The 72089-nt window shown below is 39.4% G+C and overlaps 4 protein-coding genes across 7 annotated transcripts in view; 3 read left to right on the top strand and 1 right to left on the bottom strand.

Moving 5' to 3' along the window:
• Positions 1-6001, bottom strand: part of adisspb (adipose secreted signaling protein b) — a 22852-nt gene extending 16851 nt beyond the window's left edge. Inside the window, exon 1 of the mRNA XM_079580418.1 lies at positions 5920-6001. Coding sequence (XP_079436544.1) covers positions 5920-5938 — 19 coding nt within the window. The 5' untranslated portion in view covers positions 5939-6001. The remainder of the gene's footprint in view (positions 1-5919) is intronic.
• Positions 6002-16200: 10199 nt separating this feature from the next.
• On the top strand, positions 16201-22196 carry LOC306980619 (NXPE family member 3-like; the record flags this gene model as incomplete). Its single annotated transcript, XM_079580045.1, has 5 exons — positions 16201-16635; positions 17273-17568; positions 18289-18356; positions 19297-19491; positions 21652-22196. The coding sequence occupies 5 exons, from the start codon at positions 16201-16203 to the stop codon at positions 22194-22196; spliced, it is 1539 nt and encodes a 512-aa protein (XP_079436171.1).
• Positions 22197-32161: 9965 nt separating this feature from the next.
• On the top strand, positions 32162-36682 carry LOC306980864 (amino acid transporter heavy chain SLC3A2-like; the record flags this gene model as incomplete). The annotated part of the gene is made up of 10 exons (XM_079580397.1): positions 32162-32355; positions 32433-32617; positions 33521-33694; positions 33771-33865; positions 33981-34123; positions 34592-34698; positions 35067-35269; positions 35486-35560; positions 35642-35861; positions 36233-36682. 10 exons carry the CDS (start codon positions 32162-32164, stop codon positions 36370-36372), a joined length of 1536 nt encoding a protein of 511 aa, XP_079436523.1. The 3' UTR covers positions 36373-36682.
• A 9579-nt stretch (positions 36683-46261) lies between these two features.
• LOC306980848 (uncharacterized protein) lies at positions 46262-69001 on the top strand. Of its 4 annotated transcripts, none has more exons than XM_079580355.1 (11): positions 46262-46291; positions 57498-58579; positions 60138-60319; positions 61298-61491; positions 61692-61852; positions 61936-62039; positions 62173-62233; positions 66492-66580; positions 66678-66800; positions 68032-68132; positions 68235-69001. In XM_079580355.1, exons 2-11 carry the CDS (start codon positions 57523-57525, stop codon positions 68653-68655), a joined length of 2493 nt encoding a protein of 830 aa, XP_079436481.1. In that variant the 5' UTR covers positions 46262-46291; positions 57498-57522; the 3' UTR covers positions 68656-69001. The 4 variants fall into 4 exon arrangements, with proteins under 4 accessions (XP_079436481.1, XP_079436478.1, XP_079436480.1 ...); XM_079580352.1 differs by lacking the exon at positions 46262-46291 and adding an exon at positions 49809-49854; XM_079580354.1 differs by lacking the exon at positions 46262-46291 and adding an exon at positions 53695-53794.
• The last annotated feature ends 3088 nt before the right edge of the window (positions 69002-72089 follow it).

Here is a 72089-nt window from a genome sequence, read left to right as displayed (position 1 = left end):
AAGTTTTTCTGTTACTGCTTCCTGCTGTCCCTTAGATTGTGTTTTCATTTTGTTTATTGCGTTAGTTCGCTCCGTGAGTTTTTTTGTTTGTTTGTTTGGGTCACTTCCCTACGACCTTGCCACATTGCTGGTTACCCTGGTTCATGCCAGGGTTTCGTCCGCCTTTTGCTGTGTTTAAACTAATTCGGGATTTGACGCCTATTTACTTAATAGGCATCCCTATTAAGTAAATAATAGGACGGCCATCTTTAAATATATTATAACTTGGAAAGCATTATTTATTTTGTGGTTGTCTGTTAATAACATCCCAAAAGACCTGTAACACATGTACTAAAAATGCACATAATTGTTGAACTATCTTACTTAAAGCCTCCTTCAGCAGGCATTAGGCAAACTAACAATACATTTTTGTAGCTCTTGATTGGACAGATAGTGAAAGCATAGACGCTACTTTGATCGAAGGAGAAGAACAACATTCTTTAAGCATTTGCCAGTGTTATACTTGCTTTTACTTGCACTCATTATAAAGGGAGTGTAATCTAAACAGTGCTATAATATCAACTGTATTTGCAGCTGGTTAGTTGAATTGGATAAGAGACATTTACAAGTCCAGCACAATAATATGGCTACCTGATAACTAGAGGCCGACCGATGTGGGTTTCTAAGGCCGAGGCCGATATTTTGGGATATTTTTGACCTATATTTTTGGCCGATTTTTCCAAATGTCTGGTCTATAATCCTGTAAAAACAAATACTTGGCTGCTCCAGCACTGGCGGATTTTATTTTATTACTTAAGGTGATCCAATCATAGTTTCTGTCCCAGCTTTGATTAGTTGTCGTGAGCATTAGCATATTGATGCTAGCCGCGGCATTTTGTGCGGCGATCAAAATTACAATAGTGGAGGTTTAAACTAACTCAGTGGTTGAATTCTCTAGATTCTGCGCTTCAAAATGACATGCCGCATGTCCATATGTACGAAGGTTTAGTGAAACTTGTGTTTAACAAACTTGAAGCTCTTTCCAATGCAAAAAAACGATAAGTCTATAATTTTCAGTCCCGGGAATATTGGCTTTAGTCAGGGCTAGATTGGCTGATAGCCGATATTGTAAAATCCTTGCATTTGTACCGGCCGATATATATATGTATATATACCTCTAATTGTAACCAATACATAACAAAAGAAGAAGGTTGCGATTGTCGCAATTTTTTCTCATAAGAAATTGTTTAAAATATGTTACAATCAGAAACCAAAAGTGTTTTTTTCTTCATCATGACTGTGATAATATTCTGCAGAATATATAATATAAACTAAGAGTCCTCATTTATGCAACAACACGTCCCATGTGAAGCGGCGATATTGAACTACTCAAGTAAAATCCTCTATCGACAAGAAAGTTTATCTTGATCATTAATTTTGGGGAAAGACGAGCAATTCTCTACTGAAGCTCACTGGCTTTTAACTTTTATTCAGGGATTAAAAATAAATAATTAAAAAAAATCAGAGATCTGGGTCACAGAGTCCAGAGTTACGTCATCGCTCCATATGCGCCGGATCATGTGCAGGAAACAGTACTGGCCATGTAAGATAGAAATTACGCACAAAGATGAGCTAAACATAGATCTCTAAAGCGCATTTGAAGTATTGAGATGAGCAACTGTTTTGGGGATAAGTTACATAAAATAATCCTTTCTACCGCAAAACCCATACACGTTACTAGGCAAAAATCAGTTTTCTATGTAGCTTCTGCAGTTTCTTTGCTGCATGTTAGAAGCATAATAATGGACTGGCTTTTTAAAAGATTTATGCACAAAATAGCCAGTGTTTTGAATGGTGCTTCAGCTCTCAATAAAGAGCCATAAATCCCATCATTAACCTCCACAAAGGCACTACTGTAGTTCTATGTCATTATTGCACAGTAGTGAATACATATCGGCCGATCTATGGGTATTTCACAATATCGGCTAGATAAAAGGCCGATATCTCCAGAAAATAAAGGGATAGAGACTTCCCGTGCATTAGAAAGAGCTCAGCAAGAGCTTTAAGTGAGTCCTCCCACAACTTCTTAGGCCCCAGAACTGAGGCGAGGCAAGTTAATTTGTAGAGCACAATTGATACACAAGGCAATTCAGGGGCATAGAGCTGATTTATTAAAGAAACATCATATAATTTTGGAACCATAAGAGATAGAGTGTAAGGTGAGGGCCTGGATCTACTATAATAAACTTGTGCGTGTGTGGCGCACACATGGTGGCGCATCCAGGAGCTTATTGGTAATGCATCAGTGCCGGACCGGCAAAACTGGATCGCTTAGATCAGCTTTAACTTCCCTTTGAAGTACCTACTAAACAGGAATGAATAAATCAGGTCTATTCTCCTAATTAAGCGCTCCCTGCTGTCACAGTTGATCATGGACACATTTTACAGTTTAGAAGTAAAAGACATTTGGGAAAATACCGGCCGTGCATATCGTCATCAGACCCATATCGGTCGACCTCTACCTTGTACCCATCATTTACTGCAGCAAAATATCTGGAAATATGCTGGAAATGTCTAATCTAAGCAGTGAAGTAAAATTATGACCGTCGCCATAGTATTCATGGTCAAAAAATGTGATTACACAAAGCCTCTACTGAGACTGATCATCGTAGGAGCTATGAACCAGATCACATATCTCAAAATGATATAGCGTTTATTACCTCTGATCCATAAGACAGACAGTCCTATTGAGTCAAATTATACATGTGCTAATACTCTATTGCAGCCTATTGTTATTCCCTCTTGTGAAGCCGATGGAGAATCGCGCTAGTGAAGGTACATAAAGAAACCAGTTATTTAGTGTGGAAAGCTTAGAAGTCCATACAATCAGGCTCCGTGAACGTAATTACTGTCATTGAAGCGACGCTGAACTTTATAATGACAAGCTTTCACTGCAGGACTATCTATCGCTACAGGGATCAGCGCAGCGATCGCACACTGATGCACAGGTTGAGTCTGAAATGGAAAGTTCTCAATCAAAAAGAGCTCTTCAACTGTTGTGCCTCAAAGGAACGCAGCATCTTTTTCTCTCATTTGAGGAAAAGGTCTGGAAATTACACAAACTGCAATTGCGTTTAGATGTTTTTTGTTAAAGTCTAATGGAACGTGTTGAAAGGGTTTTGCATAATATCTCATTAATATCACATTATAAAAATATTGAAGACTGTTACCACATATATTTTCCCCCTCATATCGTGCAGCCTTATTATCTGTTATACATTATCAACATAATAGTCGTGGATAAGTTTCTAAGTCAAATGATCTAAACATAGCCACAACAAAACGTGTAACAGTTGGTTGGCTTTATTTCAGATTAATCTCCTCCACCGACTTACAAATCTAATCTCTCTGTGGCTTGTTGCTAGAATCAGCATTTTCTTAGCCAATAAGCTTTCAAGATTGTTGTGATGGCCACATTTCGTTACAGAAGTTGGTAAAATCAGAGTGGAAACCCTAAAACTAACACAAGTGACTGCTTAATTAGCTACATTATAAGCATTTGAGAATGAGGATACTTCACCATCTCGTAGTTACGCAAAAATAATAACATTACTAATGTAATATTTTAGAAATATCCCATATATGCAAGAGATGAAGTGAACAGATTGATCAGAGAGAAAAACATCTTAAACCTCTTGTTTTGTTGAGTTTTTGCCATTCTTTAGATGATTTTGTTGCTGCGTTTTCATCCTCGGTTACGTCTCGTTTTTGTCGCTATTTTGACTGGGGTTTTTTTCAAGAAGCTTTTAGATTTGGTTAGAGTCGAACTGGAGAAAATGTGCTCCAGGGGTTAAGAGGTTAATAGGATGATAAAGCAATACTTGTCAGGAAACACAAAAATCAACCATGACTAACCTCAAGCAAAATAATTTCCGAAAATCAACTTCAGTTAAGGCGACAACCCAGAAGCACCCTGCGTACCCAATTTAACATCATTGTTCTGCTTTAGACTCATGTTTGACTTTAATGGCTAATAAAAACAATTCAAACCCATTAGAGCCTGTAGGGGTTAGGCAAAATTGCTTGTAACCCAATCTCTATTTCGCAGAACAATCACCTGCATAATTTCTAAGTAGCCGTTTGGATTTCCATTGGTGAAGACATCAATAGTCAACCGCACCTAAGGGCACCGCTGCAACACAGTCGGTCTAAGAATAAACCGATTGGATTTAACTTTATGGTTCCACAATGGCATGGCCTCCAGCTACTGCAACAATACACATACTCAGCATTCAGATTTTACAATGAACATCTATTAAAGCAGAGGGCAGTCAATGGAAAACAAGTTTGTTGGTGCACAATTTTCATAAATCCGGGCACAACGGTTCTTTTAGAGCAAGCTTTCACCGGTGAGATGCTTTCAGGCTGACTCACCTACAGCAGTCATAGGGAACAGGGAAGCAACTTTGGGCTTGTCAACTACCTGTACAAAAAATAAATAGTCTATTCTGTTCATCGTCACTTATAATTGTGATATACCAATCAGCCATGACAGTAACTTCCAAGCTATTGGACGGGATTAAGCAATAAGTGAGCATATGTTGTCGTCAAAGTATGTGAGATGTGAGAATCATATACGCTTCCCACTTAGCTAACCCTAGTTCAAGCCCAATAACTTTTTATTTATTAATTTGGAACGACAGAAGAATCTTGCATCTTGATTTTTCTTCAAAGTCTTCAAGTGAGTAGTAAATTGTATTGAGTGTTCTTAGAGGAAGCAATCAGGGCTATTATATCAGTGAAAGGGCCATTTTGAGACTCTTATCACAAAAGGCTGCACTCACATCTGTCATCTTCACTACAAAATCCAATTTACTGGTTACAATCAACAATGAATGCATGGAGCTTTGAGGGAAGCCTAAATTCACGTACAAAATAGAGGCATATTGTCTACTGCTCTTTATTGCGTCACAAAGTTTTCAACATTTGTGTACCACACTGTCAAACCCGGCTTCCCAGTTGCTTTTGCCGTGCAGACTTTTAGCACATTTTGTCAATGGTGTGACAACAAGTCCCTGCAAAAACACTTGGGTCCACAGTGAATTGTTTTTTACCCTCTAGTTTTGTGCTGAATATGTTTGACACGGACATGGCTGAAAATGGAACTCTTTTTGCATACTATACGATATGCAAAATTGACTTCTTTTTGAGCCAACCAAAGCGTTTGTCTAAGTACCTGCATTTGAATCCTGCTTTGGTTCATTCTTGCAGGTTTCAGCCCTGCATATTTAGTCCTTCTTCCATGCTCAAATCTCAGACATCCAGATACTTAAACCAAACTTGACCTCCCCCTGTCGCTACATATAGCCGACTCTGTTGAATCCTTCAAAGAGCTTTTGAGATCCTTTGTGAAGCACTTTGTGATTTTATCTGTGAGAGGTGCTATATAAATAATTCTTCTTCTTCTTCTTCTTCTTCTTCTTCTTCTTCTTCTTCTTCTTCTTCTTCTTCTTCTTCTTCTTCTTCTTCTTCTTCTTCTTCTTCTTCTTCTTCTTCTTCCAAACTTGCTTGACCATAGAGTTTTTGTACAGTTTGGTAACAGTATGTTCAGGTTTGTGTCCTCTGCTGTCTCATAACTACATTAACTAACAAGTCCTACTCATCTTCATTTTATATAAATTGTGCTACAAAGAAAGCTTTCTATCCAATGTTGTTTAAAAAGCCAAAAGCAAGAATATCACATGAGTGCAAATGTCCATCTTTCTGATTAACTATGAATTACTGTGAAAGCCAACACTCGTAATATGGCTTGATAAAATCTGAGTGTCGAGAATCATTAATCATTCAATAGCTGGTTTTCACCGACAGATGCGACCACTACGTTGTAAAACAATCCGCACAGGGAATTAGCGGTTACATGTATGCGTTGGAGAAACTCACTCTTCTTTGCAGTCGCCATCTCCCACAAACTTGTCCAAACGCACTTGTAGATGCACTGTCACAGCCTTGTCATCTCAGCAGCGTGTCCTCAGGTCAACTCTAGGAAAGAAAGAAAAGAGAGGGAGAAGAGCACTTACAGTATGTAGAGGAAAGCATTGAATAACAGTAGGAGGCACGAGACCCTAAGATTGCACAAGACGAGAAGATAAACCTTGACTTAATGGATCAATATTGGTGCTTTTTCTGACAGTTATGATGTTTAGTTTTCTCTCTATGTTAATACATCTGGACATGTTTAAACATTTTCTGAAGAAAATTTGATATTATACCAAAGCAAAATACCACAACATGACACAGTGCAATGTTCTGGTCGTTCTAAAGACATAAGAATAGCTCCGGACAGAGAGTTCAACTAAATGAAACACAACAAAATCAACCTAAGAGGATTAGACCAGGCACAGGCTACACACAGATGGATTATGGTTAGATATATCCAGGGGCTTAGTTTGTAAATATGGAGATGGGATAGATAGGAGCGGATATTTCTCAATATGTTGAATACAGTAGTGTCATTGACCTATCACAAGTCTCATGACCATTTTATAACAGCTTGGTGTTATGCACTGTTCTAGGAAACCGCTAAAGCTAAATAAACCTGTATGTAAACAAAACAGCTAATGCTATAACAATTTATTTAATGCTATGGATTATTATAGGATTTCTTCACAGCAGATATAATTTCAAACATATTAAATAGTAGGTTATAAAGATTGTGTTTATGCTCTAGGGGACAAAATAACTCTATGGGAGATTCACTTTTTCTGATTTATCATTCAAGCCCACTTCTCTATAGGAGCCGTTGTTGTACCAATCGGATCATCTATGAGTTTATGAATTGTAATTACTAGCTCGAGTGGCATTTGTGTGGAAAAGTGGAAATTCACCAATGGCTTGGAACCTTGCATTAGCTAAAGAGAACATTTCATTTTAAGTGGAGTCAGGAACAGGGATAACATTGGTGGTGTATTATTCCTTTTACACATTACAATACTTTTACTTTAATACAGAATATAAGCGCCCTTCCTCCATCTATTTGCCTCTGTTTGATTTTCATCCATCCCTTACAACGCTAAAGCAAACTAACTGACTTTTGGCATCATTACATTGTTTGTGCACTCAGTCTGAACACGTTTTTTTTCCAACAACACATCGTTCATGGTTAAATTTACATTGCAAGGAGTGACGGTCACGCTTCCTTTGAATTGTTCTTTTTACGACAGGGAACCAAGCACCTAAAGGATCTAGTTAAGCTTGAATTTCCTTTAGTGGACAGAATGTAGGAAGGAAAACACATTAAGCAGGCAGCTGTTACTTCTTCTAGCAACTTTTGGTAGTGTGAGGGGTGTCACTAGAAGATGCACACAATAAAAAATGAATACTATCAGCAACTGTGAATAAATAATTGATTAAAATGATCAAATGTGGAAAATCAATCACATGAATTAATGCAATGCACACTTTCTCTGTAATAACAACATATCATTTTGAAAAGCTATAATTTATTAAATGAACAAAGTTAAGCCCTAGTTGTTTGAAATGCAACAGATACACGTTTATTATATTGCACCGTGCCAGTCATTCTTCCATTACAGGGGCGTGATGAAGCCAAGCCGTGTCCTAGAGAAAGCCATATAACATTTAAACGGAACAATGTCGGACTTATATTTAGAAAGCCGCATTTTCAAGCTGTCAAATCATCTCCAAGTTAAAGACCGTCCGTGACAACAAGTGCAAGAGACATGGGGGACAGCTTCAGCTCCGCATCTGGCACGACAAAAAGTTACCCGGTGTTTCTCTCAAGCTTACCTTTTACGCACGGAGGATAGAGACCTTTGATGTGTAGAAATAACCGACCTCTGGCCTGTGTTTGTCTTCTGAAGTGGAGCTCGAGCGGAGGTCTGACTAGGAACAGCTCCAAGGATCAAAATACAAGCGGACACCGAGATCTCCACTCCCCCTTCAAAGCACGCTCTGCGCGTACTGTACCTACCCACTTCCGCGTTTGGTCACGTGGTGCGGTTGTTGCTTTTTCCTCAAATATAAGTCTGTGCGCGTCGGTGGATAGGCCTCTTCGCCGTCAAGTGACAATATACGTAATGCTACCTGTTTGTAGAGGAAAGTTATCATGTGATTGCTATAAACAGATATGTGGACAGTTCGCCAAGCTTCTTATTCGTCAAATCAGGCTCTCTAGGTAGATTCTGCTTCCCCAGAGTCGCACTCGCTCATTAGTCGATGGCGCCATCGTGCGTCATGCTGAAAATAAACTGGATCTTGCTCGCGCTGCACCTGTAAAAGTACTTTGCATTTGCTACATTTTTGTGTTTTACTACTAATATGGCTGTGCACTTTGTCAAGACTCTAAAGAACAGGGCGTCCTAACATGGCGTATTGAAGAGAGGTTTAAACCCTCAGACCCTCAGTTAGAATCAGAACCTTATGCCAGCTTTATCACACAATAAAATGTTAGTAGCCAATGAGGTTATATTCGCGTAAAATGATTAAACTCTCTGGAGAACTGTCAAAAACTCTGTCAAGAGTAAAATTACAATAGTATCCTTATTAAGACAAGTATTATTTGAAACTAAAATGTCTCTTAGCCTACAGTTAAAATAGGCAAAGCTAACATACCCTGGAAAACCCCTGTTTGGTGTCAAATACTAGTCATCGCCTACCATGTGTGCGGGGATCCATTTCTTGGCGGGCAGGCATATTCAGTATTTGGTGTGACGCCATCTCAATCCTTTACGGTAAGATGCACAACATCAACACAATGATTAAGTAATATAGTTAATATAGTTATATAGTATATTATAGTATAATATAGTTATGCATTATGTAGTTTTCAGTTAAATTTGTTCGGTGTCATTGCCACGAGCGCGATATTTAGGTGCGTCATGTGTGCTACAGACAAGCTAAGCTAGCGCAAATCTACAGCTGTTTCGTAACACATTTGTAGCAAGGTATAAAGCACATTTTATTCGTGTGATGCAGCAGTTGTTTGAGCTTCATTTAACGTGAATGTTTTTTCTTTGCTTCAATGTGTGAGCTTCGTCAATTAGCTGGTTAGCTAGCTCCTTGGCTGCCCACGCACATGGTTTCAGTTTCGGTTATCGGTTGCTGTTAAATCGTAGGTCCAAAAAACGCTTTTCCGACAACAAGAGTAAATTAAGTAGTTTTCATCGATTATCTGATTTGTTTTTTTGCTTTGTTTTTTGTTCACATTTACGTAGTCGGCTCGCGTTTAAACAGCCAAATGTCAGCAATGAGTTCGGGAAATTCCACAGTTACCATGGAGATCCGCCATCTTTGCAGCTGTTGGCATACATTTCCATTGACTAACATTAGCTAAAAACAGTATACAAAGTGGAGGAAAAAAAGCCGTGGAACAACTCCGTTAGCTGCTAAGTTACTGCTGGTAAATATATCTAACACATTGTGGTGTTCAAGTGTGAATAATAACTCCGGTATTTTAACTTTTAAAATCCATTAGTTTACAGTTGCTGCTAATCCCATTATGCTTAGCGATATGACGTTACATTCCCGATCTCTAGTCACAACTTTAGGTCCATGCATGGACCAAAATATTTGGTGCATTATGGATTTGTTGGACTTAAATGGAAACCTGCTCTCATATAATGACTTCAGCTTGAAGTGGAACTTTTTTTGTCACCCAAAACAGTTTTTCTGTCTTGTTAATGCAATTCCAAAACCATTCTTACTGTTAGCTAGAGAGGTGGTAATTCATTCCAACTCAATATCTAGACTACCCAATTTTTCTAAAGGTGGAATTCAATTTTTTGACAAAAAATGTAATAATAGATTTATTAGACAAATACCAACTAGTGAGCTTTATTCGAAACAATATCGCCAAATTCAAGATCTCAAATAATATGAGCCAGGTTAACAGAATATCTGTAATATCCTATTCTTCCAAAATTCTTCCAAGGAAATTCATTTTAAACTTCTGAACAACATATTTCCATATATATTAAGACTACGATTTAACTTTGACAGTAATGAATGTTCCTTTTGTAAAACTGAAGTGGAAACCACTTGTCATATTTTTTATGATTGTAAATTTGTTAAAGTTTTTTGGTCTCAGACCCAAGAGTGGTTAGAGGGAAAGTATGTATCGGTTAAAGGTCCATGGGAGTTTCTAACAAATAAATCATGATGTGGAAAACGTTCTGTTGATTGAAAAAGATAACTTAAAAAAAGCATGAAATATGTTAACAAATCGTCATAGACCCACGGTACCAGCAGAGGGCGCAATATACCAGTGAATCCGCTGCACCGTCGTGAATCTGCTGCGCCTCCAGCCGGCAGTTCTCTATTATTGGCAATTTCCCTTCAGTCTAAAGCTTGTTTGAAGGTTTTGTTATTTAAAGCGTTACAATCGTTTTAGAGTTCATTTGATGTCCTGCCAAGTCTTTCTTTATAGCCCATGTCAACAGACTGCACCTTTACTTGTCTCTGTGGCGCAATCGGTTAGCGCGTTCGGCTGTTAACCGAAAGGTTGGTGGTTCGAGCCCACCCAGGGACGGCTAGTTTTTTCCTCAAATCCCACTTTTATTCATTTTCTGTTGCTATGTTGTTTAACAAAGGTAAGGAGTGTTTTCATTCTATAATGCTGGCTCATTTTACCACTACATATGATACTAGGGGTAGCTCTTCAATAGCTAGCATTACTCTTACTGCAATACTGTTTTTGATATTAGCCGGTCACAAGAGGAGGGAAAGGACTGAGTAACAGATGTGGAGCATAAGAACTGGGCAAATATTGTAATATGGTGCAAGCATGACTTTCTCCTTTTTCGTCTGTTCTGTTACAGGAACATTTGAGGTAAACTCATGAGATTTCTCTGTCTGCACAATATTAACCGGTTTTGATGAACCCATTCATTTTTTTAAATGGAACTTTTACCACTGTGCAGAAAGAGGAAGAATGTTGATAGATCCATGGTGGACTGCCTGCCAATGCTGCTTCTGTAGAGCAGTGACGTCACTCGTGGCTTGGGGGCGGGGATTTGAGACACGGTGGGGGAGGAGTGTGATTGTTGCCCGTCTGCAATTTTTTTTCCCTAGGATGGGAAAGGCCACGTTTGAGAATTTAAAACAAGAAAGCACTTAAATCTTTTTGCAGAATAGAACACATCTTACAACACTGAGTTTCAAGTTCAACAGCATGAAATGTATGTGCTTTTTATGCAAAAAGGGATTGAGTAGCTATCCCCCCTTCTGTTTTTTTGACAAATCGCACCCTGGTTGCAAAGATATCAATGCCATATTCTAGGATCATGCATATGAAATGTTCCTTTATATTACAAACCTTCCTTGACATAATGAAGTGCTTTTTTTTGTTGGGCACTGGGCAGTATGATCTGATATTCTATGTTCATGTGGCAGGCATGAGGTCTCTGTGGCGCAATCGGTTAGCGCGTTCGGCTGTTAACCGAAAGGTTGGTGGTTCAAGCCCACCCAGGGACGAAGTCTTTTAATCTGGATGTAATAGCCCACTCCTCCCGTAATTAATTACTCTTATTTACACTCGCGTACATACAAAAGTTATGCCTACTCATCCCTTACTGAATTACTCTTATTTACACTCGCGTACATACAAAAGTTATGCCTACTCTTCCCTTAATTAATTACTCTTATTTACACACAAAAGCTGTCTCCGTTGTCCATGACACTTCAGTTGTCATCTGTATGTCATGAATGCCTATTTCCAGCTTTGTTTTCTGATCTTTTTTCATGTTGTACAGGTCTCTGTGGCGCAATCGGTTAGCGCGTTCGGCTGTTAACCGAAAGGTTGGTGGTTCAAGCCCACCCAGGGACGACAGCTTTTCTCTGAAGCAAGTCTGATGGGTCAAGGTGAGGTGTTATAAAGAAATGAAAGATCCGCACAACTTTGTTGCTCCCAAGCTTCTTTAATGCTCACTGAGTGACATTTCGGGCCTTAGCCCTTCTTCAGACAATCTTGTCTTAAAAAGCGTATGAAAAGCACATACATGGTTTCTTCTTCAGACAATGTTCTTTAATCGTCACGTCATTAAAGAAGCTTGGGATCTACAAAGTTGTGCAGATCTTTTATTTCTTTATTATTCCTCATTCCTTGATCCTGCACACTGACTTAGACCTGTGGATGTGCGTGTCTTAACCCATAAACTCAAGGTGAGGTGTTGACATTTGTATTTGTTTTTAATGCTGCTTTTCATGCTTAAGTGCTTTTCCACTACAGAAAATAAATGGGACAAAGTCCTTGTGACTCAACCCCAAATATGGAACAACATCAACACGCCACAATTCAGATCTGCTGAATCCATACGCGCTGCCATGGAGGAAAAGACGCGCTTTTAACCATCCTTCAGAGGCACAGATGTGGTTCTGGCCTGTGATAAACAGGGAGACCGCCGTAAACTTTGATGGGAGGGACGAAAGAAGCCACGGAGACAGAGAAGCCATCTTCAAGGGAAGCATGTTAAACTCATATCTGTCTCCAACTCACTATTAATATGTAAATAAGAGCCATGTCTGCTCTCTCTCTGCACATACGTGTCTTATTTAATTTAGGATAAATGTATAACACATACATTAACTATTTAGCTTCTCAATTTTAATATTGTCTTTTTCTCCATACTAATCATACTGTAAAAAAAGATGGCTTAATGATGATTTATTAGTTTATAGTGTATTGGCGTTTTTTCATTTTATATGTTTCACTTGCTACGACACAAAAGCACTTGAACACATTGCCATCGTAACTTCCTCTTCACTGGAAACACAGCTGGAAAGTATCATCTTTACCAGAGCACATTAAGGCTGCGTTAGACTATAGCTTGCATTGGAAAAACTTTAAATGTCTTTGTTATGGCCCCAGGTCTCCCTATTTTTTTGTGTCTTCAGCCATTGGTGGACTGTCTCTAAGTCTGGCTCCTGATTGGTGGATGGTCCGACTGCTTCCATCCCCTATGATTAGTGCTGCACCCCAGAGTCTGGCTAACCGTGGGATTCCACCTGCGTTGCCACACTCTTAAAGGACCTGTCTCCCTGCCATTCGGGGCTGCTGGGATTTGAAGTGAACAGCATGCCACTTTGCTCTGTGTCTCCTTTTGTGGTTACATCCGGAATGATATACATTACTTCAAGTACAACTTCGTTGTTGTACCATCTCAACAGCCGACACCAGGGCATCATTAAAGAGGTAGCTAGGTAAGCGCTATTGGCACAAAACTCACCTTGCACTGCTTTATGACCACGACGGTAGGGGCCGACATTGGCCGACATTGCTGCAGTACCTCCATATAAGGGTGGCAAAACAAGCTAGTTTTCCATTAGAACGCATTGCACTTTAAACACGTTCTAAACAACTGTAAAGCCTGGTGCCTTAGAGCAAATGCCGCAGGCGCGGCTTCGACCGAACTACACGCCGTGCGAGGGCCAAGTTTACAGTGAAGATCCCGCCCTTTTGCCCTTTTTAGGGACATGCTACGTTAGAGCAGTGTAGGAGGACTCTGTAAATCCGCCATGATTTCCCTTTCGAACTTGGTCATTATGGTCAATGGGGAGGAGTGAGCAGAAGCTACAGTCTAGTCTGCAGTAGGAGTGTTTTTTGTGGTCCAATGCTACATGGGGTATTTTGCTTTTATGAAATAGCTGTTTGTGTTCCCCTGTTGTTTCCACTGCTGGGTAAGGACGGTCGGATGGACCCTGTGTGTTTTTTCACTTTGTCCTGTTGTGACGTGTAATTTTGTAGAGACACTCGTAGTCCTCTGGGACTTAGTATTGAGACTGGTGAATTAACTTGTATTTAGTTAACTCTTTTCATTCTGCTGAGTTTTGAACCTTTTTGCAACCTTTGTTTAATTTACCTTTAAATTCCTTTTAAAATAACCTTGGTTTTGTTACTTCACCCGAGCAGAGCTCTTGAACTTACGGATCAGACGTTACAAGCAATCTCTGAGGAAAAAGTAAAGCAGCGAAATATTGGCAAGATGGAGCATTATTAGCAATGCATGGTTAAAATGTGCCACCATGCCAAATTACTGTTTTCTATGTCCACAAAATGATAATAATTTTTGTTATTGTTACACTGTGTAGTCAAACAGAGAGAGGAATTCATTGACTGAGTGGAGGAGCTTAAAGATATTTAATCAAAGAACCAGCTACACGCATGCACCTCTGTGATCTGAAATTCATCGCAAGGATTTTACAAAGGTACATTTTCTTTACTTACTTCACCATAGGCATTGTTTTCAAGTACAAGGTAAATTAAATATCAATACATGGTTAGATACTCTAGTAACATTTACTTATGCCTCTCCGAGCTTTTATCATAAAGTTTTATCATATTTAAAAAGTTTATCATATATTTATAGCCTTAATTTTACTGCTACTTGAATCTCTTTAAGAATACGCACAACCCTCAATTGTCATTGTTCAGTTGTGTGAAGGCTGTAAAGATATTTGGCAACTATTACCTGCTTCAAGTATTGTAAAGTACTTTGGGACACCTTACAATTTACACTTAAAATTTATGAAAATATGCCTGGAAAAGAAAAAGCAAAAAGCTCAGTAAAAGTAATTCAGCCCTAATTTTTGTGCATATAATAAAGCCTAGACTTATATTCTGCTGGCACACAGGTGAGTAGAGATCAAAAGTTGTTCTGTTTAAATTTGGATACAGACCTGAACTTTAGCAACTTGTAATTTGAATAAGGCAAGCTCTTTTCCTCCACGCATTCATCAGCTCACGATTGGATTACTGGGATGCAATGTACACTCAGTCAAACATTTGCTGTTGGTTTTCATCCACGGCCTCGCACCTGCTGTGTGTTTATGTGAGACTCTGACCCCTCACAGACCTGCCACCTGTTAAAAGCAAAACTAAAGACTCACCTGTTTAGAAGGGAATTTGACACATAGTTCTGTGGCACTTTGTTGTGATTGTGATAATGTTTTTTTTTTATTGGATTTTTATTGTGTACAGCACATTGGTCAACTTTGGTTATAGTTAAGCGCTTTAGAAATAAAACTTGATTGATTGATTGATTGATACATAGATACATAACTGGATGACGCGGAGGCTTGAACCGGAGTCCAGTTATTTCTGATAATGGACACCTCGGAGTGCATTATCCCGCTTATACCATGGTCCAGCAAACTGAAACTGTTCATTCAAGTCCTGGGAAGGAGTTATTTAACTTTTTAATCAGTTTTACCTGTAGCTAGTTCCAGCTCAATTGTTTATCATTACTCTGGAAACATCTGCAGTGGAGTGATATAGAATTTAACTGTTGCCAGGTATACATCATCATTTTTTTAACCCTCCAGCCAATCAGAATCGAGTCTTCACCATGACCATGGTATAATAGTCCTGCATAAGCCACTGCCTCCTCGTTGTCTCACTCATGTGTGTCCAATAGGTCGTGCACGTGGTCGCGCATACTTGAGCTCCTCCCAAAACTCTTAAGTTCGGGTATTTGTAAACGAAAAAAAGTGTACGTAGCTCGTCTGTAGAGGAGTTTTGCTTTTTAAAGCTTTTTATTGCTGGAGCAGAATAAGAAAGTTTTAAATGTTTAGCACCACGTGTCTTTCCCGTGCACCTACAGAATGCATTTCACTGAACTTGTTTCGCCTTGCACATTGCTGGAGAGGGAGGCACAGCGCAGGGATGGTCCGACACCTTGCACTCTCGGGCCGGGTAGTAGCAGGGATGAACAGATCCGATGCAGGAAATCCATCCATGAGAGGGTAGAGAGCCCTTTTAGTGTGCTATTTGAGCACGAGTGTTTAGTGTAGCAACTCAGCAACTGTGCCGCCATTATCTCTTTGAGAATGAGGAAAGCCTTTGATAAACTCATGGTAGATATAGAGCAAGGCAATGGTGCAGTATTAATGCTTCAAGTTTTGTATTTTGAAAAGATGTAACAATTATAATTTTTTAATGTCATGACAGGTGTTGAAGCAAAAGGATGAAGCTGATAGGTATTAACCCCACAAAAGGCAAAGCAAAACAAATCATCTTCTTTCTGTTCCTCACCACAGCTCTTATCATCTTTTTGCTCATTTACACAAAGGTAAAGAGAACACAAATATATTCTGTCGACTATTAAATGTACCATCATGTGATATAAACCTTTTGTCATCATCCAGGCCTTTGACTTTGTGTGGAATGAACCAGTTACTGTCTCCTTCACAAGACCTGATTTGACCGCTATGTCGCCACCTGAGCCCTCTATATCTTCCACCACAACGCCGACTAACCCTAATATCCAGAAGTGCAGCTTCAAATACCTTTCCATCGAAAATAGACATGAAGGACGCAAACTTCTGAACACTATAACAGCGTCTTGGCCTGAAACTGCACCTCTATCCAAACCATTTTCACGGAACCTGACAACAAGCAGTGCCAAAAGTTCGTTCACTATTGTGCCCCGCAGCGGAGGTTGGAGAGTGGGGGACGAGCTCACAGTGAAGGTCCAGTTGAGGGATTACAATGGAAATCCAAAAAAGAGCGGAGGGGACTTTCTCATCTCCAAACTTCAGAACCAGCAGCTGGGCGCAGGTGTGGTGGGACAGGTGCAGGATCACAGTAATGGGACATTTACTGCGGTGTTTCCTTTGCTTTGGAACGGGACGGCAGACGTAGTGGTGAGACATTGATCTTTTTTGAATGTAGAGTACAGTTACAGCTGGGGCTGTGCAATTAAAATTCAATTACAATTTGCTGTTGCATTGTGCAAGCTTGCATTATTTCATGCCGCTGGGGTGACTGACTCTGTTCTGTTCGCATTTCACGTGCTACTGGCAAATGATTTGGTCCGACATAAACAAACAGCGCTGTGTGATGATGTCATCAGGCCACGGCGCTCAGTTTGCTTAGGAAGGGTCAGGGCTGGCCAGCAGGGGGCCGGTGTGACATTAATGTCTAATAGAGGATTAGTTTAGAAACGTGAGCATATTTAATATGATTTGTACTTTTTCTATAATTGAGCATCCCTTGTTACAGCGCACCTCGTTATTCAAGCACGACATGGGTGAGAATCAAATCCTAGTAACCATAAATGTGTGCAGGCAGGCAGCCAAGTTTCCTCCTGGTGCTACGGTTTCCTCTACCTCCTAAAAACATGCTGTTATTGGCCCACAGTGGCAGCGCGGCTTAATGGCAGCAGCTCAGGACTAACACCTGAACCCTGTTTTTGCTGTTATTACACTTGTACGATGACAAATAAAGCACTTACTTGCTTAATTGCACCTAGTGAGTGAATGCAAACTGATTACATTGCAGGTGATGCTGGTGCACGCGAGTGAGTCCATCACAGTTTTAAAGCGTCTGATGGATAAGGACCCTGACAGGATCTACTTCAGTAGTTACTTCAAGTCTGGACATGTCGCTGAGAAAACCACCTGTAATTTGTGTTTGGATCCAGACAAGGCTCCTCTGTGCAACTTAACTGACCCCAACACTGGAGAGCAGTGGTTCTGCTACAAACCCAAAACACTGGACTGTAACACCCGGGTCACCCATGGTAAAGACGGATTCATCCAGACAATCAGCAAAGTGGAAGAAACTCTCTTTAAAAAGTATGAAGAACTTTTCATTCTGCTTTAGGTTTTTACTTTTTAAGCGTCTTGGGGCAGCTGTAGTTTAGAAAGGTGTGCCCACAACAAACTGAAGGGAAAGGAGGTCAAATTAATCCATAAAAAATCAACATAAAATGTATTGGTTACAGTAAAAAGAGTGTATACCTAGTCATATGCACGGGCAATAAAAAAAACTTTTTCTTCCTGGATTTTGACATGGTCAGAGTTGTGACCTGTCCCACATTCTCATGTAGACTAAACACAGCCTCATTGTGTTTAGTCCTGACTTTGAGAATGACCAAGACGCCCCTCCCTGAAGTTCCTGAGAAGATTCATATGTCTCTAGCATGTCAAAGATGTACTTTGGTCCCAAACCATGAAAAGACTTGTACACTAGCAAAGATGTTTTAATTCTATTCTCTGTGCGACAGGAAGCCAGTAGACTATCCGTAGAAACTCAACAATCTGTCCAGGGCCGCTGCAAGCGATTTTTGGTGCCCTAAGCAGACATCTTTAATGGTGTCCCCCACCCCCCAAAAAAAGCAGTGCAGGGAGGATCATTAAGATTAAACAGTCTCAAAACGAAGCCAAAAATATTTGCTTATTTTATAATTTATTTTTAAAAATTATTTGAACTTGGGTTTCTCTGCTGCGGGTAGACTGTATACAAATTGTGTCATACTAGAACTGAATTCAAATTGTGTGTCTGTGTTTTAAAAGGGGCATCAACATGAAAGCTTCTATTAAGGCCTTGGAGGAGTCGACTGTCACAATTTTGCCAAAAGCAGGTAAAGATTAAAACTGTACTTAGTGACTTGATTGACTAATTGTATTGACTAATTGATTAATTTTAAAATTAATTATTTAAATCGCAATTAATCACAGTTATTTTTGACGTCACTATTGTATTGTTTATCAATAGTGGGCCAAAGTAAAGTTTCCATTTTAAGCATTTGGTCACATTGTCTGAAAAAACTTAAAATCCTAATAATTCACAATTTGGTCTATATGTGAAAGCCAACTGATTACATTATAATTAAAGTCTAGGCATTGTGTTTCATAAATCCAAGTGGACACATGCGTCAGGTAAATGTCCAATTTACAACAACACTTTGTCATCATGAATTCATTCATTCATCATGCACATTTAAGAAAAAGCTAATAGGAAAAGTCTGTGCTTTAAGAATTCACTAAAGAAGAGCTTACTGGTGATAAGCTGATATGGTTAATGATACCAATGTTCTGGTTCTCAGATCAATAGGGAAGAGCATCACTCTGGCCTTTGTCATTGGCAATGATTAACAAATGTTTGAATGAAATAAAACCCTCTGCACCTGATCTCAGGTGATAAGAGTACAGCAATAAGGATGTTCATGGCATCTATGTTTATGGTTCTTAGAGCAATGGTGAAGTGTTGGAATTAAATTTAACACTTTCTGCCAAAGCCACCTGGTTATTAGAGCACATCACATTTTCAAATGTTATTGTTTAACCGGAAAATAATTTAGTTGTTTTTGCACTATCATTTCTATGTTGTATTTTGCCAAAAGCAAATGACTGTGCACATTGTTTCAAACAAGTATTTCTGGGTGTTTTTACACTTAGTCTCAGTTATTGTGAATAGCGTTGTATAAATTCCCACAGTTTATGTAATAATGTTCTGCACTGGGTTATTGAAGTATACTTTCTCCTTAGTAGGCTAATAACAATGCTTTTCACTTTTTACAGGCGAGACAAAGAAGGTTAGACCTGAGCCTGCTGGATATTATTACAGGAACCAATGGCGACCACTAGGAGGCCACACAGTCCGCCCATTCAACAGTGCTTCAGACATTACGGCCTGTCTCAAGGGGAAGGAGCTGCATATGTTTGGAGACTCTACCATCCGACAGTTTTACATGTACATCACAGGAAGAGTCCCAAGTAAAACTTGATTCTTTTACTTTCAATCACTTAAGTATAAGTAGACAGTAAAATTCTGATTTTTCAAAAAAGTGTATTCAGACAGACCAAGGCCCTTTCTTATGAACCAGCCCCTACTTTTCTCACCTGGGGGAATGCTTCCTGGGCCCTATGAACATGCAAGTGTCCATGACGCATGGGGATCATGCACGCACAACTTGCTCTTTCCGGCTGGCACTTGCTACAGGAGTTTAAATGATACTGTATATACTGGTATCTTGTTTTGGAAGCATTTGGAAAGCATTAAACTAGTGATGCACGATAATGGAAATTTGAACCAATACCTATAAACCGATCATTTCCAGACAACTGATACCGATAACCGAAAATGACACTGATAATTATTAATTATATTTGCACACTTTTTTTTGACAAGAAATCAATATAACAGTTCACAGTTCTGCCCAAAATGTGTAAACTCTACCAAAAATATGTGTTTAAATGTAGTGTATAGATATAGATCAATTTTCTCCACCTTAAAATGTCAGGGTTTTTACTAGTGGTGGGCCGTTATCGGCGTTAACGTGCTGCGTTAACGCGAGACTTATCGGGCGATAAAAAAAATATCGCCGTTAATCTATTCTCAAAGCTGGGTTGGGAGCTGGGTCTATACTCTGCTATGATGACTTTCACCGTGATATATTATGGTCAGCACACATTACACAACTTTTATGCCCAATTTCGGACGCACAGGAGAAACGTGAGTGAATATTGCGTCTCCAAAGCGAACACACAGAAGCAGCGGCCAATGACAGAGTGAAAAAAAAACAGAAAAACACCGCAGCGCCTCCCTCTTTTAAAACAGCAACATAAACAACTCATTTCATGGCCACAGCCGCACACGAAACAGCCCCACACGAAACAGCGCAACTTCATCACCAAAAGTTCATGAGAGCCTTTTCCAGCTACATTTCAACCGCGAGCAGAGTTTAACCGCAGCACTTATGGAGTTTGGAGACAAACTTTACAGCTACTTTTCTCCGAGTCAGGTTAGCTTCTCTTTCTCCGCTCACCGCTGTCTCCTCCGCCCGTTTATTTTTCTGATCAAATCCAAAGAAATACGTCCCGCATCTTCGTGTTGTCGACGTTTATCGTCCCGCATCTTCGTGTTGTCGACGTTTATCGTCCCGCATCTTCGTGTTGTCGACGTTTATCGTCCCGCATCTTCGTGTTGTCGACGTTTATCTCCATTTTGACAGAACTATCGCCAGGTTGAAGTTCGTAGTAGCAGCAGCTGCAGCAGCATGAACTGCGTTGTTGTGACAGTGATCACGTGACACTGTTGACAGTGTTGACCAATCAGGAGATGCGCACATGTTTCCTACGCTCACAAACAGAGGCCTGGGACAAGGCCTCGTGGAAGACCCAGGACACGGTGGTGGGACTATGTCTCCGAGCTGGCCTGGTGTCGCCTCGGGGTCAGAACAGCTGGAGGAGGTGTGTGTGGATCGGGAAGTTTGGGCATCTCTGCTGAGACTGCTGCCCCCGCGACCCGGCCCCGGATAAAGCGGAAGAAAATGGATGGATGGATGGATAGTAAGATGGCCCACATTACCCGTAAATTAATACTTGGGGACTCCTGCCACAACTGTCCCATGCGAGAGACTTTTTTCTTTAGCAGGTCATAGTTGCAGAAGAGGAGATTTAATTTGTCACCATAAAATTGATTGACACAAAGCTACTAACTGTAAACAGTTCATCAGGACCTCTTAGTTCAAAATGAATGTTTAACTGAATAAACAGTTAGTAAACACAAGTGCATCTTCTTGAACATGAATTATTTTCATCACCAATTATCATAGTAGAATGTTCTCAAGCAGTTTGTGATGCATTTTGGAAACAGGAGATGAGCCCCTGGTCTAATGCGCTGTCTGACGTGAGAAACTCGTTCTCAAAGACTTACTTTTAGTCATTATTTGGGTAGCACACATATTCTGAATGGCTTCGGCAGAATTCAAGCGAGCCATCTAATCTAGATTAATCTAGATTAATTTCAAAATTGTGTGTACATTGTACACTAGTTCACTAATCCAAATGGAGATTCAATTTTAGAATCCAAACGTGTGGCTTGGCTTTGCATCAGCCCTACATTTTCTGATTTTCTGCGTCTTTCTCTTCCAGATCTACTGACATTTGACAAGCGCAGTTCATTTCAGTGTGGCCCGTTCATGGCTGTTGACCACACGAATGACATTATACTCACTCATCGCTGCCATGGTCCTCCTATTCGCTCAAATGATGTCCTTGTGTCCCAGCTGAAGTACGTGGCTAATGAACTGGACAGATTGACCGGTGGACCAAACACTGTGGTAGTGATAGGCGTGTGGGCTCATTTTGGCTCTTTCACCTTGGAGGCCTACTATCAACGGCTCATGACCATTGTCAAAGCAGTGCAGCGTTTGCTCAACAGAGCTCCAGGGACCAAAGTCATCGTACGAACTGCAAACATGAGAGACATGACAGATGTGTTTGTCAGTCTGACCAACAGTGACTGGTACTCTCTGCAGCTGGACAAGGTGCTCCGAGCTGTGTTTAAGAACATGGATGTTTTCTTGTTGGACGCTTGGGATATGGTACAGGCTAGTTTCTACCCCCATGATGTCCACCCAAACACAGCAATCATAAAACACATGATTGACATGATTCTATCCTATGCATGCCCCTAAAATTTAATATTATAATGACTTGAAACAACATGCTTCTTTCAAAGCTCTTCCCATGTCTCTCTAAAGCTGTCAGGGAAAGTCACAGAGAATTTATAGTTACAGACCTTTAAAACAAATAGGTCTCATTCTTTCAGATGCATTGATGTCCTTGTCTCTCATTACAGATTGTACATAGTTTAGTGTTTAGGGTCAAATTAATCTTAGACCTTAAACAAAATAACTGAAATATTATTGTATTTGCTGTACTTTGACATACCAAACATCTCGTTTTAAATACTGTATTTAAACATTGAAGAAACAGCACTGTTGGGAAGTTATACAAAATTGTGTATGGATAGCATAAACTACTCTTAATAACAAAGCGATCACAAGGGCTTTGATGTTTCTTGATTTCTTTAATTTTACTACCTGTTTATTTGGAAAGCGACTTCAGGTCTCTGTGGCGCAATCGGTTAGCGCGTTCGGCTGTTAACCGAAAGGTTGGTGGTTCAAGCCCACCCAGGGACGCACCTTTTGATAACAAGTGGCCAGCGATCACGGAAAGACCTGGGCTGAAACCAATGGTCGCTGGTGGCACTGCTTTACGAGCACGACGTTAGCGGCCAACATTACTGAATTGCCTCCATAAAGGGGCAGGAGAACAAGCTCGTCGTCCATAAGCAAGCATTACATTGTAGACATGTTATAAACAGCTTTAAAACCTGGTGTCTAATTTTCCAAAACTTTCTTCAGATATTCTTCCTGTGATAACACTGGGTTAGGCACAATTACAGGGACCAGGCTGGTTTCCGTAAGAAACATTTTAGAAATCTCGAATACTAATGAGGGCCGTACTTTGATTGACAGGCTGTTAGCATTAGAGCTAATGGCGCGGGCTCAGTTGCGACCAATCTGTACGTCACACGAGGGTCTGAAGATCCCGCCCTTATGCCCTTTTTAGGAACATGCTACGTCAGAGCTGAATAGGAGGAGTCTGTAAATCCGCCATGATTTCCCCCTCGAACGTAGTTATTATGGCAAACAGGGACGAATGAGCAGATGGAGTCTATTAATATTGTTTATGGCCCAAAATAAAATGTTCAATTAAATTCAAAATATTATGTCAACAGTGGATTAAACTAATGTCCAGTGACTTGGCACTGGTGAAACTTACATAATGGGCAAAGGAAAACTCGATGAATTTAAAGAAATTTTTTGGCTGCCCTTTTCACGCCTTGTACAAGACTTGATTTGTAGAAACTAACTTTGTTGATTGAGTGAAGTGTGGGTTTCAGGGTGGGGGAGGGATTTTTTGGTGCTTCTGTGTGTTTGACATGTTTTGTCCTTCAATTGAAAATTTCAATAAATATATTTGCGGAAAAGAAAAAAGGAAAACTAAATTGAAAAAACTATTGCTATTATAACTTAATCAACTACTATAAAAGAGGACAAAATGTTTTCTGTTTTATTTCCTAAATGGCACCAGCTTTTGTGGCCCTCAATCCTATACAGTATTACTAAACAAAAAGCTACATGTTTCAAAACCCTGTACCAAAATAGAAACCTTTTTGTGTAGACTTGGTTTAGCATTAGGATTTTAATCTTGAGTAAGTGTTGCAGTCAAACCCTTTATAAATGCACTCATTCAAATGATTCACAGCAAAGAGGAATGGCACGGTTTGTTTCAGTAATGCATTGCCCTCAGATTTACATGATGTGTGGTCTTTGTCAAAACTTACCAACCCATACAAGCAAAAGCTGTTTTGAAACATTTCCTACACCAGCTGCGTGTCAGCTTTACACTGTGTTTACAATCTCAAAAAATCTGGCAGCGGTGGGATTTGAACCCACGCCTCCGAAGAGACTGGAGCCTTAATCCAGCGCCTTAGACCGCTCGGCCACGCTACCATGTGCTGTTTCAGGCTGCAGGCTTCCTGTGTGTTTTTCACCAACCCCCAAAGTCTGTTTGAACTAATTTACATAAGTGTATCAGCAAGAAACATAGAAAGCAGGAACCTTGAAGCAAATATAGTCCTTTCTCTAACATCTAGTGCATATCCTTTTTACTGTGTATACTATAAATGTTATTCCTGGATGAAATCTGGAGTGAGAACAGAAAATGTATGTAAACTATCTGTGTTCAGGTTTACCAGAATCACCCACTTCTTCAGAGCTGCTCTTTACTAAAGCACGTTCTGTTTGACTAATTGTTCATCTACATCTGAACTGGACTTTTAACGATGGCTATAAGCTGATATTTTAGTCATAGTGTCAATCATACCGTACTGTATGTTTGTTATACAGTTATTTACACTGGTTCTTTTTTTTTTTTTTTATCTTTTTTTAGTCCAATACCTCCAATACATAGTTAGTCTGGTATAAGTTTAGAATACTGCCTTTTGTTCAGTGCATTGTGATTAAACCTGTAATATATTCTTTCTTCCTTTAGGTGTCTCCGAGGCTTACGGGACATTCCTCGTGCACATGCAACAAAGGCATCGAATTTCCTCAACTCTAAAGGTAACATATTAAACTTTATGACATCTTTGCTGCAAAACCGTCTGGATAAGCTTTTTGCGGTCCTATTACGTAACATGAATTTATGTTAAAGGCGAAGAAAACCAAATGTTAAAGTCAAGGAAAACCTTTAGCGCTTCAGTTTTTCTACAATTTCATGTTACTAGTTTTTTGTGATACAGTTTATGTAAAAGAACTATAACAATTGTATTCTCCTTAAAGGGTAGCCTTGCCAAACATAAACATGAGAGTATTTCAGCAGTAATATCGTTTTGTTTCATTTCATTTTTCAGACAGTGAGTAAATCATTTGTACCCTTTGTCACCTTTGTAAAGATACTGGTTTTATCGTGACTCTGTGAGGCAGATAGCGTGAGCGCATTATCCAGCCCACAGCTCAAAGGTTGGCCCCGTTGTCTGGTAATTGCTTGGGTAAATTGAGGGGAAAATGTGCAGCTGGTCCAAATGAGGTAAATATTTAATTTGACTGCTCCTGTACAGTTCACCTTCGGATGCACGATGCCTTTAGCTCTATGGTTAATGCGATGAACAATAAAGAAAAGTCTCTCAAAGTGCAGATGAAGATTAAATTGCCAAATGAATGAATAACAAATATATAGAATAACTGTCCTCTGCAAAGGCACTGAGCCCTATCTTGCAAATGTTGAATGTATAAAGTAGTGTGAGCAAATGTTTCTTAATTGTGTATAACGTAGGCTACTAAAACGAATAATTATGGTGCTTATCTGGAAATGTTACAGATCCGATTACTTAAACTGGTAGTTTACACACACAACAAAACTGGTAATTTAAAGTAGGTCTATGACTTTGAAGTGTCAGTATTTGTTAGCAGCAATGTCCACCATTCTAATAATGGTGTTCATTCTAATAATTAATAGTTTGCTTAACCATCTGGTAGAGCACACCTTATTGAATCATGTGTTGTTTCTAATTCTGCCTATCTCTACCATTCTCTACCAAGTGTGTAATACTCAAAATATCCAGTTTACAATACTCATAAATATCCAGTTTAGATAAGGGCTGGACTAGTTTGGACTGTTTTATGCTGGATTGGATTGGTTTAGATCTGGCTTGGATTTGTTTGGACTGGTTTATGCTGGTTTGGACTCGTAAAGACCTGGTTTGGACTGGTTTAGATCAAGTTTGGACAGGTTTACATCAAGTTTGGACTGATTTAGGCTTCTTTTGACAACTTTTAGACTGGCTTAGACCAGTTTTAGACTGATGTAGATTAGGTTTGGACTGGTTTATGCTGATTTGGACTGGTAAAGACCTGGTTTGGACTGGTTTAGATCAAGTTTGGACTGATTTAGGCTTCTTTTGACAACTTTTAGACTGGCTTAGACCAGTTTTAGACTGATTTAGATCAGGTTTGGACCGGTTAAAAAATGTTGTTTGTCTCCCAAATGGTTAGAAAATACTTCTTCTTTTTATGGTTGTGTGGGTAGCATTTACTGGTGGACGTAAACCTATTCAGAGTGTTATTTGCTTGACACATTTCACGCCACATGCTACCTACGTGTTAATGCTGCCTCTTCTGTGCCTGGCTATTTTTAGGAGAAGAATAAAAATAGCAGAGGATGGTTTCGATCCATCGACCTCTGGGTTATGGGCCCAGCACGCTTCCGCTGCGCCACTCTGCTGACTGACCTGTAGGGGGAGGAGGGGGAGTTAAATACTCTGCACATTTGTCAGTCAGCCCACAGAAAGGCGCACTCTTGCATAACACTGACCATTGTGTTCTCATTCACAGGGGGGGTGGAGGCGAAGAAGAGGGGCTTACAGGAGGGGTCACCGCTTGTGGAGTGAAAGAGAAGACCACGATGTACTGCACTCGTCCCAAAGGCTTGAACCGAATGCTAAAAAGTGAGAAACAAAAGTGGTGTCAAATGAACTACATTCCAGCAAGGATAGACTTAGATACTGAATTTGTATATAGTGTGTGAAATGTGACTTTAGAGAAGACCACAACATGTAGATGTGCAAAGAATCCAATCTAAAATGCTAAAGAATGCGTTTGTATATGAATTTACTTTGTTGTTGATTGGAATCTATAAATGTGCTTTGCAAAAATACCACATTTTTGGCTTGTGTGGGAAATAGTCAAGCTCAGAGTCAGCCCTGAACACTTCATAAGGACTTTAAAGCAGTTTTGTTTAGTACTCATCAAAGTGTCATTGTTTCTCTATTTTAACTTCATCCTGAGAAAAACATTGTGGAGGCCTGAAGTTCATCGAGTCAGAAACAATGCCATGAAAGAGCTGATCTGGTTTGAACTGGCTCTCTCCTGTGCTCATTCTGTTCAGGGTTTTTGCAGACTCTCAAAAGGATCAGACAGGATTTCTGCTGCATAGTTTTGTATTCTCCTGCAGGCGTTTGTCAGAACAAACGGTCCCACAGTCAAGCTGAAAAATGTTCATTCAGTTTATAGACATTGTTTGAAAGCAGGATTATTAGTTAGAAGTCGCAATGTTTTCAATGTTTGCAAAAAGTGAAGAAAAAAAGGAAATCAGTGAAAATGTTTTGGAGTCCGAGGGCAGAATTTCTTATTTTTTGGACAATTTTTTAAAGAATAGGAACGATAACACAAAAAGAGATTTTTTCCAGTCATAGTTAGTGGTTGTGTGAGGCCATTTATGGTGAAACAACTGAGTTTACTATTTTTAAATCATAATGAAAAAAGAAAGTACCAAAAATTAAACGATCAAAGGTTTATGATCAAGAGGAATAGGCTGTTAGATTATAGGTCAGGTAAGTACTTTATTTGTCATTGTACAAGCGTACAACGAAATTGTGTTCAGGTGTTAGTCATATACAGAACCTTCTCCACAACTATGGCGATGACACAGCGGAAGAAAATGGATGGATGGATTTAAAAAGAGCAAACTCAGTTTTTTCACCACAAATGGCTTCACACAACCACTAACTGAGTCATATTCCTCAAATCGTCAAAAATTCTGCCAGGGTATATAAACCTTCAAGCAAAACTGTAGTTCTGCAAGAAAAAAAAAATGTTCAGAGATAAGACAAGAAGCAAAGGTATAAAGTAAAGTGAGTTTGAGCTTCTTTGTTAAAGTAACCTCTAAATATATTTTAGATATTTATTTGTATATGATTTAGATATAATTTTTTTCTGATATTTGAATTAGAAGTAAACAGTGTTCATTTTGACAACATATTTTCAACTTCAAACTTTTCAATTGTAGTCTAGTTTTAGTCGACTTAAATTGCATGTCAATTTAGTCGACTAAATTTAAGACTAATTTAGTCGACTTTGCATTTCTAATATTCATTATAAGACTTCATGGGGCTGCTCCCACACAAATAAAGCACAGACCTGTTCATTTGGCAGTGAATTTAAATGATATGAGGCTCTTTCTGACTGTCAATAGAATTTTGGATAAGTTTAGTCTCTCCTTTTCATTTTTATTTAGTCTTATTTTAGTCGACTAAAATATCTGGACATTTTAGTTACAGTTTTAGTCTCATGAGAAACTAGTTTAGTTTTAGTCCAATTTTAGTCACTTTGACCAATTTTAGTCACTTTGACTAAAATTAATACTTATTATTGTAGTCGACGAAATTAACACTGGTAGTAAAGGCAATGAGAAGCACGGTTTTATAGAAGTAGTAAAAATAGTGCATTCACTTCTCTAATTTTGACATTTTTTCAAGATGAAGCGACATTTGCTCTCCCAGAAATGTCCCAATAACAGATTTTAAGTATTAGTCACTGACAGTGCTTTCTGTACCGTACATCTAAAGCTGACACAGCAAGTATACATCCAAATATAAACTTAAAGTAAACATCAACCCCCGGCTACAGTTCTCTTTCCAGTAAAACCAGTGTACATGTCCCAGCCTAAATTTTGCCACACCATAAACATGTTTACCCTTCCCCTTCCCCCCCTACTGTCTGCCCTTTCCTCTATATCCACTGGCCCCTCCCTTTTGAGAACAGACCACGCCCTCTCTCTTCTGCTTCCTGCTGAACTTGTTTTTCCCACCATCTCCCCTGATACGCTCCCTCCCTTTAGCCAGTGTTGTTTTATCAGCTGGAAAGTTGTTGTTGCAATATCATGTACACGGTATGAGTAGGAAATTGTAAACATGGCTGCTCCAGGTATTTTCGAACAGCTCCCCAACTGAAAGGGAGGGGTCTTTTTCTCTGTTAAGTTATATCTGTGAACACCCCAAAAAGTGGGAAAAACACACACAGGTTTTACAATAGGTCACACAATAGTTCAACCTGAGATTAAGACATCCAATATTGTAGACTTTATGCTGTGAGTATGGATATTAGGTCATTCTCTGTCTTTGTAAATCCAACATCTTTGAACAATTCATTTGGTAACGTAAGCTAAATTTCATTAAAAAAACACTCACCATCATGGCTTCAACGTGTGTGTCAAGTCTGAAGCAACTTATTGTGCTAAACTTTGCCAAAACGTTGTGTAAGCTGTGATGTGAAGAGCTTACAAGCTAGATTCCTGCTAACCTAGAATTAAAGTAATATTAAGGTTTGATGCACAGTTCACTCCATGCTAAGATTAACAAAAACAAAACAGTGAACCTAAGGCTGATCAGAATAAACTAAATAAATTGCTTTTTGTATCGCATAAAATCACTGCTTGCTTGTTTAGTTTAAAAGTTGGTTTATAAGATGAAATATAAGTTTGTTTACTTCATTGTAAGTAGATGCAAGATCAGTTTCACACATTATGTAACTCAAAGGGGAACACTACATTTCTAAGAAGTCTGCTGTAAATGTGTCAAGCCACAAGAAGAAAGTGGGACAACACTAAGCTCTAAGTGCACTATGTACCTTTTATTTAAAAAAAAAAAAATGTTTTATTGCCATGTAAACTCATTAGACTGGGCCATGTTGTGCGAAAGGGGGTGAAGTGCAGAGAGACACACTTAGTAAATTGTGTGGAGACTGTCTACAGCCTAAAACGAAGGCATTGACTTGATTAGATTATGTGTTTGTTAATGATGATTGAAATGTGAGTAAATCAGCATGAGTACAATAGAAATCTTTAATCAAACACAGCAAGTGATCTGAATACTGTCGTTCATCAGCAGAGCAAAGAAAAGGGTACTTAAATCACTCTAATTAAGAGGATTAACTATTTGTGTGAAGTAAATGGGGTCTCTCTCTTTGTGCAAGGGTAATTGCATGTCCTTATTGAAGCCTCATTGTTTCTACTATGTTAGGTCCAACCACAGAACACACCATAGCATCTAGAATAAGTAACATTTGTAACATTTGTTTCAAGTTGAAACAAAAATCCTCAAACACCTGTATTTGTGTTGTAACATGGAGTGTTTTTGTTAACCCCAAAATGTGCATATAATTGAATGAACCAGTTGATGTATATAAAGATAATAATAGAAATAGAAAATAATAGAAAATAGCCAAGTAGAAATTGGTGGGGAACACATTGCTGTTTTGAAGAAATGCAACAAAACACAACACAACAAAACACTGGTAGATTTCATTTCTGGAACGTAGCCATTTTACTCTACCTCTAACCACTTTGACCAAATTAATTTAATAATGCTTAGATCTAATTTTATCATAGCTTATATGTTTTGTTGTAGAACATTGGGGCAAAGGAAGTTATATGAAATTTAAAGGTGCATTATGCAACTTTTTAGGTGGAAAAAAAAGTTGATTATTGTGTGTATTTGGCCTTGTAGTGACCCAGTGGCTGTATGAGTGGTCAGCATGGCGCCTTTACTTTCGATCACAGTGGTCTCTACAACGCTCCAGGATCTATTGGTTTGTAGGTTTTCTGGTGAGAGGGACCGTCAGCAATGAAAACCGTGCAAACAATTGATCCTGGAGCATCTTAGAGACCACTGTGATCGAAAGTAAAGGCGCCATGCTGACCACTCATACAGCCACTGGGTCACTACAAGGTCAAATACACACAATAATCAACTTTTTTTCCCACCTAAAAAGTTGAATAATGCACCTTTAAAAATTTTGGACAGATTCAGCCTGTACCTTTGTCTCTGTATTTGTTCTTGTACTCTGTCTATGCTTAAGTTTATATACTAGCTCGGAGTAAAATGCTCTATTCAATACCCAAGTAACATCAGCTTTATTTTTATTAAACATAATCAAAAACAAATACCATAGTGGTGAGTAAAAACAGTAAATTCATAGTTAATTGGAAAAGATTACCCACAGTGGGGCCAGTGAGTAAAATAAAAAGTTATTGGCAAGTCCTGATGAGGATATTGTGTGAATATGTGCTTCACGTGAGCAGCAGACTAAGTGATTTTCCAAACGCCGTGTTCATAAACAAACGTCTGTAAAGGTCTCCAATGGCGTATTGCATTTCTAAAAACAAGATGACATCGGCCCAGCACAGCCACGTTTCTTATCACAAATGCACACACGAGGAGGAGAGTAACGTGAGAGCAGAGGGAGCGTGCGCGCTGATTGGCTGAGCCCTGCGGCCGTGGGCGGGTCTCCTCCTGTTCCTACAAATACTACACACGTCAGACTAATGCGCTTAGAAACAAGAAGGAGCAAACTACACATAACGGAACACACGGAAACGGCCTTTTCTCTAATTTTACAGGTATTTTCTTTTACTCTCTGGCTCTTCGCTCTCTTTTTGTTGTTTTATTTCGATTTTGAGTTTGAAAAGGAGCTAAATTATCACGCGCGGCTTCCTTCCTCGTGTCTATGGGTGACGTAGGATTTCATCATCCTCAAAAAGAGCGCTCAACAGGCTTTCAAGGCATTATACTTTATTGTACGGCGTTTTAAAGTGTTATTCTTTCATTGTAATGTCGACAAATTCATACCCTATGTGTTGCCATTTAAAATAACGTAACGCTATATATGTATTTTGTGTAGTTTTGCTCACATTTATTTTATTTTATTTTATTTTTTTGTCTGGCTAACCTTTTGTATGGTTTCATATATCAGTTAACAAACGCCTTTATAAAATTGTATGTTGCAAGCAAGTCGTGACTGCTTTGTTAGACCAAAAGAGCAGGATTAGAAGCTGGTCATGGCTACATTTTGAACAATGTAATTCATTAGCAGTCATTTGGCCTACTTTTCCTTGGCAAGTCTAATCACCCATTTTGATGTAGAATAATGGGTTGCCATGTGACCTAGTTTAGCTGGTTAAAGGGACTATACTGAGTTTAAAAATGTGAAAACTAAGCATGTTCCTCCGCCTACATGTTCCAACAATGTCCTAATGTGTAGAATGAGCTCAGACCGGTTCAACACAACTGCCTCTAAAATCCTCAAAAAGTGTGTTAATTCGGGTCCGAAGTGCCCAACTTCTACAATAGCTATAATGGGAAAATAAAGAGCAAGGCATGAAAACTGGCGAGGTAAAAAAAAAGAAATTGAAAAAGTTACAAATGATCCTACTTTTTTGTGGTTGTTCCATTACAGAATTGCTAGTTTGAGCAATGACAAAGGACACGGAGATCGACATGAAGGAGGTCGAGCTGAACGAGGTGGACCCGGAGAAGCAGCCCATGACGGGCGACGGGCAGGCGGCCGGGGAGAAGAACGGCAGCGTGAAGCTCAAGGTGCCCGACGATGAAGTGGCTTTCACCGGTCTCTCTAAAGAAGAGCTCATGAAGGTCGCTGGCACTCCCGGGTAAGCTCTGAACACGAGCCTTTATTCAGTGTAAGCGCTTATATTTCAGATTTTGACTTTTTCCTTCATTGTTGCAGATGGGTGCGCGCCCGCTGGGTGCTGCTGATCCTCTTCTGGCTCGGCTGGGTGGGCATGTTGGCTGGGGCCATTGTGATCATTGTGAAAGCTCCTCCGTGTAAACCCATCCCCGAAATGAACTGGTGGAACGAGGGGCCCCTGTACCAAATCTCTGACCTGGAAGCCTTCTCCGACGGACTGGAAGGTAATGTCCCCTGTGTCATAACACTAAATATAACCATAGTGCCCTCTTTAGTCTCTTGGCAACCAATCATCATTCAAGTATCTTTAGCTCTCGTGAGTGGTTAGGGATCTTGTGAATCAGCACTGGTTTAATTATATAGTTCAGTTCAGGGATTACTGTTGAATCGTAGGGCAGCCATAGAAAAACTACTACTACAACTTGCAAATTATTGACGCCTAGTGCCACTTCAGAGTATTTTATGTCTGAAGTACGTTTTTTATCTAAAATCTAATATGTGGCTTCAGCTAAAACCGGTTTAGGTCCCATTGTCTCTAAGTAATGACTTGGAAGTACAATACTGAAAACCACTAGACTTGTTCAAGATACCGAACTGCTGACGAGGCTGACCAAGTTGGCTCAAAGTCTAAAGGACGCATCAAAAAAAACAATGAGTCAATCTTTTCAGAGGTTTCAGAGGTTTGATTCCTGTGGCCGGTGTTTCGCAAAGCAATTTTCCTGACTTGTTCCTTAATGTGCACAACAGCACTGACACAGCTGCTGTCCTTAAGAGCGTTACTAAGGAGCGCTCGGGTTTCCTGCCGGCTTTTGGAGGGCTTCCAGGAACCACATGTGACTTAGTGGTGCTTTTCAATTGAGAGGCCTCCTTGTGCTATAGCTCACGTGGCGAACAGTGTGGGTAGGGGGGGATATTCTCGTGCTGTTCCCTTCTTGGTCATGAGCAGTACTAGCTCTCCTCCCAAAAATATTAAAGAAAACAGGACTATGTAGGTTACAATAAACATAATGGTTCCTGGTATTTTATGGCAATGCTTCCTGTTCCTACTTCTCCTTTCAACACATTTCCATTCTGTAGAGTGAGAAATTCCTCTCCTGAGTGTTTTTGCTTGTTCTTTTGACCTCTAGGCGTGGAGCCCAAGCTGGACAACATGAACCAGCTGAAGGTTAAGGGTCTCATCATTGGCCCTCTTCACAGAGTCCAGAAAGACCAGCCAAGCACCCTCAGTCTCAAAGTACTCGACCCCACTCTGGGCACCGAGACGGCCCTGCTGTCTCTGGTGGAGAGGGCCCACAAGAAGGGTACGGAATATGGTGTTTAATTAGGATATTTTGATGGGAATTGGCTTTTGAACTTGCTCCTCCATTTGTGTTTTAGGCATCTCTGTTATTCTTGACCTGACTCCAAACTACAAGGCATCCTCCCTGTGGTTCTCATCTGGAGATGAAGCTGATGTAATTGAGAAAGTTAAGGTATGAGAGACAACACCATACATCTTCTTCTTGTTCCATGCTTTAGAAAATATTACTAGCGTGCTAATGTTTTTGCTTTCTTTGTGCTGAATTGTATTGGTATTTTAACTTTCAGGAAGGAGCAGAGTACTGGCTGAAATTGGGCGTCGACGGCATCAAAGTGTCCGATGTGACTGTCCCGGCTCGGTCTCCGGACTGGTCTAAGCTTCAGGCTGCTGTCCAAGGAAACCGCACCGAAGACAGTGACACCAAGAACAAGTGCGTGCAGTTTCCACAGATTGAGATATGAATGATACTCTCTGCATCCTGAAGTAAAGGACAGAATAGCTAATAGGTTGAAAGTTTGGTCAAAGAATTTGCTTAGAAAAGGAAGAATCTTGACTTGACGGTCATGATAAACTCAGTTGGGTCAGTTGAGAAAATGCTCCGGGCAAACCCAGATAAAACATAGATAAAGCCCAAGATAGAAAATACTTGCGAGGGTGAAGTCTAAAGGACGGGCATTGCAAAGATTCAAAGCGTTCCAATTGCAGCAGGGGTTTGTGGGAGGAGGGCAAGAAGGGACTAGTTGAAAGGCCATCCACAACAAGCGGTACAGTGTGGTAAATGCGACCCCTTGTGTAGAGAATAAGGCATAACAATAGAATCAGTCAATCGCTCTCAGGTCATTTATTAAAGTTTGGATTTTCTGTTTTTCTGGACTAAATCGTATGCTTTATTTTGTAGGCTGCTGATGGGAGTGGCAACGGGAATATCGGCTCCTGAAGTGTCTCTGCTTGCAAACACGTCTGGCATTGACCTGCTCCTGTCCGACACGCTGACCTCCCAGAAAGGTACAGTTTTGCCTAATCTAATCTGACTTTACCTTTTTAAAGCTCTTTTAAAACGATCGTTGACCAAAGTGCTGTACACGAAGATCAAAGCACAGCCTTTTCGCAAGTCATAGTTTTAGATTGACAGGAAATTAAATAACGGAAGGCTTTTTTTGTTTTTTTTATCTTGGTGGTAGCAAGCCTCCTGTTTGGTGCCTGGAAAATCCGCAGTGTTGGTAGAGAACAAAACAAAAATCTCAGTCTGGCATCATTGTTCAAGGCTCCCAAAATGAGTAGCCTTACAATTTGGTTGAAGACGACGTTTTATTCCCCCCTTTAATAAACTTCTCAGGCGTAATGTAACATGATGATAATTTCCTTCTTTGCAGCTGCGTTGGAGAGATTGAAAACCATGGATCTCCTGAGCGCCCAGAAGCTGCAGTTGGGATGGGGCGTTGGCGCAGCTCAGAGCGAACAGCTGACCAAGGAGGCCACCGCTCCAGGCCTGGTCCGCCTCTACCAGCTCCTGCTCTTCACCATGCCCGGCACCCCTGTGTTCACCTACGGAGACGAGATTGGGCTCACTGCGGAGGTATGACACTGAACACCAAGGATTGTCCATTTTTAGCCTCGTTTTGGTTCTGATTCAGCAATATCATGTCATCTTTTTGGTACAATTTGCTGAATAAAGAAATTACTTACAAATACAGAATACCAGATGAAATGTTCAGTTCAATCCTTCACAATTCACAATTTAATTTGTTGGAATTTAAATAATTTATGGGTGAAAATGTTTTGTTTTTCTCAGGGCAACACATCTCCTAAAATGGTTTGGGATGTAGACCAGGAACCAGCAGAAGGCTCTGTTAACGAAACCGCTGAGGTGAGCCTGCGTTGCCCGTCATGTGCCATCCTTATCTTTCAAAGTATGTAAAATCTAATCTTGTGTCTTTCTTTGCTCCAGGCTGTGCGAAAAGAGCGTGTTGACACTCGAAAGTGGTTCAAAACTCTCAGCGATCTGAGAGGAAAGGAGCGCTCTTTGCTCCACGGAGACTTCTACAAACTGGAGGGGTCCGACGCGTCCCTGTCCTACCTGAGGCTGTGGGACCAGAGCGAACGATACATCACAGTCGCCAACTTCGGCTCAGCGACAGAAACGGTCTCTCTCAAACCTCAAGTAGCAGGTCAGTGCACTTTTCCTGGACCGAAATGAATGAAACTACGTATTTAATCACACTTAAAGCAGAAAATGTAATAGATGTAACAGAACTACAGTACATGAAAGTTAAGCTTGGACGTGCAGCCGAAAGCCTAGTGAGTAAGGTTGCTGCACATGTGCCGGAACAGGCATTGAATTACAGTATTTGGGGATTAAAATTACATTACAAAGCAATAAATTGGACTTGCTTTTGCTTGTATGAACCCGGAATTTGCTCAATGTCTCTCAAAGAAAGAAAAGCAATGTTTTGAATAGTTCAAGGGAAGCTCACATACACTAGTTATTGCTTAATTTTCATTGCTTGTGCTTGAACAATGTGTTTCTTGTTTCCTACAGAGGGAGTGGAGTTACCAGAACAGGCCAAAGTCAAGCTCTCCACTGATGCGGAGCTGGAGCCTGACACCATGGTGGATTTGAACAAGATCCAGCTGAAGCCTGGTCAAGGGGTCCTGCTGCAGTTCCCCTACGTGGCATAAAGAGGGCGCCACCTACCACACGCAGAAAAGATTACACTTTAAAGATGAGGAGGGCATGACACTAGAGAAAAGCTAAGAAATGCAAGATAAATTGGCCATACATTCTAAATTGGTCAATGTTTTATCATAAGAAGCACCCAATGCAGGTTTTGTCTCTTTCTAAATCTTTGTGTGAAACATTCCATACTTTTTGGGCATTTCCGTTCCAGTCTTTTTTTTATATTTACTACGTATTTTTAAGTGTTTGGTTTGGTCAAAGTTTTACATGGATGATTGTGGGTTTGTGAAAAGAGTTGGCGAGACTTTTATCTGTGGGTGACCGTGAAAATATGTTGCAATGCAAGTGTTGTACCTCCCAACATGATGACTAAGTGAGGAGGAATAAACAAGGTCTGCTCCCTCTACTGTTGTCTGATGTGTATTTCAAACCTAATGCAGGGTTTCTGTGGGGCACTAGAAAGTCATTACATGATTTATTGACAAAAGCAAGGTAGCTAGTATAACATATAGTAAAGCAGTTAGTATAATATCTGTAGTCAAAAATAGCAAATACAAAGTAGGCGTGGTGAGAAGTCTTCTCACTGAGGTAGACTGACGATCTGGCAGAGATATGAAGGAGAGCCCGTGCTTACATGCTGCAGGTGATGAGTGGAGTGGATTCAGGGGTGCCAGCCCTTAGCCAGCCAGGGAGCAGGAGCAGCCACACCCACCAGGGAACAGAAGGGCAGAATCCAATGCCACGCCCACAGCAGCAACACACAGACATACACTACAACAAATATTTCATATGGTGCATGCTTACTGTAGAAATATCGTTTATGTAAAATAAAAACGGAGAAAGATGGGGAAAAAAGTTGATTCACTACCAGGTTGAATACAATTTAATGCTTTTGAGCTAGATTCAAGCTGCTCTTGCTTCGTGTTCTATTCGGCTCAATCTTGTAGCCAAGATACTACAATAAAAATATGACACAAGCACCATCTACAGGAACAATGGAAAAATACAAGATAAGTAAATGAATAAAGACAGATAAAGGAGTTGCTGTTCAACAGAGCCACATATTCACACCTTGATGTAGTTTGTGCATTGTCCATTTCGCACAAGTCATTTTACAGACCTTGGATGTTCAAAAAGCGAATGAATGGGGACCACATGTTGCTATATACAGTGGGTACAAAGTAGAATAAAAATAAAAAAAATCTATTTGCTAAATTCCAGAAGAATGAGAGATAGGATTTTCTATCTTCTATAGATGATAGAAAAGATAGAAGATATCTAGAAGTTATATATCTTCTATCTAAGTTCTATCTAACTTTTTACAAAACCAAAAGATGACATACATTTCATTAATATTTGGTAGTATTGCCTTTAAACTGTATATCTTGGGTCAGGGTTTTGCATAATCCTTCCACAAGCTTCTCACAGTAGTTGACAGGAATTTTGTTTCATGCTTTAACTTCCTGGCTGATGTCTTTTTGGAGTACGGGCTTCTTCCTGCAGAGTTCCCTCTCAGCCCATGTCGGTTGTACTTGTTTCACTTTGGATAATGACAAACTCTTACTCTTACTCGCACGTTCGTCTCTGGGACACAGACCCCACCTTCTTTCTGATCTGTATGATGTCATTTCCATCATTGTTTTAACCAATGAACCTGGACCTTCAAGTGTCTTCAAATTGCACCCAAGGATGAACTAGACTTGTGCTTCCAAGGTCACGACATCATCATCTGGGCTTTCCCAAATAGTTTAAAGGTATAGTAATTGTATGTAAACTTCTGACTTTCTAAAAAGTAACAAAAACATGCAAATGTGTCTTTTTCTGAAGTGTATGTAAACATGTGGTTCCCGCTGTATGTTTTATGTTTCCTGTTGTATGATTGAACTGAGAAAAATCCTAGTTCGTGAATCTGTTTTCTCTCCACTGATGCGGAGCTGGAGCCTGACACCAGCAAGATCCAACTGAAGCCCATCAAGGGGTCCTGCTGCAGTTCCCCGACCTGGCAAGAAGAGGGCGCCACCTACCACACGCAGAAAGGATTACACTTTGAAGATGAGGAGGGCATGACACGAGAGAAAAGCAAAGAAATGCAAGATGAACTGGCCATGCATTTCTTCACATGGGTCAGTAAATGTTTTCACCCAATGCAGCTTTTCTCTCTTTCTAAATCTTTGTGTGAAACATTCCATACTTTTTGGGCATTTCCGTTCCAGTCTTTTTTTTTAATTTGCTATGCATTTTTAAGTCTTTGGTTTGGTCAAAGTTTTACATGGATGATTGTGGGTTTGTGAAAAGAGTTGACGAGACTTTTAAACACTGAGTGACAGTTTTGTACCTCCCAACAGGGTGACTAAGTGAGGAGGAAAAAACAAGGTCTGCTCCCTCTACTGATGTGTATTTCAAACCTAATGCAGGGTTTCTGTGGGGCAGCAGAAAGTCATTATATGATTTATGACAAAAGTAAGGCCTTGAAACTCATTAACAAGCATTACATCTTGATTCAAACTGGCATTAATTCTAAATGTATATTTTCTTTTGAGGCAGAACGCTGTTAATGACACTACTCAACTATTTTTACTGCATACATTCATCGAAAACAAAATTCAGCAGCAGTTCTGCTCAAAAGTTGCCCATTTGTCCAATTTATTTTGAATGTTAATACTGCAAATCTTATAAATTGAATATGACGAAATGAATATGATGAAAAGCATTACATTTGCTGCCACTTGTAGAAACCCTGTAATAAGAATATTCACTCAGGGTTCGGTATTCCTTTACCTTGTTGACTAAACATGCTTCACATAGAGTCGCTAGAGTTTTCAGGTCTCTTTCAATCGCCTCTGTGTTATGATCTGGTGGTCTAATTGTATTGTGTGTTTGGAAAAAGCTCTACTGTGATTTTCCGACTATACAAAGACATTCAAAAACACGATGCCTGAGTTAAAATGCATGAAAATGAAGTGCTATTTATTACCATAACAACATCAGCAGACCCATTCCATTGTTTTGGCTGAGGTTACACAAAAAAGTTACCATTTTCAGTCAAACTTCAACATAACGGATTGAACAGAAGCACAAACCCACTGTTTTTACATAGACAAAGATAACATAACCAAGCATTTTGTCTCACATAAAAAGCATATAAGAGTTAAGTTTTCTGAGATCCCACATACGATGTATCTCCTCTGAAGGGGAAAACCTTCACCCCACTGCTCTGCAACATTTCAAAGAAAATCTGTGGCCGACCTGTGTTTCCCATAAACTTTACGACGACACGCAATCATTCAGAAATCTTTGAAGATTAAATAAGAACTTTGTCGCCCTCGTCACATGTCACAGCTTTAACGTTTATACATTTAGGTGATAGAAAGTGTTTTTCCAACAAGCAGAATGCACGACTTTGTCTCGGCAATGAAAGACGGTCTATAATGAGCAGTGTGTGTATCAAATAGTGGCAGGTAAATCTTTTAATTGTCTCAGACTTTGTGTGAGTACGTTGATGGTGATGCAATACTATATGATACTGTTTACTCCTGCTATTTGCATAAAGTATATATCTTCTTTTTTAGGCCATTACATCTCTCTACAGACAGAGGAAGAACCAGCTGAGGTGAGCGTCACTTAAAGCAGTAATACTCCTGAAGACCATGTTACAGTGGTATGCAATTTCCATGATTTTCCTTTATAAATCATTGGTTGTCTGGGTAAGAAATTCCAGTTAAATACATCATATAGGAGACAAACACAGTGATATTTGAGAAGTGAAATCAAGTTTATGTGATTGCAGGAATCATTTAAACAAAATTAGGCAACAAATTTAGGCACCACAAAAGAAAAATTCGCTCAATATTTTGTGCACCCTCCTTTTGCAGAAATAACAGCCTCTAAACCAGGGGTGTCCAAGCCTTTTTCCACTGAGGGCCACACCTCTATTGTATTAAAGTTAGCAAATTAAAATGTTACCCGTTGCTTTTTTTATTGAAGATACTTAAAGCTTACTATGAATAGATTTTTATTTATTATTTATGTATATTCAATTAAGGCCAAAAAAATAATCATTTGAATTTGCAGCGGGCCAATTAAAAGTGGGCCGCGGGCCGCAGTTGGGCCGTGGTTTGGACACCCCTGCTCTAAAGGCTTTCTATAGCTTCCAATTAGAGTCTGGATTCTGGAAGGTATTTTGGACCATTCTTCTTTACAAAACATCTCCAGTTCAGTCAGGTTTGATGGTTTCTAATCATGGACGACCCGCTTTAAATCACACCGCAAATGTTCAATAATATTCAGGTCTGGGGACTGACATGGTGATATTCCAGAACGTTGTGGTTGTTCCTCTGCGTGAATGCCTTCGTAGATTTTGAGAAGAGTTTAGGGTCGTCTTGTTGAAAGATCCAGCCCTGCCATGCATAACGCTATAACTCTATTTTAGTTTCATCAGTCCACAGCACCTTATTCCAAAATGAAGCTGGCTTGTCCAAATGTGCCTTAGCAAACCTCAAGCAACACTGTTTGTGGATTGTACAGAGAAAAGCCTTTTCCACATTATTCGTCCATACAGCATCTCCTTATGTTCTCCATATAAACTTTATTTCACTTCTCAAATATCGCTGTTTGTCTCCTATATGACAGATATACTTAAGGGGAGACACTAGGCAAAACTCTTTATTTTCAGTTTTCAGGTTTTGGGCCAAATTGGTCTCTGAACATACAAGCTTTCACCTGGGAACCAAAAATATACCTAATCTTCATAAAAACATGTTTAAATATTGCACTGATTCAATGTTTGCCCATAGATTTATATGGGAAAACGTAATTTCAAGGGCCTTTTCTCAAAATGCATTTTCCTCTCATTGTGGCGACACTATCTCAACGTCAGTAGACTTAAAATTTTCCAGCCTTGGACTGAACAATATTTTGAAGAGTTTTCAGAGGGATTTTTTAATATCTAATTCCTCGACTGATTTATTGAGTTTTGAATATAAAAAAAAATAAGGCGAAAATTCAATTTTTACAGTTTTTTCCACTAAGAAACAGATAATTTTAAAACTAAACACCATATCCCAAATCCCCTCTGAAAAAGTCTTGGTAGCTCATTCATCAATAAAATAAAATCATAAATTTGAATGTAGCTCAATCTATTACTCATATTTCGTTGCCGAAATGATGGGACATTTTGGGCATTTTTAGGCATAAAGCACCTTGTTTTTACATGAAAACATAAAATGACAGAAAACATGTAATATAATTTTCTCTCACATCTGTGCAGGTAATCTACAGCAAAAGTTTCAAACTGATATCTGGACATTTAAACATTTTCCCTATTCACCTGCAGTGTCTCGCCTTAACTGAAATGTCTTATCCAGACAACCAATATGATTTATAAAGGAAGATCCTGAACATTTACAGGGGTGCCGAAACTTTCGCATACCACTGTACATCTACATTCTCTGATCTCTCATTGATAATTCAACAATGACTGACTTCAGTTTCTTCTTATTTTGCTTTTCCGCACCAGTGAACATGAATCATAAACGATAAGGTTTCCCGATTGACTGTGTTCATGCGACGTCCTATTGTCTAAAGCATTATCTGGTTCTTAACTGATTACTTTGGGAAGCCGCTTTCCAAGATAAAAAATAAATACACATCTGCCACAAAATGTAATGTCCTCGCTGTCAACACAAATGAACAAAGGCAAAAACCACTATAGTCTTTGGCTCTCTGATAAAACATCATGTGAACACAATCCACTTTATTTCATATAACTTTTTACAGTCTTCTTAATGGCCTGTGTGATTCCGGTATAAAAGTGATGACTTTACCCACATCCCTTTGTTACAGTATCAGCAGCGTCAGCTCATTTGCATCTCAGACCCGCAGATCTAGAGGTTTAAGGTTTTTGGGGTAATTCGGTGCCGTCGCGTTGCTGTGGCGAGGGGAGGGGGAGCGTTTTGTGTCATAACGGGAATCGGGGCCCGTCATGTCGCCCTGAAACCAAGCCTCCGACTCCCTCCCTCAGATGTGCGTCTCAGTTTTACTGTTTCTCACAGCATGACCTTTTCAACACACCTCACTGTGAAACCTGCACACGCTGTCTCCTCACACACAGAGCGGGCTGGGACCATTGCTGGAAGATGTCAGCACAGTTCTGGGCTGATAGAAAGACTAATGTTTATAAGAGTTTATCTTTGGACTTACATAAGATAAGATCCAGCGCAATAAGTTAACAGTTATCTTCATTCAGATTTGTTTGATCTCATTCCAAGTAAAGAGTAGAGTAGTTTTTTTTCATATGGTACTTTTTACTTCTACCTGAGTAAAAATAATTGTTGCTTTTTTCACTGTGAGTAAATATTAAAGCAGTAAATGCTTGATTTTGATCAATAAAATGGATGTAGATCGTTTGTGCACCTTGTGCTTTAGAAATGCTGTATTTTCTGCCATTTTCCTTAAATCTTCTTTGGAAATATCACGATTTCCACATGTTTTTAGGTTTTGTTTTTGTTTTAGGTTTAATTCAGGGCGTCATTGAAAATAAATCTGAACTTTTCGCTCATATAGTTACTTGGTACTCACAGTATTCATGTGACATTTTCTCCAAGTGCTTTTTGACTTGAGTAGTTGTTTGGGTCAATACTTTTTACTTGTATTTCTGTCAAATTATTTCAAAGCAACGCTACTTTTACTTGAGTAAACATTTTGGCTTCTCAGCCCACCTCTGGTCACGGGGCCATGTTCAGTGAGTTGCGGGCCTGTTCCAAAATGACTTTTCAGCCGTCTCCAACCTTTTTTAGCTTAGAGAGATACTTTTACTTAACAGAAACGCAGAAATAGGAGAAGTTCCCTGAGGAGACTTAGTTGCTAAGATATTTCAACAAAATGAAAATGAGTTGAATTGTGTCCTATACTTTACCTTTCTTATTTATTTATATATCTATTTGGTTGTCAGATTATGTTCAAATGTTCAAAACAAAAATAAAATACAGTTGTGCCGATACGTTTACACACCCTGGTGTTTTTTTTGTTTGTTTGTTTTTTTGGCCATTTCTCCAAGAATATGAATGAAAACAATAAATGGTCAGTGATGTTGTGAAGCGGAATACCAAAATGACCCTGTCGAAAAGTTTGCACACCCCAGTTACCCCTAATACCGTGTATTCCTCCTTCAGCATCAATTGACAGCTTGGAGCCTTTCGTGGTCGTTGTGAAGAAGATCTTGTATATAATCTGATGGTAAAGTGGCCCATTCTTCTTGGCAAAAAGCCTCCAGTTCCGGTAAATTCCTGGGCTGTTTTACATGAACTGCATGTTTAAGCTCTCCCCACAGTGGTTCAATGATTCTTGAGGTGAGGAGACTGAGATGGCACTAACGTCCATATTTCACAGTAGGTCTGGTGCACTTTTCACTATAGGCCTGTTGACAACAAAAAAGTTGCTTCACAACATCACTGACCATGAGTGAATAAAAAGTGTTTGTATTTTCATACATATTCTTTAAGAAATGGGCTAAAATAATAGAAAAAAAAAAACGTGTGTAAACTTATCGGCACAACTGTATATCTAATGCATGTGAAGTTAATGTAGAAACTTTAAAGGTCTGGAGAGACACTGGTTAGAGATCCCGGCTTTAGATCAATTATTTTGATAATTTTAGGTACTTATCCATGTTGAAAAATGTGTAAAACAAATTACATTACATGTCAAAGATATTTCTATTATTTTTATTCAAGATGAATAAGTCTTTATGGATTGAGGTCCCGAAGCTACTGCAGCTGAGAACCACTGGTGTAGGGCTTATTCTGCTGCGCAGAGATTTTGCTGAATGTCTCTCCCCACTTCACCCCGTTTCAATCACTCCTCTTGAATAAAGTCTGCAGGCCAAAAAAGTCATAGAAATCCGATGTTATAACTTCTAGCTTGATTTTTTTTTTGTATACAGACGTAATAGTGCTATTTCTATGATGTGCAATTTGAAACAATGAGTAGCATTTCTATCACCAGACCTCATTTTCCTTGACACCACTCAATGAAGAAGTGCTTTACTGTAAAGCAGGGGTCCCCGATCAGTAACTCGAGAGCTATACCAGTAACTACACTGTAAAGTAACTACTGTGCAAAAATGACGTGCAGTAATCTCTGTAAAAGCGTCATTTTAATCTCTGTATCAATGTCACTTTACCTGCACTAAGACTGAAAGAATTTGCACTGCTGACATTTTTATAGTCTGCTCTAACTTCATTTTTGTTATTTGGATTCATTGTATATAAGATACCATTATTTACTGTTTAATTGATTGCACATTTCCTGTCTTTTTTTGCAGTGTTTCTTGAGAGCTGATTTAACAAGTGAATTTCCCCATTGTGAGATCAATAAATGATTATTTTATCTTATCTAACGCTCCAGCCCTTTCCTGGCAGCTTGCCAAAATGCTTCCTACATCTCTTCTTCACGCGCTTGTCAAGTCACACTTTTTCTTTTTGTTCTGAACATTTGAACAGAATATGCAAACATTTCGGTGCATAATGTAAAGTATAAGGACGAAAGTCACATAATTTTCTTTAATTTTGTTGAAAATATTTCGGCTACAAACCCTGAAGGGGGAACTCCTCCTAAGTTGAAACAGTTACACAAGTGTCTTCGAAGCAAAAACAGCTCTCTGTTGGTTTTGTTATGTAAAAGTAGCTCCCTGCAGTAAATTACATAATAATAAATACTCCTGCAGCTACTCACTAAACTTATACATCAAATATACTTCACAAACTCATGCAGTATTCAAGCTTCAGATCATCATCACTTCACTGTGAGAGAGAGACTGTTGTGTAAAGTGTGGCAGAGAGAAAGTGTAGATGCTTTTTTAATTTATTGTTTTATGCTACAGGCCCATAAGAAGAAGAAGATCTGATTTACTTGAACAATTACAGTTTGCGGTCCGGCAGAAATGATTTTTGTGATGCAAAATGGTAAAAGATTTATTATCTGTTCATCTCATCTCAGCTTTCCTTTTTAGGGGTCGTCTGTGCCTTTTATCTGCGTACATCTGACCATCACATCCTCTACACTTCATGTGCCTTTATCTCTCGTGCATCTCCAGTCTCACAGAACATTAACTATCGAAAGGCTACGTGCACTTAACACATGTGAATAGGAACAAACAGGCCAGTATAAAGAGTGAATTATAAATGCATGAAGTAGATTTGAAGCTTCAGGAGGTTCAGGAACGCTATATGATAGTAATGCATTCTTTAAAATTGCTTTTGCTCGAGTAGAAGTCAAAAGTAGTGGCCTAAATAGTGACTCGAGTAAGAGTAGAAAAGCTTTTAGTCCAAATATACTGTTTCAGCATAACATTCTGATGATTTGGTTGTGAAATAATCTGACAGCATTTGCATATTTCTAAAGAATGGATCAAAAAGTAGATACAAACATTTATCATTGTGATACAAGTACAAGAAACACACATTCTCTGCACGTCGCTGATCGATACACTGAACACTGTTTTGTGGGTTCAAGTCCTGGCTATTGCAGGATGTCTCTTCCCACTCTTCACCCCCTTCCAATCTGTGCTGCCGTGTCTGATAATACAGGCCAAAAATATCTTCATTCAAAAAAGTTACGCAAGTCCAACCCGCCCCTGCTTTACTATTTCATGATGATGCAAGATTCATGAAGAAGTTATGCAAATGTGTCTGGAAAAGCTGTAGATACTTGTTATAATGAGTCTGGGCACTCGCATTATTGAGCTTTAACAGCATCGTTTAAATGTTGTGAACTTCTGAGTGACTGACGCTGCTGCCCTCTTAAAACGAAAGTGTTTTTTTCTGTTTCCAGCCTCAGAATGACACAGCGCACACTCTTCACAGTCGACAGTCTTTGATAGACACAGAGCCACTGTCACCTGCTCCTCTGCGGCTCATGCCCCCGGTAAGATTCACTTCTTTCACCTGGTAAACTAATATTCTAACGCTCATGTTTCAATAGCTATATGCAGTACAGCCCATGCATATCTTAAAACTTAATTAGCTGGAATTGTAATGTTAAGAAATGCTTTTTTTTTTTGCAACTATACTTTGATATTCCTCCATAAACATTACAGACCAGGCGGTGTCGAGCTTTAATACATGCACCACTGGAGGAATCTTCATCTATAATGTCAGACTCTATTCATTTCAGACACAGTTTCCTTTATGCTTCAGCCATGCATTTAAACCAGGTGCTTTTCTTACTTCTTTGTTAAGACATGGCTTACACCCAGTTTGGACATAATCTGGTCCAGTTTTAAAGCCTTTCCGGACTCAGTTTAGTTAGATTTGATCTTTTCTGAGGCAGTTCTTGGCGTGAACATTTTGAGAATCGCTAGTGTTTTTTGCACCAAGGGTTTGAAAGCGCCTCAGTTTTGCAATAAAGAAGAGTGAACCGATGATTTATTGCAGTAGTGTTGAGTATTGAGAATGAGTATTGACTTCACACTTTTCTAAGACAGGAAAAACACATACGCAAGGACTGAAAAAAAGGCGATTGTCCACTATGATTTCACTCTTTGCCCGTCAGAGGTGCAAACCACGAGAAGAAGCTTTTGTAGAGTCTTCTCATCGAGGAGCTCCACACATGACCTGACCCAGAGTTCTAGGGAATATAAACGCATGTACTGATAGAAGTTCAGTCTTCTATTTTCTGACTCCATCCGACGCCGCGACCTCGTTTAACATCTGTAAACACAATGAGAGCAACTTGCGCCTTTTGTCTTTTGTTGGCAACGCAAAACCATCTGCTTTATCTGATGGTCTGTGTTCCTCACCAACGCCACAACAGTTTGAAGTTTTTTTTAACCATTGTTTTTTCGGGTTGAAATTCTTAAAAAACTATTGCAATTGAAAGTAAAATGTCTAACTTATCCAAAAACTGAACTGTTTTTTGTTTAGTGTTCGGAAGCCTTCACTGAAAATGATCCATTGTTTTGAATGTGGATATTACATACTAAAACAGGGTCAAACTGCAAAATTATTAATATTATCAGTTCAAATTCATTTATTAGCGGCTTGTCTGTGAGCTGAAGGTGTGTCCTGAAGCTCTAAACTATAGATATTGTCCTCACAAAGTAACAGCAGCCTTTGTGATTTGAAACTATTAAAATTCACATTGTAATTTCAACTCTATTGCAATTAACGTGTCCCTGACTCTAGACACACTTTTCGTGAACAACGCTCTACAGCTGAGACAAAGGTTGAGGCCTAAAAGGTTTGATATTTTGCCTCCTAACATTTTGCAGCTGAAACATCCGGACTCGATGTGTCTCCCTTGCCAAGCGTTGCAGGGTGTTCTCCTTCAAAGTGGCTTCCCCCAGACTTTGTTCAAGACGCACAGAAAACACTGTGAAATGAACGTTTTAAATCTCGAGGAGAGTTTTACATAAAGGGAAAGAAAATGGACATGATCGGGAATAACACGTGTATCTTTGGTCGACTCACATTGTCTTAATGAATGTATTTAAAGCTGATATGGAATCGCTTTAGATTAAGTTGTGCTCATTAAGTATTAATAAGCATTAGTAATCATTTTGGGTTAAAGGAGCTATACCTGATTTTACTTATAATATAATAATATAATTATAAAACATTTGTATCCATTTCATGAACTTTCAGGCAATTTTTCGAGCATTTTTGTGAAAGTGACCCTGAAAAGTGACCCTGCAAGTTGGGTTAGGTTTAGAGTTGGCTATGATAAAGCATCCTATTAATGGCCTATTAGTATGTTAACAGATAAAAGTATAGTAAGCAGTGTGTTAATACTTTACAAGCATATTATTAATGCTAATTAGAAGAAGAAGATCTGTATTTATATAGCGCTATGGTTACAAAGCACTTTACATGAGACAGTTGTACATTTACTCCATACTCGGTGGTGATAAGCTACGTTTGTAGCTTCAGTTTCCCCAGGGGGAGACTGACAGAAGCGCTGTCTCGTCTGCGCCAACGGTCCCTCTGACCGCCATCATACATTCACTCATACACATCATTCATCCCGGCCTATTGTACATGTTTTTAGTTCCTTATTAATGCTTAACGAGCATTTATTTTAAGCATTAACGTTGACATTTTGTGTATATTCCTTCATAAATTTGAAGAATTATTCTTGTTTTATAAAATATATAGGTAACGCTTTATATTAAGCATTAATAATATGCTTGTAAAGTTTTAACACACTGCTTATTATACTTTTATCTGTTAACATGCAAATAGGGCATTAATAATACACTTAATCATAGCCAACCCTTAACCTCACCCTACAATGATTACTAATGCTTATTAATACTTAAAGGGACACTGCATAACATTTTGGCTATATATTTGTCGTCAATACAAAACATGCTCCTAATGAGCAGCTCAACACAGAAAATGCTATTTCTGCAGTGGGTAATCAGAGAATGGATCTGGATGAGAACCGAGTCTGTTTCAGTCTAAAACTCTATTGACTTTAGTCACATCTCCATGGAGACGAGATGGAGACGTGCCCACTCCTGGTAAAGTTACGGTCATGTCTTTAGAGCTGAGCCGCTCACAGGACAGGCACATGTTTCTTTGTACATTTATCACGTGTTTTTCAATGATGAAAATATCTGTCATAAAATAAATGCTTTAATTTGAATTTATTTATTTGTATAAATTCTACGTGGTGTGGCTTTAATGAGCATACCTTAAAACCACACCGCGTAGAATTTTACCCAATGAATTAAATTGAAATACAAGCGTACAAGTGTACATTTATTTTACACACAGATATTTTCATCATTGAAAAATACCTCATAAATGTACAAACACAGATTTATGAAGCTCACCCCTCTTAAGATATGACGTTTGAAGTTTATCGGGAGTGGGTGCATCTCCAGCTCGTTTCCATGGAGATATGACAAAAGTCAGTAGAATGTGAGATGTAAACAGGTTCGGTCCTCATCCAAATCCATCCTTTTTTTACGCACTGCAGTAATAGCATTTTCTGTGTTGAGCTGGTCAATAGGAACATGTTTTGTTTTGCCGGCAACAGTATAGTTCAAAATGTTACACAGTGTAACTTTAATCTAAAGCGATGCCGATATATATTTATATTTCCACTCATTAACTCCGCAGTGTGCAGAGCCTCATTTACTCAGGACTCTCCACCAGCATGAATTTGCACATTTGAGAAATTCACAAATGCTTAATCGAATAAAAACAAAACCTTTTTTTGCAGCTTGCTTATATTGGATTTCTCAATTATTTTGCATTTTCGCTCTTTCCGGGTAATTTTAAGCAAGTGTGCAAATGTGTATTTTCATTGTGAGTTACTGCGACATTAGACTGAATATCCCCAAACCTGTCAATGAAAGTTTGATGTTGAATCAATTTCGGCCAGACAAACCTGCATCGCATTTCAATTGATTTAAATATCTGACTTTTGTCTAAACAGATCCTTTTGAGCGCCGGCATCTTTGAAGAAATCATCGAGCGTATGTAAGTAAACACACACAGTCACACAATGCCTTTAAATCTACATCATGTTTGTCTTTTTAACATACGATTGTTCAAAATGCGGACTATTGATTTTATTTATAAACGCATGAATCATGAATCGCACATATTTTATCCCACAACTCTCAACATTTTAACTGATCCGCTGAAAGGTTGAGGTTCGTCACCAAAAGCACCTTGATTTGCATACGCCGCAGCTTTCGCAGCCAAACTGTGTGAAACAGGTGATTTTTTGAATGAGGCTCAGTGAGCGGATGATAGGGGAGTGTGGAGGAGTGCCAAAGGGCAGCGGATTGTCGAGGTTTCTGCCGTTTCTCATAAAAAGTGTCGGTGCGGAAGCGAATCCAGACTTTCATAACGCAGTCTTCACAACTATAAAAGCGGCATTGGCTTAATATATCATTGTCTTTAGTATAAACTGAAATACTGTACAAACATTACAGCATTTTGAGGTGGCATTGTGTAATAACATCTGGCAACGTCCCAACAAACTTTTTTAAATTACAAAAACCGAGCACATTTTCTCCAGTTCAGTTGCACCCAAATCTGAAAGCTTCTCGGCTGGAGCTTACAGCCTATAAGCCAGTGTAACGCTTCATTTGAAAGCTAAGAACGACAAAACTGAGCGAAGATTTTACCTCTCTTTCCTCACTTTTTGGACATAACACATTTATTCTTGTTTATTTATTTTTGTCAATTTCTTTATGTTTTTTGTCACAGTTTTTGATGTTTTTTCTACACCTTTTGCAGCACTTTAGTTGCCCATATGTTTTTTTTTTCTTTTTTGCATTTTCATCTTTGTTTTCATTCATTTCATTTCATATTTATTCATTTGAGCAGAAACGTATATTTAAAACATTTTTACAGACGAAAGAAACCAAAACAAGTCTGCTGTGCTCAAAAGGAGCAGGAAGAAGTTCAAAGTTATAATAAACCTACATTCAAGTAACATCACATAAACTTTCAGCTACACTCATGCAAGAAACCAATGCATCTCTGTTAATGTATTAATATAATGTTTATGATCGTACAAAATGTCATAAAGGATTTATCATTTACAGTCGTACCAAAATAAATACACCATAGGGTACCTAAGATTTATACCAAGGCACATCTCTCTCTCATTGTGATCATACAAAGATATACACATACACACTCCAATATAGCTCAGCCCTGTTATACCAAATACACCCATGTGTACAAGCTCTGTATAACCATAAAGAAATACAAACTATCTGCCTATAGTCATATAGGCAGGATTTTTTTTACATGTACACATCCATACAGTATATTTATACATTTAACATTGGAAACATGTGTTTTTGTCCATAGTTATGAAAACAAGCTGACCTCACTTTAAGGCGACACAAAATGAATTTGAAACACACTAAAGGTACTGTTGTCAATGCTCAATGATACATTAGAGCAGAGGTAGGCAACGTCAGGCCAGGGGGCCAAATTCGGCCCTCCAGCATAAAACCTTTGGCCCCCAAGAGAATTTTGAAGGAACATTTATTCATAAATCAGAGACCAAATACGTGAAAAGGACTCTAAAATGTGGGTATTACTGTCAGTATTTTTACATTTCCCAGCAAAACTACCCATTAGGTCATATATTATGTGCAAAAATTATATTTGGAAGAAAAAAGGTGCTTTACTTTGGGCTACAATTGTGTGTTTCAGCCCTTGGTGTTTTGGCAAATGAAGAAAATCGGCCTCCATGACACAAACTTGCCTACCCCTATTCATTTTCAGGCAACCGCACACAAAAACACAAGTGTGTGCCTGTCAACGAATGTAATAGTAATAATGATACTTAACTAGCGTACTATTTTCATCTTGTTTTCGTTGCTACTTTTGAGAAGATTTAAGATTTGGGTAAAGCCAAACTGGAGACAATGTGCTCGGTTCAGGTGGGGGTTGAAGAGGTTAAACTAAAGAACACAAACATAATCACATCATCTGGATTACTGTTACGGAATATTTTCTATCTACCGCACATATGCTACGGTAAGAGTTGTGTCTAATGGCGCTCATACAGTAGTAGTGACTCTGATATTTCTGTATGTTAATCCTGAGGTCAGTAGTAGGATGTCATTTCCATACGTTAATGTCACATTCTAGTTAAAGCAGAGGTTTTTACAGATCGCATGCCGTACTGTACAATGACCTCAGCCTTTACCTGTTACTCTCTGCTGGGCTCCTTTCCCTCTCTCTGCGAATAAAGCACTTTCAGATCATACCGAGGCACAGCAGGGTTTGCAGAGGTTTATATCAAATTAGCGCCACATGGAGAATAGCCTCATGTCGATTTAGTTTGGTTGGAAATAATGTTTGTAGGTGGGTTTGGATGCAAAAGCTGGCCGCGTATAGTATAGTTTTGACAATTTTTTAGACAACCTGATGATCAACTAAAGCAGGACTAAATCAACAGTATTTTTTGTCGCATTTTTGTATTTTTTTGTCATGTTTTGGTCACCATTTTGTTGTTGTTTCTTTGTTGTTTCTTCCTCAGATTTTTTGTTGTGTTCTAGTCCTTTTCAACCTCTTAACCCCCCGCCTGAGCCGAGCGCATTTTCTCCGGTTTGGCTTTACCCAAATATAAAAGCTACTTGGGGGAAAAAAAAAAGTGACAATAAAAGCAACAAACGAGCCACAAAAAAGGGACAAAAACGAAATAAAAAAGGGACAAAGAAGCAACAAAAATGTGCCGGAAAAGCAACAATTTAACAATCAAAAAAGCCATTAAAGCCTGACTACCAAGTGATTAAAAAGTGACAAAAAAATTACTATAACACAACAAAAAAAACCTAGGAAAACCAGTAAAAAGCGGCAAAAACACAACACAAAAGTCACGTTAAGTTTTGTATGTCTTAGCTTTCAAATAAGGCATTACTCTGGCCTATAGTCTGTAAACTCCACTCGAGAAGCTTTAAGATTTCGGTAAAGCCGAACTGGAGACACTCGGTTAAGGCGGGGGTAAGAACTTTTTTGTCATTTTTGTTACTTTTTTGTTACTTTTTCATCACTCTTTAGTCATGTGTTTTTGACACTTGTATCTTGTGTAATTGTTGCTTTTCCAGAACACATTTGGCGCTTTTTTGATTTTAGATTTGAGTCTAGAAAACGTGCTCGGTTCAGGTTTGGGTGAAGAGGCTAAAGGTAGAATCTGTAGATTTAAACATGTACATAAAATACAATGGAATCACTTTATTTTACACTTACCTTGATACAATGTGCTATGTATCAATGTGTAATAACTTGTACCATGCAGTACATATACAGTGGAATAATGTGTATTTGTAATTTGGACCTATAATGTAATAAGACAGGGCTTAGGGTTAGGGCTTAAGGTTAGAGATAGCATTATGTTTTGTTACATTATGTACCTACAAATACATATTATTCCATTGTGTATCTATATAATACACAACAACAAAATGAATAAATAATCTGCATTTATTAAGTTGTTAATTAACAGTATAGTTCAGCCACACCTGTGTAGTTACACACTTTGCAGAATCACACTTACTTGTTGTTATGTTCTTTCCGTATTTAGTGGTGTGAATAGATACTGTAAATTGCGATGGTGTGACAGACTGAATATTTCTCTGCACCTATTTGTCCTCAGACTTCCCTTTTCCAAAAATTGCGAGTACACATCCAGTGCAAATGTTGACTTGTACTTTTTGGCCATTCCCCTTTACTTCCCCTGCATGTGGGGGGAAGTAAATGTGCAGTCGGCCCCCTGTGGAGGCGCCGGTGACAGCAGCAGCAGCATGAATGTGAGGGGCTCGTTGGATTGTGGCAGGGAGTGGGTGGGATGGCGGTGTTTCCCTGAACCTCATCTTCGGTCGCTCTCGTACTTCCTGTTTTACACTCTTCACTTCCTGTCAGCTGACTCACCCCAGTCTTCGCCTTGGTAAACAGCTAGCACTATATTACTATAAGGTTTCTTGCAGCATATACTGTCCCGAGCTGTTGTATTGGCCTTGTAATAGTCCGTTGTCGGCAAGTTTATCCTGTTTTATTATTGTTCTAGCCATTGAGGATTGATGCTGTTTACACCTTGGATTGTGGTTGAGTGTGAAGTGAACTTTGGGCCTGACACTTCTAACTTTGCACCAGACATAGCCAGACCACTTCACCATCACATCAGTGTCAACCAATAAGAGTCACCAATAGCTTCAATCAGTATAAAATGCTTAAAACCTTTCTCTGTGTGTGTTGTATGCATCAACTCAGAGACCCAGGTATATAAAAACCAAAGGGTATGAATTAAGCACAAGGAGGTGAAGTTAGTTCGTATGAAATCAGATAAAGATGGGTAAAAGCGGAAAGACGCACTCACTCATACACTCACACAGCGCTGGGGGGTTGTAGATAAAGATAGCTGAAGATGGGAGATCCGACAGTGTTTGTTTCCTCAGGATGTGGTTACCGCGACGACAAAGGCAGTAAGAGAGAGAGAGAGAGAGAGAGATGTAAGATCACAACACCTGCTTTCGGGCGAGCGACAGTGACGCGTATGCGGTGTGTGTAATCAGCGGTTTACTCTGGCCATTTCATGTGTCTCGCAAGATGTTTCGCTATCCTTACGGGGACATGGTTTCAGAGCGAACAATTGAGGTGTTACTTGTGGGGGGAAGGCTTGCGAAGTCACGTATCGGTGAAAAGACATATCCTTTCAATGTATGGTAAAAACTTTTTTGCATATTTTGGACACAATTTCCTTCCCTTTCTAGGACCACTTTTGTTTTGACACAGATATGGACCTCTGGAGATGCTCTGTGTTCTGACCTATGGGGTTCCAAAGTGAGGGTCAGGGCCACCAGGGAGGCCAGATTTCAGTATTGTATTGAATCTCATGTTTAGTTTAAAATGGCAAATTTTCAATGTTTCGCTTCTTAAAGGGGCTAGATGCAAGTTTGTGATTTTATACTCACTACTGCCATTTCAGGCCTTATGTGTAACTGCAGCTTCTGTATTAAGCTCGTGCATGACGGCATTTCGGACCCGAATTAACACATTTTTGAGTGACAGTGCAGGAGTTTAGAGGCAGTTGTGGCAAATAGGTCTGGGCTCATTCTACACATTAGGACAGTGGTTCTCAACCTGGGGGTCACGAGACAAATCTGGAGGTCACCAGATCATGTAGATAAAACATACATACTTTTTTTTAGCGTATATTATAATATTTTATTGTCGTATGTGTGTGCTATTTTACCAGAGTGCCATTATATGTCTGTAATTTGATAAATTTTATTCTAGCCATTTTTTTTTCTTTGTTTTTTAAGAATTATGTAGGCTATTTCTCACGGTGTGACCTGGGCGGGGGGTCACGAACCCCTTTAACTGTTATAATGGGGTCGCGGCTCCAAAAGGTTGAGAACCACTGCATTAGGACATGGCTGGAACATGTAGGGGAAGGAAAATACATAATTTTTACATTTTTAAACTCCGTATAGTCCCTTTAAACTACTTAACGGTAGTTTCTTTGTAGGGCGGGGGTCCCTGGAGTTTCACTTGATATTTTTGAGGTCACACCCTGAATGTGACCTCTGCAACCTCTGGTGTAATAGTGTTTTTGATCTTGAGGGTGGCATTGCCGTGGATGAGCTCCAGAGGATGCAGGGGTCCCCATAGACACTATAAATAAATCTTTGTTCTTTTAGCTTGTGGTGCCTTTATAGGAGCCATGGTTATGGACTAACAATTAGCTTTTTTGGCGCACACTCAGTCAAGTTCCCTTTTCTTTCTTCAAACACATCAACTATTTATACAATACTTACAATGCCCGTCGAAGCGTCCTCACTGTGATAGTAAGACCAACTCGTGTGTGCATGTTTGATTGAGGATTGTGTGATGTACCGTTATAGGGCTCTATGTCAGAGCTGACAAATCTCAAATGGGGAAATTATTCACTCGATCTCGAAGCTGAAGACGGAAAAAATGCTCACACGCTGCATTATTTTTTTCGTTTTATTTATGGAAGATCACAAAATCATGAGCTTCGACTTTATGTGAAGAGGAAATAACACGCAGAAGAAAGGGTAACGACTAAAACCTCAAAACTTATATCGCGTTTGACTTTTCATCTGATGCTTCTTCATTGTTCTCGGGCTGACTCAATCTCTGTCCTATTTACAGGCGCCTGTGGTTTATCGAAAGGCTGAGTGGTGTTAACTTAGATTTCAAATATGGCACGAGAATCAAGTTTTATCTGTCGATATCCTGACAGTGGAAAGCTGCAGTTCGTAGCCTTAGCTTCTTAGTCGTAAACAAGCACGTGTTGGAGATACGAGGCTGAGCATTTGACCGGCGTTGTATTTTATGGTTACCAAACGTTTTCCCCTCGTGTTCCCCACACTGCCCTCTCATGATTGTGTGTGTGATGAGTGTGTCTGCCATAATGTTGCTTAATACAAAGTCAGTCACAGTTACAGCTACTTTACTTAAAGAGCCGAGTGCATTTTCTCCTGTTCGGCTTTACCTAAATCTAGAAGCTTCTCAACTGGAGAGCAACAGTGTAGAGCCTCAATTGATCCTAACTTTTTAGCATTGTTGTTGCTTTTTGTCATGTTTTTTTGTCGGTTCTTGTTGCTTTTTTTTTTTTGCTCTTTTGTTACTTTTTTGTGGATTAATTTTTCGTTTGTTTTTTTGGCTTTTTGGCACATTTTTGTAGCGTTTTCTTCTCATTTTGGTCACTGTTCAAGAAGCTTTCAGATTTGGTTAAAGCCAAACTGAAGAAAATGTGCTCAGTTCAGGTGGGGGTTTAGAGGTTAAACTCCAATTCAGGAAAATAACAATAAATAACCCCAAGTTGTGCAAATCATGTCAAATTGTGATGATGATGATAAAGATGAAAATGATAAAGAAAAACATTCTGTTGCTTCAGATGTGCAAAACGCTTAAAGGCGGACTGCGTAACATTTTGGACTGTTGCCATCAATACAAAACATGCAAAATGCTATTTTTGCTGTGGGTAATCAAAGAATAGATTTGGATGAGGATCTATATAACCTATTTAATTCTCAAATTCTACTTACTCAAGTCAACATCTCCATGGAGACGAGCGGGAGACGAACCTACTCCCGGTAAAGTTACAGCCATGTCTTAGTAGAGCTGAGCAAATCACATGTTTGTACATTTATGATGATGAAAAACATCTGTCATAAAATAAATGCTTGTATTTCAATTTTATTTATTGGGTTAAATTTTACGCGGTGTGGCTTTAACATTTGGTCAATATTCACTGTGTGATGTGAGAAATATGTTTTGATAGAAATTGCAATATCTGATAACTGTCTTCAATGGTGTCATGATACTATTATTATTGTGGTATTTTACAAAACTCTTTTACCAGTGCATTCTAATAAATTGTGAGTAAACTGTGTCAAAACATGACAAGACTGACTTATTTTGAGATATATCATGATTTCTTGTGATATGTATAGACCTACTGTGTCACCAAATTTAGCTATAAAGGTAATTTGCTAATATATTGTTTGGTCCTATATACGTGACACACCACTACAATCCCCAACAAATGAACAGTAAAAACGTATTCAGTTTGATGTATGTTAAAAGCTCAGTTAAAAAGTGTGTTTTCTTGTGTCTCGTAGGTCCTGATTACCTCTGACAGTCGTAATGGATGACTGTTCACCAACCCACACTTTCCCCAACCTCCATCTCCGCCAGCCCCAGCCTTTTCACGTCTTCTCACCCAGCCACCACAGCTCCGCGCCGGGACACTCCTCCGCTCAGCCTCCCCTCCCGACTTACCACGAGGGCTTCTCCACTTTGGACCCTCAGCCGGGAGAAGAGAACAGTGTTTGTGACATGAACAGTTTGGATGAAGACGTGAGCATGGGCGGCCATTTTGAAGGGAGGCCTTCCTGGTTCAGTGATATCCAGAAAGACGACTGGAATGATCACATCGAGAGCCCTGCTGACGAACATTATGCGAAAGCTAATTGCTACAGAGGCCTAACCAGCTACAACAGTTGTGCGCAGTTGGCTTATAACAGGAAAGGCTATTTAGCTAAACAAGCCACATTTTGCAGAGATGGTCGACATAGCTTGAGTCACATTGGATTAGATGATTTTGGGCATAGCAGTGCGTCGAATGAAGACCAGTTCCAGCCATTGGACATTGATACAAATCCTTGGTTTGGCGCAACTGGGGAAAGTAGATGGAGAGGGGAACTATGTGCTACCCCTCAGAAACCCCTACACAACAGGACGCATCCCCAAAAACTAGACTCATTTTCTGACGCCTTTATGTCCCAGACTAAAAGGCGGTTGCCGTTCATCCCCAGCGCCGATGCACAAACCTGGGACACCACGATTAGGCTCAACTCTTTCGATTCCGACTCGTTGTCTCCTTCACTGCCTTCGTTCCCTTCGCCCCCGACCTCTAACCTCCTCAGCCCGCCCCCGACGCCCTTGCCTCCCTCCTACTCCCCTTCCAAATTGGACTCCCCTAGTGGCGGAGGCTTGTCGGTGCACGCGGGCGTCGTGCAGGGGGGCGAGGCCGTCGGGACGCTCCAGTTCTTCCCTGTGCGTTCCCAGTCCCTGCTCTCTCCAAACGCCTCCGGGATGGTGTGGAGGTTACCGCTGCTGTCCCATTGCTTTTCACAGTTCACAGGGGATGCGGGCGGCGCCGATGGCAACGCAAGAGCCTCCATATCTGGCAACAACATAGGTATTTTTACTGAATCTTTAAAGGCAATGGACACAAGCACAGGTTTCACTATATCTTATCTATAGTCAAAAATTCTGTCACTTTAAAGAGAGTAGATACAAGTTGGTCATTTTTTACTCACTACTGCCACCTCAGGTCTTACGTGTAACTGCAGTCTCTACATTAAGCTCATGCATGACGGCACTTCGGACCCAAAATGGGCCAGGATTTTAGAGGCAGTTATGAACAGGTCTGAGCTCATTCCACACATTAGGACATGGCTGGAACATGTAGGGGGAGGAAAGTACATAATTTTAACATTTTTAAACTCCTTTAACTATTTGAGGCCTGCACTAGCATGGACTATAGGGACAGTCAGGGTTGTGGAAGTGAGAGAGAGTTCCCAAATATCCATTTCTGTGTTGGTTTTTAGCCATAAGAAATGTGGCCAAAAAGTATTCGGCTAATTCTGCGTTCTAACTGGATAATTGTCTTGAGGACCAAAAAACGAAAAAACTGTCATTGGGTTGATTGACTGCGGCTTCAGAGGCTACTTTTGCCACTCATAAGAGAAGTGGTCAGGATTAAGCTGCAGAACAAAGAACAAAGAAGTACATGTGGTTATGGCAGTCCCCTCCACAACTCAATAAACCCAGTCCAGTCGATTGTGTTTTACATCTCTACAACGATGGAACATTTCAGCACGAGTGAGAGCCTACACACTGTGGTTGTGACTAAATTATTACAATTGTTTTCAGCAAAACAAGCAATTGATTTGAACATGTTTATTGTTTACCTCATAGTCTGGACACAGATTGGTCATGTTAGAAACGCACTGGGAAACTTAAGAACTCGAAATGGTAATATTCCCTGTAAAATGTGCTTTAGTGTTTCATTCTGAAGGCATTTCATTTTCTCATTCAACTATGCTAAATATAGTGGGTAATCCTAGACAGTGGTGGAAGAAGTACTCAATATTCTTATTTAAGTAAAAGTGCAGATACTAAAGTAAAAGTATCAATACAAATTTTCCTAAAGTAAAAGTATAAAAGTATGGATTATAAAATGTACTTTATAAGTAAAAAGTAAAAGTATTTAAGAGTTAAATGTGCAGGATTTTTTTATTTAATTTTAATAATTTTAATAAAACAAGGTCTAAAGGAGTAAACCACTAACTCCACTAACTCAGGAACTAAACCTGGACTAAACTGGGTCTAAAACTGGTCGAAAGGAGTAAACTAATAAAACAGGTCAAAAACAGGAACTAAACCGGACTAAACTGGTCTAAACCAGGTCTAAAGGAGTAAACCACTAAAACAAGTCTAAACCGGGACTAAACCAGTTAATCGTAGAGAGGTCACTTTGAAAATAAAATACTTTTACTTTTAACCCAATTTAAAAATGTAGTGGCGTAGAAAGTAAAAAGTACTCATCATAAAATGTACTTAAGTAAAGTAAAAGTACCTATAATTTGTACTTTTTACTTGTAGTGTGTTACTTTCCACCACTGATCCGAGATGAGATTTGTCTTATGTATTGCGATTGTGTAAATCTTTGTTTCTTTTTGATTTCACTGTAGGTCCCAGTAACATTGTCCAGTCGTTGGTGCCGTCCTCTCCTCACCTGCCGGTTCTTCAGTCTCCCAGAGACTTGTGTCCATCATTACACTCATTCCTTCACACGAGCTCTCTCAACGCTCTCACGGCCAACCATCACAATGCAGTGGCACCGGGATCTGCAGTTTTCAGATCTGACAGTCAGGTAAATGTGTTCTGTGGCTGTAAGAGTGGCATTACTGTCCCCGATGCCTCGCAGTATAGTGCTGACACTGGGTGACACTTTTTGGGTGACTAATAGGCTGTGCACGTGATCAAATTGGAATCGAAATGTGCTTCATGGTGCTTTTTAATTGTCCACAGCGACTCCTGCAGTTGTTTCTGCTCATTTCATCTTGTAACAATTACAGAGCTCCAATATTTGCTGCTAATATTTATAACATTATTCTAGGTTTTGTATTTGAAAAAGACTTTTGATCACATGGAGTAGAATTAAATATAACCAAATTAGGTATCACTTTATTGTACACTACCTTGATACATTATACCTAATTAAATGTAGTACAATGTAATGTGCTCTGTAACAATCTGTAATAACTTGTACCTATGTAGTACATGCACAATGGAATAACTTGTATTAGTACTTTGTAAGTACATAATGTAGTAGGACACGAGAGCCTTAGGGTTACGGCTTAAGGTTCGGGTTAGAGTTAGAATTATGTCTTATTACAAACACATATTATTCCATTGTGTATCTAACCCATAGGTACAAGTTATTTATTACACATTGTTAAAAAGCTCATTACATTGTACTAAATTTAGTTTTAGGTACAATGTATCAAGAGTAATGTTAAGTGTTACCCAAAATTGTATGAAATCAAAAAGGTCTGTCAATATGAGGACAAAATCGAGTTTATTATTATTTTTATTTTTTTATTTGCCGACCAGCCCTACTTTAAAACTCAAAAGAAATATTTAAAGAAGTTAACCTAGCTACAAACTGAGAATAAAGAAAAGAAAAAAATAGTGGAATTAAGCACCTGTTTTTGTTAATTTCTATTTTGGTCTAAGTATGTCACACGTGTCACATTATACGGGGTTGTACTTGATCCTATCTCTACTACTACGTACATATAAAACCAAGGCAGGTGTCAGAATAAAAATGTTGTCTTTGTTCTCACAGGATCCAGGATGTCCTGTTTACCCAGAGACCACATTTCCCAGCATGCTTCAGCGTAAGGGCAGACAGAAGCGGGCCCACTACACTCCCCGACCTCTGCTGAACCCGTTACGAAGGGGAACAGGGCTTTACTCATCCATCTGTCACAAAGAGCCAGTGTGTGAGGAGGAGCGAGACGAGGGCACCGGGGCTTCACCGTGAGCGCAATGCCTTATATTTGTATTACACACTGGAAAAAAAGTGTAATAACCATAACTTTATATATCAAGTTCACCATGCCTCAAGCTGCACCACAGTGAAAATTATCATCACAAAAAAATCACTTTTCACAGACTATTATAATTACATATTTTAAAGACACTTTTAATTTGATTCATTTTAATTCCTCACTCTGTAGGTGCATAAATGTGGGTCCAGACTTCCAGGCTGATGTCCCCCCCTGTTCATTTGACAACTGGGAAGAGGAGTGGTCATGCAACGAGGAAGAATCACCACGGGAACAGTTGCTTTGGAAACCATGGGATGAAGTCTGTGGCGATGCAACAGCACAAGACCAAGGTAAAAACTCTCTGAAATGTGTGTTAAAGTAGCAAATTAAACAACACGTGTTTCGATTGTGTTTGTGTTTTATCCGGGTACAGTGGAGAAGCTGTTGCAGATGAGTAGTTCCAGTGTTTTACCAGGAGGGGGCACCAACACAGAGCTGGCGCTGCACTGCCTGTACCGCTGCCATGGCGACGTCATGGTATGCGCTCGTTTTTCATTCTCCATATCATCAAGATATTTTCTCTCACTTCATTTGATTTATTTCCCCACTCTTTAAATATTTTTGAGTTTTTATTATTTAGATTTATTGAGTTTCTCCTTGTCTCCTTCAGGCCACTCTGGAGATGCTGCTTTTCTCACAGCCCATGCCAGCAGGGGACTACCGCTACCCCGGTAACCTTCTTTTTCCATATAGTGCTACCTTAACGTGTGTCCTCTAAAGTAGGGTGTGTAGCATGTGCTCTTGCTGCTTTAAAACGGAGCAACAAAAATAATGGTAAAATAGGTCGCCTTCATTTGTAAAATAATTACTGCCAACTAGTTTTAGCCATGGGATTTGGCATCTGACTTTGTGGGGCTCTGTGGCTTTCTGACTGAACATTTGGCAGTAAGTGGGGCTGAAAACACATCCATAAACAACGGGTGTTTTTAATTGTGAATAAATCAACATTACAATCAGTTAAGTTAGCATTTGATTTTCTTCATACTGTATCTAGAGAAGCAAATGGATAATGTTTCGGAAATGCTTGCAAAAAACATCCATCTTTAATCACAAGATTTGATGAGTATTGTTTTGTTTATACCCTTAACATAACCTTTATAAGAAGCACAGACAGTAAAGGTAAACACGCTTCAAGTATAATTATTATTATGTTTTAGATCAATACATAACAAGCATTATGTAACCAACCCTGTTCAACCACTTAACTGCCACTTTAGGATTAGGGTTAACAATTATTTACATCCAAATCTCAAAGCGTATTGACTGGAGAGCTTACAGCCTATATGCCAGTGTGATACCTAATTTGAAAGCTAAGACCTTCTCATTTCTAAAAGTATGTGTGAGATCTGTGTGAGTGAAACACAACTTACGTTACATTTGCTGTTTTTAACCCTAATCATATCCTGATTAGGGTTAAGTAACCCTAACCATAGCCCCCTGATCAGGCAGGTAGCACAATAAATTTCTCTAAAAGTCTTGTTTAATTTGATTGACAATAGATTCTTGTAAAACATAACATTTGTTTCCCAAACTGTCTTTAATTCTATAAACAGGTCTAATAAAATCAGAACTTTACATGCAAGATTTCAGTGGTGGAAAAGCTTTGCTAAATTGAGAGGATTTCTTGTGGATGGGGGTCTGATACACATAAAAATAAAAATAAAAGATGCAGAATGATCCAAATGATTATTTACTGTTGTACTACGCTGTCCAAAAAAGGACAGACCCGTACCATCAGTTTATGACAGTCTTTATTGTGATAAAGATTTAAAACCACTTGATATATTGGGGTCAAACATTATACTTCGATTTGTATATGATATGGCAGTCAGTTTATTTTCGAAGGGTAAATCTAAAGTGTTTATCAGTATAGCATAGCCTCAACACTGGTTCAGGTAGAGCTATTTCCTGCTGTTTACCACACGCAGTAAATTCCTCACTTTTCTGACTCACGACCTGCTTTGCCAAAGTGCACTCAATGTAGTTCAAAAATAGCCCCGCTCCGCTGAAATAGGTCCATGCGGCGACTCAACTTTACCACCAGTAAACACTGTTTTCCCACCAAAATGTGAGTCAGCAAAGGTGCAAGCAAAACCAGGGGCGCAACAATAGAGGCTTTTGTTGAGGCGGCTTACACCCTGTCCCCTTTAAATACTGCGAGAGGACAGAGGACGCATTGTTCAGTTTGATGGCAAAGTGCAACTAGAAATTTAAGAACATTCAATGCACATGTTAGAAGCCTCGTAGCTCCCATACTCCCACTGATGGACTGAGACAGGAAATACTGGCAATCTGAGGGGATTTTAGAGACAGAACGTGAGACGGCCAGGTCTGGAGCAGAGCACTGTCCACACTACAGCTCTCATGGGGTGTTCCCGGTCCACACTGGTCAATATCCATCAATAAAGGGTCTGCATATGATGTCACAGTAAGGCAAAGGGACAGCATTGCAACAGAAACCAAACATTTGTTATTTGATTTAGCCTGAGATCAAAACATTGATATTAGGTTCTATGTACTTAGTGAAAGGGTATGCACATGATGTCACAACAGTCTGTAACCAGTGGCAGACGTCTGAAATGTGTTGTGATTTGACACTCGGTGCAGAATGTTTTTTTTAGAATAGTAAAAATGATACGTGAATGAATGCATACCATAGATCAGTGTTCATTTTGACAACATATTTGAATCTAGTTTTAGTCAAGATTTAGTCAAACAATTGTCTCCAATTTTAGTCTACTTTTAAATTCTTTAGTTTAGTTAGTCAACTTTGCATTGATAATATTTATAATATTATAATTGTAATTGATCAAGGTAAAGATAAGATAAAATAATAATATGAGGCTCTTTCAAACTGTCATTAGAAGTTTCTTTAATTTTAGTCCCTTCTTTTCATTTTTATTTTATTTTGTTTGTATTTTAGTCCACGAGAATATCTAGACATTTAGTCATAGTTTTACACTGCGTTCCAAATTATTATGCAAATGACATTTTTCTAAGATTTTCTAAATTGTCAACTCAAATGAGAGTCAGCATAATTTTTAAGTCTTTAACTGGTAGAGGATCATTTAAATGTGGTGGAAAAAATTTCCTAGTGATAACAGTATTTTTTTCAAAAATAAATATAGTAAAAACCTCAAAATCCACTGTTCCAAGTTATTATGCAACTCATCGTTTCAATACATTTTAAAGCTTGTAATTAACTGAAAATGGTCATTTGTTGTATTTGTAGCATTAGGAGGTCATACTTACTGAAATCAAAAGCTATTTCAATCAAAAAAATATTAACAGGTCAAGTTATATTTTAACATAGAAGCCCTTGTGTGATAGCAGCTTCAAAATTCTTAAATCCATTAAAATTGTAAGTTTTTGGACAGTTTCTGCTTGGATTTCTTTGCAGGATGTTAGAATAGCCTCCCAGAGCTGCCGTTTGGATGAAAACTGCCTCCCACCCTCATAGAAGTTTTTTTTGTTGAGGCTCCAAAGGTTCTCAATAGGGTTGAAGTCAGGGGAGGAGGGGGTCCACATCATGAGTTTCTCTCCTTTTTTGCCCATAGCAGCCAGTGATGCAGAGGTATTCTTTACAGCAGGACATGGTGCGTTGTCATGCATGAAGTTGATCTTGTTCGGGAAAGCACAGCTCTTCTTTTTGTAGCATGGAAGAAAGTGGTCAGTCAGAAACTCCACATATTTTTCAAAGGTCATTTTCACACCTTCAGGGAGCCTAAAAGGGCCTAATGGGGCCGACCAGCTCTCTCCCCATGATTCTGGCCCAAAACATGACTCCGCCCCCTCCTTACTGACGTCACAGCCTTGTTGGGACATTGTGGTCATTCACCAACCATCCACTACTCCATTGATTTGACCATCCAGGGTTACACGGCGCTCATCAGTGAACAAGACTGTTTGAAAATGAGTCCTCATGTATTTTTGAGCCACTGCAGCCGTTTCTGTTCATCAGCATTCAATTAACCGTTTAGGGGAGGCCCGGATAGAAGGTTTATGCACAACTGCAGCCTCTGGAGGGTCCTACACCTTCATGTTCGGGAGACTCCAGAGGCACCAGCAGCTTCAAATACCTGTATGCTGCTTTGTAGCATCTGTTCTCCTAATGTGATGTGTTTGTCTGGCAGAAACCGTCCATTTTGTGCCTTTATCGGCACAAACCGGAATGTGCTCTGAATCATCCACAAATCTCTTATCAGTATGATGATTACACTTAATCTTTCATGAAATATCGAAGGTTTTCATACCTAGACCAAGGCATTCAACTATTTCACGCTTTTCATCAGCAGAAAGTCCCTTTTTCTTTCCCATATTGCTTAAAAATGATGATCTGCATAATAAAGTGGAACACCCTTTTTCAGTAGTTTTTCCCTTAACTGGGCTTAACCCGACAACTAATCATCCCAGGTCTCTGAGAATAATGTCAGTGATTCATAGAGCCCCAAGACACAAAACCATCCATGAGTTTCATTATTATTGTTTTTTTTTTTACCTTTTTGACACAAAAATCCAATTTGCATAATAATTTGGAACGCAGTGTAGTCTCATAAACAACTTCAGTTTAATTTTAGGCAGCAACAAAAAATACTTTTGCATACACAATTCACACTGCCATAGATGTGCTTTTAGTCTATAATAATAATCCTAATAATCCTAATAAACACCCACTATAATGGAAATAGATCTGCAAGTCCAGAAAAGGTTGAGCTCCATTCATCTAATGTAGTGATGAACAGGTAGGTGATGCATGTGAAGCTGTTGAAGTTGTTTATTGTGCAGAAAAAAGACAGATATTAGATTTACATACAGGTGCTCATTGTGTGTACATCTTCATTGGTCTCAGTAATGAGCCTATCATAAAGGATCAGGCGTGAGCCGTGTGTTTGTGCAGTTTGTTTGAGTTGACCTTGTCTTCGTGCTCAGGAGCTGATGTTTGGACAGAGAGGGAAAAGAGCCTCTTCACTGCAGCCTTGGAGACCCACGGCAGAGACTTCTCTCTCATTCAGACACTGGTAAACTCACAAAGATCAAGTTCACATGATCTAATTCACCGCCTGTTTTCAGCACTTTGTCCAACCCTACTTTGTGATATTTTTCTGTGTTTTGCAGGTAAAGACGAAGACAGTTGCCCAGTGTGTTGAATTTTACTACCTGAGTAAAAGACTTCAAGACAAGCAGAAAACATGCGCGATGAAGGAGGAAGACGCCAAAGAAGAAGAGCAACAAAAGAGGGTAAAAAATACTACTGTACATGCAGCAATGTTTCAGCCCATCTCCCAGTGATAGTTAAAGCTGCACTACTTGATTTACTTAGTTGTAAAATCATGAAAGTCAAGTGTGCGAAATACCCGTCAATATTCGGGGGGGTTTCCATCTCCGAATTGTTCAACCAATTGTTCAAGGCTTTGAAATGACCGCTATGTCGTGGCTACAGTGACTGTTAAGAGGGGTAAAATATGTTAGTTTCCCGGCCAAAATGGGACCCTTGACAGCTATGACAGGGCATCATCAGTCGGATTGTTCAGAACTCAAGGATAACCTGGAAAAGTTCACTGGTTTCACGCAGCAGCTGATTGATGATAATGTCCAGTCTGGCACTGCAATATTGTTAGTTGGATATTCAGCAGATATTCAGAGCGGGAGCTGCAGCGGCTCTGAAGCCCGACAGACACACAAGGGGAAGCGGCTAACACTCATAGACTTATGGCCGGTCAGATTTAGGGACCGTCAGCAAATTACTCAACTTAAATTGTGGTAGTGTAGTAGGCCTATGTTCTATCTATGTTGACAGTAGATTCATACTGAGTCTGCACAATGCGCCCAATCCCTGCCCGCGATGGGTCCTTGAAGTGCCGCTGGCCCAGCTCACATACACCACTGGCAAGAGTGCAGAGTGCGCTTGTGTCTGCACCTTTGGCCCCAGGGGTCTGATGGGTTAATCAGAGGGGTCGGACCCTCCCAGACCCCCCCGTATATTTCGCACACTGGTAGTATAGCCTTTGACTTCCTGATTTGCACTGGAGGAAAATGTGCCATATTTAGACACACAACAACACATGATCTGTTTTTCTTTCACAAATGTTTGTCATGTGATGCCAAATGAAGTAAACTCTCCTACAAGAAAATAATTAGATTACCACAGTTGTAAAGGCCTTATACCCCAAGCAATGAAAGAGGTGGATACATAAATGTTACAAACTCATTCTTAACTTCCCTAACACATTTCTAACATCACAACTTGTAGGGAACATTCACAACAATAACTTATGGCTTTAATTAGATGCACAGTTCACAAAGGTCTGTCTGTTTTTAAAATATACTGAATAACAAAACTAATTTTATTCCACCGGTAGAAAAACAAAAGGGCGCTTGTAAGCATGTCGCAGAGTCCAATAAATAAATGTTTATCTGGCGTGGAATGCAGCTCAACAAGTCTCTCCTCTTCTATTGGTCCTGTTCACAGGCACCGCCCCCCGGTCAGCCAATCACACAACAGATACGTCAAGAAAACTCAGTCTTTGCACCATCACTGGCCAGTTTCTTCCCCTGTAAGCTGTGTGGCAAGTGAGTACTGAAGCAACCGGGAACTGTTTGACTGGAGGGCGCAGTTTGAGGAACACATGGTTTTCATTGTCTGCGTGTCTTTGTTTTTTTTTATTTTTTCAGGATGTTTTATAAAATCAAGTCCCGCAATGCGCACATGAAGATCCACAGGCAACCGCAGGAGGAGTGGACGGAGCGGAAACTCCAACAGCAAATCCTGAACCAAGCTTTGAATCGTGCATCGAGTTTGATTGTCCAACCACAGACTTTGACTTTTAACAAAAATAACGTCACCAACGCTATCGGCATCAAATTGCTAGACAACAGTGTAGCAAGTCACAGCAATTTACTGGCTTATAGTAACAGCACGTCACATGTAATTCCCAATATAAACACAGGGGGCGTTCAGACTTCACAAGAGCCAAACAGCGCCGTGCAGTTTCCACCAATGTGGGGCACATCTGGGCAAACGTCTCCATTTTACTGCAACACAGAGATAAAGACAGAGTCAGAGGGAGGCGCAGACTCTGCAAAATGGAAATAGTGTTAAAAGGTATGAGGCCTAGTACTTGAAATGAAAATATAATGCAGGAAACTATGTTAAAATGTCAACATTTTATTCCAGGAGAGAAAAAGGGCATTTAAAAAGCGTAATGTCTAGTTTGTACAGATTTACAGACTTGTGTAATGGTGCCTGAAAGCTTTTATGGAATATCTATTGCCAAACAGATACCAACTCCAGCCAAAAGGGGGCAGTAAAGAAAGATTAAACTAAAACTTTTCAGGTTAAACCTTTTCAGGTTAAATATTGACACTTGCTCTCACTTCAGGGGTCAAAACGTTTAAAATCTGGTTTAATAGTATTTATTTTAGTTGTTTATTTGTTATGTAATTTACTTTGTTATACGGATTACAAAAAAATATTTAAAGGAGCTATACCTGATTGTACAAAGGGGGCACACAGGGGCTGAGTTTAAACCAGGTTTCACAACTTTCAGGGAGGAAAACTGTCACTTCACTGTAAAAAATGGCTACCAGCCTGACATTTTATGACTGTTTAAAAGGCTTTAAAACCAGTGTTTTTTTGGATAAATGTCTGCTTTTACCATATTCTAAAGAACAAAACAAATTTTATTCCAATGCAGAAAATTAAAATAATCAAGGATAGCTCCTTTAAACTTTTGAAAATAACCTCCACTTTGAAGAGCCTGCCTTGGTGGATGCTGGTTTCATATTGAAGGTTAATATTGAAAATAATACAATGCATAAAGTTTCCGAAAATATGATAATATAAGTGTGAATTCAAAAGTACACACTCAAACTGACGGACTGAGGCTGTTCTTGAATATCTTCAGTGGCGTAAGTCATTTCTTGCAGTACACATACCACAAACAGTGTGCACCACAGGTATTCTAGATCTTTCCTCTCATTTTGTATATACAGTTTGTAAGTATTACCTGGAGTTTGCAAATATTACGGTCAAATAAAAACATGTACATCATGCAGGTTATCTTTGTTGCACCCGTCACGTAAAATGGTGCTGTACCTCGCCCCCCTTGACAAAAGTCCAACATCTATAGCGGCATATCCTCCTCACCGCACTTGGTAATCAAGCCTGGAGTAAATACTAAACACTGCCAGAAAATGTTGTACTTGTTTGACCTCAAGCAGGTTATCAAACAAGATAAACAAAAAAAAAGTTCATATTCTAAAACTATACTTGTCTATTGGTACTTTTTTGGGGGAAGGTTGCCCCTTGAGAAATATTGAGAAATGTTGCATGCAAATTTCAGCAGGACAAGAATAGGAGTGGCATAAGTGGGCTGAACAAGATCCGACCAATAGACTTGAACTTATTCATTTGTGTGCACGTATTTGCCAGCTGACTGCACACAAACACCAATTATCCACACTGGCCGCCATCTTGGATTCCCCCTCTAAACATTCTAAACTTAGAGAACAATGAACTCTGGCATTTCACTTGAGAGCTACTGTCCACACTGACCGGCCAGTTTGTTAGGCACACAAGTCGATAACAAACACAAGCTTAAGTTGAGCAAAATACCACCAAAGACCCTATATAGCAGGGATATAAGTTTGCACCTTGGAGGGACGATTTTCATCATTCCCAAAACACCCAAGGGCCTAACCTCAACATTGTAGCTACTTTAGAGTAGAGAACTATTTTCTGCAAATGCCAATGTTTTAAATCAGTGGTTCTCAGGTGGCAGGGCTTTGGGATCCACCATTACCCTCGGATGAAGCCGAGGACCCAAATAAAACTTTGTCATATATTGTATAAAATATTGTACTTTCCAAACAAGTTTTTGTTGAACAAGCAGCAGATTTCCCATTAAGACTGAAATTATGATCAAAACAACCCAATAACGTTCATTTTAAGGACACAGTGTTTCCATGCAGTTTCAGATGGAAAATATTGAATAAAAGTTCCCTATAGACTCGCGACCCACGGAAAAATGGTTCCGTGACCCACTTTTGCATCCCGACCCACCAGTAGAGAATCACTGCTTAACATTATTTATGATCAAGCGGGATGTTCTGACAGGACATTTTTAAAATACTGACACTATTTCTCGCATTTTTAGACTACTTTAACAGGTATTTAATCTATTATTTGCATAATAATATTTCTCCAAATCGTCTTGGGGGCCAGAGGTTCTGTGCTGGTGTTCCTGCTGTATAGCATAGGCTGGACTTTGGCTATTATAGGGTTAACCCAAAGGCAGACAACTATTCACTCTCATAAAAGTATGTTAAGTTAGTCATCTACTTGCCCAGACTGCTTTGACTTCTCTTCAAATGCTTGACAAAGTTGTAAACTTACAGAATTGTACACACATGCAGGCTTTCGTGCAAGTACAATTCATTTGAGATAACGATTTGAAATGTAAACACGGCAAATTAATCTGAAATGAATCCGAAAGTCTGGCACGGAGATTCATTTCGGTCATGGCTACAAATTGCTATGATGTAACAATCTGCCGCAACATGATTGTCCCACTTGGCACTTCTCTGAATCACATCGTGCCGTTTGTAGCGTATCATTCAGCTCACTTCTAAAGGCTCTACATTAATCAAGTTCTTAATCGGTATTCAGTGTTTGCTACCTGTGAATAATGAGCAATTATAGAAGCCAAAAAGTAATTCAGTCATTTTCAGAGCATAAAAACGCAATTGCCTGATATTTGGAAAAATGGAGGCAAATTGGGCAATGAATGAGTCTGCTGAAATCGTTTGGACACATGGAGGACCACCTTGTGACGTCAGCAGATGAGGATCTTTGAGCTCTTGAGATGGATAAAACAGAACATGCACTGTTTTATCCATCTCAAGAGCTCAAAGATCCTCATCTGCTGACGTCACAAGGTGGTGGATTACACTAGCATGCAAATACTAAGCAAAACTCCAAAAAATGTCCTATTCAAAGCTCAAAACCTTGATAATGCATGAGCCTAAACTCTGCAAGGACTCAGAGCCGCAGATAAATTGTAATAATAAAGAGGAGTCAATACATGCAGAGTGTAAAAGGGATTGATTAGTCTCCTCACTGATTGAGAATTGTGCCATGTCAGGTTTTGAATGTGCTTCTGATTTGCTGATTTAAATGGAGCGCACCCTCTTAGGAATGTCATCCACAGGCTCTAATCTGCGGCCGATAAGTGAACAAACAAACCCGTTGAGAAATAATCAGCTCCTGTGAACGGGACCGCGTCTGTGTGCGCTAATGCCTGACTTATGACGGCAGCCTAATCAGTGTAAAATTAGCAGAGCTGGGTCGAGAAGCCAGAATATTTAGTAAGAGTTGGGTTACTAATTGTTCTCAAGAAGAAAGTGGTCGCAAAATAATACTGAAGTATGACAATGTATTTGGTGAACAGATCAAATGGCTTTGTTTTGCAGAAATATGAATGAGTACTGTTAGCATATTTGCAATTTGAAGCTAAAAACAATATAAAC

The sequence above is a fragment of the Gobius niger genome (assembly GCF_951799975.1).
Source record: "Gobius niger genome assembly, chromosome: 21".
NCBI lineage: Eukaryota > Metazoa > Chordata > Actinopteri > Gobiiformes > Gobiidae > Gobius > Gobius niger.
Note: the sequence above shows the minus strand (reverse complement) of the source record. Positions and strands in the feature narration are given on the sequence as shown.

What these genes read in the sequence shown, in the direction of transcription:
- LOC306980848 (XM_079580355.1), top strand. Translation starts at nt 57,523, where the DNA reads ATGGATGACTGTTCACCAACCCACACTTTCCCCAACCTCCATCTCCGC. An exon ending in CATATCTGGCAACAACATAG is followed by an intron (nt 58,580 to 60,137) that starts GTATTTTTACTG and finishes ATTTCACTGTAG; the next exon opens with GTCCCAGTAACATTGTCCAG. An exon ending in GAGGGCACCGGGGCTTCACC is followed by an intron (nt 61,492 to 61,691) that starts GTGAGCGCAATG and finishes CTCACTCTGTAG; the next exon opens with GTGCATAAATGTGGGTCCAG.